The sequence below is a fragment of the Podarcis cretensis genome (genome assembly GCF_951804945.1).
Source record: "Podarcis cretensis genome assembly, chromosome: 9".
Taxonomy (NCBI): domain Eukaryota; kingdom Metazoa; phylum Chordata; class Lepidosauria; order Squamata; family Lacertidae; genus Podarcis; species Podarcis cretensis.
Genome location: NC_137178.1, coordinates 50,444,882 through 50,516,970, shown reverse-complemented (window position 1 = coordinate 50,516,970; position 72,089 = coordinate 50,444,882). Strand labels below are relative to the sequence as shown.

Here is a 72,089-nt window from a genome sequence, read left to right as displayed (position 1 = left end):
TTTGCTTTTATTATATACAGAGTATAGCACAGCTTTGTACAAGTTACTATATACACAGACTCAATTCAAACTCTACACACCAACCTCTGAACTCCAACACCAAACTACTGTGTCATGCTGCTTATAAGGGAAAACTTTTAGCCAATCACCACCTGTTGCTAGACTTTCCTATCTCCACACAGACTTTTTCGTGTACTCTTGCTTCACTTGGCTTCTTGCCAACTCACTAATTATCCACTTCAAAGCTGCAGTTTCTCACAAACCTCAACAACCACAGCCACAACTCTAGTTTGTGGAGCAGCACAGTCACTAGGCTGTTCTAAATTTGTATGCCTGGTCAACTTCCCCCAACTGCTAATGTAGCATTGAGTGTGGCTCAAATTCCTGAGAGCAGGACATTACACTGACTTGGGAGAGGGGAAAGATTCATGGTTTTCCTGATTATGAGGCCCTCACACAGAGTCAATGCACATCCTTAATAAATATTACATTCTTAAATTTATGGTGGTTTAAATAAACACTATTCTATTGAAAGGTAGCAAAGCATTGTGTTTGAGGTCCTGAGGGGTGATACACAAACTCTGTTTGTGGGGTTCAATCTGCAATTGCCCATTCACACATCCAATTAATCACTTGATGAATGAGCATATATGCACTCACCCTTTGAACGTTGCTTTAAGAGTTCCCTCAATGAGGTAGTTACATGCTTAAATTATGTCTTTCTACAAAACATCACTGTTACTTAAACTTTTTGTTTACTTGAGCTGTACTTCAGCTATAGACCTTGCACTCTAAATGAAGATTTATTACTCACTTTCTCTAAATTGTTGAACTGTAGTCATTTAAAAAAACAAAAAACCCCAACACAGAGTGGTTCCATTTGCTATTAATTATCCTCAGCATTTTCCCAAGACAATGTAACTTCCTGGAGTTCACCCCACAATAAAATCTAATGTAACAAAGTTGTTTCCGTCGGTTCTCAGGAGATGATTAAAAGAAACAAATAATTATAGCACCAGTGACAATAGGGTAATTACTAGACATCATGGCGATGCAGGACTGGGGAATTGACATTTGTCCTCTTTGGTCTCTAGAGCAAGTGGCTGGGAGGCTTGCAGTAAACAATTACCAGGTCTCTCATCACTTCAGTAGAAGTTTAAAACACATGCACATAATTTTCATCTCTTGTATTTGAGCTTTATGGACATCACAGAATGTGGAATTGAGTGGTGCCCTGGGGCACTTTTAATTTGATAAGTAGGCATGTTCCTCGCATTTGCTGAAGCAGTTATGTTCACAGTGCATTAAATGTGTCCAATTTAGTTAAAGTTAAACTTGGTACCTTCTAAGTGCCCTTTCTGGATTTCCCCAATTGTTTCTTAACACTGTGTTTACTTCCCTTGAGAAATATTACTATATAGCACACACACCAGTTGATAAAGGTTTTCTCTTGCAGAACAAAGCAGAGAGGAACACCAATTGATGAATACTTTAATTCTTTTCAGAAGTTCACATGTGTGTGAACCTCTTTGTTCCCTTTCCCCAGCATTCTCATTCTCCAGCTCCATAGGCTTCAAGACATTGTGGATTGAACTTCTGCAGCAAGGAGTCTTGTTTGCTCATGTAGGATCACCACATAATTAAGAACTCTGGAATTCCAAGTTTCTAAATTCCCTTGGGAGAGTGGCAGGCTCTCCCACTGAAGAAGTTATCATGCCAGTGCATGGAGGTTTATGGAACTGAGTAACAAGAATATTATAGACTGGGTGAAGCCAATGGACTGGTCCTTACTCTCCCCATCACAAAATCCTAACTGTGTGTATGGTGGCGGCTTTTGTTACAATGTGCAAACTTGAAGACTATACCAAAAGGAGAGGGGGCAGATTGAAGATGGGTTGGTGACAAGATCATGAGGACATAAGAAGAGCATGTTGCAACAGGCCCTTGGCCCATCAAGTCCAGCATCCTGTTCTCACAGTGGCCAAACTGATGCCTGTGGTCAACCCACAAGCATGATTTGAGCACAGCAGCACTTGCTCCTCCATTGTTTCTAGAAACTGGTATTCAGAAACATTGCTGCCTCCAGCTGTGGAGGCAGAGCAGAGCCATCATGGCTATCAGTGCTCAGTAGCACATTCCTCCATGAATTTGTCCATCCCTCATACAAACAGTACAAACCTAACTATATCTACTCAGAATTGAATTCAATGGGTTTACCCCCAAATAAGTGGGGTTAGGATTTCAGCATATAGAAGCAGTAGAGAAGCCAAGGATAATTTCTGAAAATAGGGTTGTGGATGCTTCATTGTTGACTAGGCAGTCAGATAGTCACAAAGGTCCTCAGGGCAATTAGTTAGAGACATGGTGTTATCTTGATTGCATCTGGATGTAGTGAAGACTGTCTTAGCACACCTGGGGGCACTGTTGTTCTGAGCATTCAGATGCCATGACCTGATTACCAATTGACTGAAGGTACCATTAAAGTAGAACCATGTTTTGTAGGGTATTTGTCATGATCTGCAAGGATACCCACCACTGGAAAGAAGTGATGGCCCAGGCAAGGTGAACTGAGTAAACCCTGGTTCCCCAGGCAAGATGATGAGGCAGAGCAAGGCAAGGCAAAATCAGCACCAAGTGTGGGTTCAAGGCAATGGCTAGTTCTCCTGAAGCTGAGCCCAAATGCCTGTTGCCTTAGTGAGGTTCTAGAACAACTGGCAGAATTCTATAGCAGGTTGCAGTAGTCACTACAGACCCCATTTTCAGTGCTGGCTTTTGGCCAGTTAGTTTATGGCTACTTTCTTCTGTACCTGTTGGATTCATCCACGTAATTGTATTTCTGGCTCTGGGGATATCTCCTCAGGATTCTCCAAGAGGTTTGTGGATTAGTCATCAGAGTCTGATGTTAGAGGTATCTGTCTCCTTAGGGTTCAGGGAATGGGAAGTGGGCTTCAGTACCCAGATACGTACAGAAACAGAAACAAGAATGGCTCCATCTCCTCCTCCTCAGGATTGTAGCAGCTGGAGAATTCTGACTCTGAGGAGTCCAGGCCCAGAGCCATGACTATATTATTTGTATGATGTTACAAAATGTCAGAATTTCTTCACAAAGGCATAGACATGAGCAATCTGTGGCTCTCTGCTTCTGAAAATATTTTAGATATTATTCAATAGTTTGTAAGGCTACTTGTATATACATTCCACCTGATCTCTCCCTTTTACATCAGTTTGAGACTGAAGCTGGGAGGACCAGAAGAGACAATTCTTCCAGCTTTGACGTTTCTGTCAATGATAGCTTATTCATATGATGTTTCTATAGTTGCAGTAGTGCAAAGAGCGATTCATACCATAGATACTAAAGCAAAATTTATTAGTTTTGACTACCCTAAAAGACAAGCACAATGCTGAGCCCATGTACTCACATGGAAGCCCTCAGAATCATTTACAAGGGGAAGCAGTTCCATAGACACCAGCTATGACTCAGCTTTCTCCAGCCACAAAGCTTATCCACCAGCTTCAATGAGATCTAAAGCTCAATGCATCTCTTTCTGCAGGTCTGTTGAAATGGATAAAGAAGACTATTTGTGCATGAGTTCTATGTGCCCACAAAATGTTTCAATAATGGCAATTTAAAAGACTTCATTGAGAAAACTCAAGGGCAAATCTTCTGTGGATAATGGCCAAGTAGTAATTTCCAAGTATTCAATGTAGAACTTGTGTTTTTATTAAAATAATTATTTCTATAGAAGCTTCATAAGCTGCTAAGTGCCTGCTACCTTCCTTCTCGACATCTAACATAAGTATAATGTGATAAACTAAATAAATGTGATAAATAAACTTCCATGAGTAATAAACTTCCATGAGAAATAATAAACAACAGTAACTCTACAAATCCTTCTTAAATGTGAAGAGAAAAAGCCTATTTCAAAGCTCCCACCTACTTAAACTTCATGAATTTTGAATTACAATAGAACATCTTCTGGAGTAATTATGACTACCAATTGATTTTATTATGATGAAGGCAATCAAAGTGCATGCCTAATTAATTTGTCTGACTATTTACAATAAATTGTTATCTATGTTGGCACACAGAGCAAAGGCAGGGATGCATGAGGAAAACATTTTTTAAGAGGACACCCACTGCTGGAACAAATTAATAACTATAATGGGTCTTTCTCCCTGTAACAATATGAACTGGAGGAGTGGTCTGAAAACATTATTACAGCTCTCCCTTCACAATAATCGGCTTCATTCAGCAGTCACTGTTCCACCTGAAGCACTGGGGCATATGCTCAAATGTTGATTAATGCCTGCATCATATTGATCTTGGATAGCTGGGCATAACAGGATCACATTGTACAGTAAACTTCAAATTGATTCTTAACAGAATCATTTCCAAAGTAATTCAGTGCTGATTTATTCATGAATCCACAGGAGCCATTTCCCCCCTTTTCTACTGTAGCTCTGGAATATAAGATATAATGCATTGTGGAATTAGTGTTTAGCCAGATGTGCATCTAGGCAGAAATTTATTTTAGCCCTTCATGTTGGGAATTAAGATTGTCTCCTGAGTGATGAATATTAACTAATAATTACATTGCTTTTGGCACACTCATAAAGTGAGGGAATGTGTCAGAAAAGAGGCATGTGGAATAGATTGTTCAAGTGGAAAAGAATGTATAGAAAGCTTTAACAGGCATATTCAAGCTTAGAACCCCAAGCTTTTATATAAAAACCCCCGGACAGCAGTACATAAATTACTGAAGGAAGTGTTTGATCCTACATTACTATAGGCCCCAAACTAATTGTTGATTTAACAAATATACAGAAGTAAGGCAGGGCAATTAAAACAGTTGTTTAAATGGGTTTCTGCAGACTGAGTGGCTGTTTTAATTGCTTCTGATCTGCCAGTCAGGGTCAGTCCACCCATGAGACAAGGTGAGGTGACTGTCTCAGTTGGCAGGATCCAGAGAGGCAACAGACCCCAATGCCAACCTTTCTTCCTCCCCTTGTTAATGATGTAGATCTTTCCTTACCCCTTCTTCCCTGGTGGGGAGGTGCGTGCCATTTTGGGGTCTGCCTAAGGTGCCAAAATGCCTTGGGCCAGCCCTGCTACCAGTCTACAAGCACAGTTGCTCAGGCAATAAGCTGGAAGATCCTCCTCTGGGAGTTAAAGGAGAGGGTGTCCCAGAAGGTTTTATGTTACTGTACTAGGCCATTATGTCATGTTGAACATTCCTTGTTGGGTCAGATGGTGCATCCTGCATGTTGTTAAGCCCACTCGGTGGAATTCAGTGCCACACTAATTTGATCATTCCATTTGCAGAAGCATTTCTGTTCTCCTCTCTCTGTATACCATTCCAGGGGTTTTCCCAACACTCCAGAGCAGATTTGGGGGAGATGCGGGCATCCTACCAACACTTAAGAATGAGCATATCAAAGTATGACCTCTTGCTCATTTAAACATGTTGCTGAAGAGAGGAAATAGAGCATATCAAAGTATGACCTCTTGCTCATTTAAACATGTTGCTGAAGAGAGGAAATAGAAGAGGTTTTAAAATATATTTGTTACAAAAATGACATATTAGGAAGGTAAATAATACCTTGTTTCAAATATTCCCTTTTTAGATATAAGACAATATTTGGAACACGATATTATTTATCTTCCTTTATTATAAGAGAGTTGCTCTGATGGATAAGGCTGAGTTCTTGGGGTTTTGCTGTAAAGAATACTAGTCAGCCTACATGAACAACATACCGTAATATAGATGTATGGGTAGATATATTTCCTGAAGGGATAATTATGCTAGTTGACAGGTTTTTTTTTTGTAATATACTGTGTTATTAGTAATATAGCATCTTGGAAGTTTTGTAAAGGACAATATAATAACATAGCATCAGATTTATCTAGCCATTTAAAACGCGCTTTCCAACTGCTGTGTCTTTTCAATGGCCATTCTGATGTATCTTCATTTCATTAGAATTTATCACTGTGTGTTTTGAGGCCATGAAACTGGAATGGTAAGTGAGCTTTGATCAGGAGAGCAGCTGTCACCCAAAATATATGGCTGTTAAGGCACAGCTGATTCTTGAGAGCGATATATTTCAGAGACTTTAAAAAGTGATGAGTTACTAGTAGGTACGTGATAATTAATGAATGACACTCCTTTACTAATAAATCAGTTGCTGTTAGCAGAACTGTTGCAACCGATTTCTGTTGGACTTACTTCTAAGTATATCTTCTAAGTAAGTATATCAGCCAGGCTCTCGTGTATGTACAGCGCTTTGAGAACCACCATGGTGGAGTGACCTGGTTGGGGTGAAGGGTGGGCATAGATTCACAAGCAGGTCTGAATTCCTCCCAAGTTTTCTGTGTTTGTTTATATATATATATATATATATATATATATATATATATAAACCACAGAACTATACGTGCAGCAGCAGAGAATTGGTGGTGGATTTGCTTTTCCCGTATTGAGTGTTGGAGGTGACACAGAACAAAGATTTACTGTCAGTAAGAAGCAAGATTCAATAGATAGATCCTGACCAGACTTCATTCTTTTTATTATCTTTTAGCCTAGAGAGCCTGCATATCTCCTTTAAAGTTCCAAGGCAGTGAAAGAAGATGCAGTGGCTATGCCTTCACCTAATCTTTCACTGACCCCTGTAACCACTCTTCTTTCTTATGTGATTTGGGTAGAAAACGGAACTTTTGCTCTCTCTGTCAGACAGGAATAGAAGGGGGTGAGGCAACTGCATCTTTTCTTAATATTTCAAACCGGTAAAGAGACAAACAGTATCTGCAGATGGATGGCTGCTGGCAATGCTGCTAAATCTAAATTATATGTTCTCTTGGCTAATTCGCACTACAGTGTTGGTAAGAGGATGCTGGATTTAGACTGAGATAGGCAAATCTGTCTAATTCTGGCTTGTGCTATTTTCACACGTTCTTATCCACAATTCCATTACCCTATTACAAAACGTTCTCTGAAAATACATATTTAAATGTATGCATTTAAAATGTGTAAATTTGTTCTGAATGTGCATTTAAATATACATATATTGATGCATTTAAACTGTGGACATCTGCTTTGCAACATTTGGAGAAGAGTAAAAGCTTATGAAGAGCTAAGTTCCAATCTGCACATTATTTAAAAATCAGATCTCTTCCCCCCCCCCCCCATGTCTTGCCTGAGGGCTTCCCATAGGCATCTTTTTGGCTTACTGATGAAAAGTCATTCAGGGATAGGACACAACACTAAGTTATTGAACAAAACCAAATACCAGAATTTGGCAACAAATGTGAAAACCCATAGCAGAAATTTACCATAAAAAGCAGTACAATGACAGGACATTTGCTCGGCTTTTCTCCCAATGTAAGCTGGTAACAAATAGCAAGTCTTAAGGAATGATTCTTAACTGCACTGACACCATCCCCAGGGGGCCCTGGGTGCCTGGGCACCCACAAAATTTGGGCCAGGGCCTCCACCTCCACTGTGGGGCCTTTGTTGGGACTTCCTGCAGTCGCAAACGTGCTTCCATGCTCTGCCGCCCCCATGGAAGCATGGAAGTGGTGCTGGAGAAAGGCAGCAGAACACACAATGTGATGTGATGTCATGATGTCATATCACACATGCGCACTGCTGAGCACCCACAGTTTGGGGCTGAAGTTGGCACTTCTGCTTAACTAGATGGATCCAATACCTTGATTATATCAATTCTGGAACATTTAAAAACAATCTCAAAAGGCATGTAAGGAAGTAACGACTGGTTTCTTCAATAAGTGACTGTGATGCAATGGAATAGAGATGGCAAATCTGTAGTCCTTTAGGTGATGTTGGACTACAACTTCCATCATCCTTGATCATTGTTCATGGTTATTGGGGCTGATAGGCATCTAATGGCATCTGTCAGTTCAGAAATCATTCATCCCTTCACCAGATGAATGTTCCCTATATTAACAATTTATTAGAACCCTTCTTATAGTTCAGTGAAGGATGTATAGTGCAAGTCTGTGTGCCACAGAACCTAATGCAAATATGTAAGTGCAAATATATAATTGTCCTTGCAACCCATCCCTTCATCTGGCATAGATATCATGATCTATTTTTACTTGCAGAGAGAAACTAGAAAAGGGAAAGATTATCCAGCAGCCAAAAGTGAAGTCATGGGCTCTGGTCATTCTTGTATTCTTTAGGCTGCCGGCCAGCAAATGAAGGGAAAAATGAGAACGGGAGTTATGCATACAAATTTCATTACTGATATTTGCTATTTATTAAGCAGTCTGTGGTCTTGCACTGCTTGCAACTCCCCTGCTTTCTAACTTCTGTGCTGAGATTTTTCAATAGCCTCCAAATAGAGGCAAAGTAGTCTATATGCTTAATTTCCAAGGTTTAATTTCCAACATTGCCAATTTTTTTGCCAGTGAAAAGAAAAATATATATTCCAGCTCCCTCACCACAAGCCCATGCTGGATCTCAGATGTGATCTGCAAGTAATTTCTGTTTATAATATTTTGCTGAAGGCTCTTAGAGGTGCAGCTGCCATGTGGCTGGCAGTGCCACCAGGAAGGCTCAGGTTGAGTAGCAGAAGCCCTAGCAATATAAACTGTAATATAAAACTTAAGTTGTCTAGGGAATCTCCAACAGTACTACACTGTTAGATTTAAATATTTAATATAATAAAATCATGAGCCCAGGGAAGTGGTTTGCATGATTGTTACTATGAGGAAATGACTCCATCGCTTATTGTGGATGGATGCAGAAACAAGGGTACTGTAAACCTTTTCTAGAATCCTAAAGTGAAACAAAAGGTCTAAATAAAGCTTTTGCCTTCCATTTTTATGTCAACCCAACCCCACTCCAGCATTGCTAGAAACCTCAATATAATCATTATCACTGGGCTATATTATCCCATGCATCGGATATACCACTCCATGATAGATGACCACTTGATTCAGCCAAGATCCCTGATTAGGTGTAAAGAGCCTACACACATCAGTTTGTACTTATGTAGGGGCTTTACTGACAAGGTCAATTGAACTCTATGTGGAATAACTTTTGAAAACCAACTGAAAAATTCAGTTTGTTGAAAGTGATGTGGTCAGGCTTTTGATTGGTTCTGGGTGTAAAGAGCATGTTCTATCATTGTTGAAGTAACTGCACCAGTTCCTTATTTATTTCTGGGACCAATTTAGGCATTGGTTATGACCTCTCAAGCATCATCTGGCTTGGAAGCAGAATAGCTCAAGGGCTACCTGGTCCAGTAGCAACCTGCCATATATAAAGATCCTCAGCATGATCATAACATGAATTTGTCTGTACTGGAACAAATGAGGGGGCCTTTTCTGTGCCCATACCTGTGGTTCTGGAACTCCCTACCCAGAGAAGCCTTCCTTGCCCCTTCCATTATTGCTATCCAGCATAGCATAAAGCTCGCCTTCTTCAGGAAACTTTTTGTTGTTTAGAGATTGGATTTAAATGCTTAGTTTGATTGTCTGACTCTCCAGAGTATGTTTTAGGAGGTTATATAATTTCCTTTATAGCTCTATATTTTTAAAAGAGCTGCTTGTTTTTAATGATTTCTGTCTGTTGGATTGTTATTCTGCTCCTTTTGCTTTGTTGCTTTCGGTCATTTGAATGCATATTTTCTGTAAGGTGACTTGGACTTTGTAAAGAAAATGCAGGAGCTAAATGGCTTAAATAATAAATTAATAAATCATATCGGTTCAGGCAGAGCTAGCAGGTACAATCCTGATGACCCAGCAAACTCGCCCTCCAACACTGGTGCTACATGCCATGTAATCAAATAAAAGGTATAGGTTAGGAGCACAACTTTTGTAGCAAAACATAACCTTCATAATCCAGAAGCAGGTAATAGTCAGTGCATTGCTGGAATTGCAAATAATACAAAAGAACATTATCTTGCGTTGTCTGAATCTTCTTTTCCAAAGCGAGGCTATGACTTCCCTTAAGTTGAATTGGGTGAGGAAGGTTTGTTATCAGGAATTATTGGCTTTCTGTATAACTGCTGTTCTCCTGCAAGTATGCTAGGTGATTATGATACCCAACAATCAATTACACTTTGATTCAGGACCTGTAATGGCTCTGCAAATCTGTCCTGTGATTACTTCGTAGGTGTCCATTGTCTGCATTAGCCCTAGTAAATAGCACCATTGCCACAAAATATTTTAGAGCAAGAAGGTGAGCAAGTTTCCTCACATTATCCACCCAGACTCATGATGGTAACCATAACAGTTAGCATCTGCCTAGTCCCAAAGCATCTGCCTACTACCAAACTACATATTTTTGCCCAAGACTGCTGCTTTCTTGTGAGTTGGGCTTTTGTCTCTGTGAGAGTTTGGTGCTTATGAATGAGCTTCCTGGGGCATTGATGCTGATCTCCTGGTAACAGGGCATAAGTCCTGCCCCTGACTTAATTTGCTGCCAAGTCACCAAGAGAAATTTCACAGTGTTTGTGCTTTGCTCACTAAATCTTTGGGGATATTTCTGGGGGCTTTATCTATGCCTCTCCCAGTGAGAATTGTTATCATTGCAATGTCAATTCAATTTTTCTTCAGATACTTCTATCAGGGCATGCTTCAACATACACTGTGCATGCCACAAAATAGTTCTTATCTGGAGAAGTTCTCATGCTTATTGTGTGAACTGAAGATTTATAAGTAATAATTTCCAAATAATTTTCAAAGGACAGACTATAAATACACTTATTTTATGGTATTCAGAACTCCTTAAACAACCATAATTTATTGGAACAAATAATGGCTAAAATCCATACATTATAACTACATCCCAAGCAAGGCAGAAATTGTGTTTATATGTTGATCTTTTACCTGAGCAATTTTATTAATTCAGAAATGTAAATGTACTATAAAATATTAATGGAGCACTACATTATGCCAACAATTAAAATGTCAAATTAAATATAGCTGATGTAGTTTCCATGAGTCTATTGATGATATATGATCCTTCTGTTAGGTTAAACAATTTTGCTTGCAATCAAATTTTAACACACAGTCTTAGCTTTGAAATACCATAAGTAGTAATCTTGTTTCTGTGTTATAAGGTAGATCACTCCACTGTTGCTTGTTCCCATTGCCTGCCTAAAATGTGAATAACCTTCAGATTTACCTAAAGGGGAGAAAAACAGCAACCATCATCTCCTATCTTTAACCTCAGAGGAAGCGCCTTTCTTTATGTTCTGTCAGAGGAAATGGTTTGGAAGGGTAATTAATAATAATTGAATTTAACATTCATTTGGAAGGAGGCAGGCTTTGGGTGTGTGTTGTGCATACAACTCTCTTGAGGTGAAAAGAATTATACTTGATTTGATTCATTTATGGCTTGGCCTGTACATGTAGGAGAATGAGATGTGGGAGTCCAGAGATGGGCAGAATAGATAGTGTCATTTCTGACTGTGGTTCAAAGGGAATGTTATCCATATAAAATAAAATGCTCTGAAATAAGAAAACTAGTAGAACAGAGACTGGGCTGGGCTGGAATGTTTCTTCTGATGTATCTTTTGTTACTTACAGGAAGTATGATTTATGAGCAGTTAAAAAAGAACAGTAAAAAATGGTACCTGCCTTTAGTGGTTGACTTTAGGAAGACTCTACTACCTCATTCTGCTGGCTGCATAGACCTGATCTCACATGAAGGTATAAACAGACAACAAAAAGTGGGCTAAGATTTGCAACCTGAGATACTAGCCATATACATTTTCATATTTGATGTCCCTGGAGTAAAAAATGTACAGGCTTTAAGTTTAAATATACTTCCTGAGTTTTAGACAGCATGAGACAGAGCAACTATGTACTCACGTGTACACTCAAAGTACACACTCCAGGCAACTGGAGATTGGATTGATCTTTATTACGGCCATTGGCCCGTCACACGACAGTTTCCCATACCAACATAATATACTTAAACCTCCAAATTTAAAACCGCCAAAACTTACAAAAGACAAACAGGAACCAAAGCAAAACAAAAACAAAGACCACCATCATACATTACAATAAATTTGTAACCTGAACATCGCCCTCTGCTCATAAATTAATCAAGGATATCAATGGTGATATCACCTAATTACATCCTAAAACATAGATCATGGTTTAAAGGGATTATCCGAGCCACACAGGAGTCCGTTTCTCTTCTTTAGGGATAGGACGCTGATCAAGAATCTGGCAACCATGAGTGATCTTAGGGGGGTCATCATCAATTAGTAGATATCTCAGTTTGGCTTCAATCGTATCATCGGCAATTCCCTTTAGATATTGAGCAAGAAACTTGCTCCTGGCCGGTAAGTGAAAAGCACAGTCAAGAATTATGTGATGCAACGATTCCGGTGCCCCGCAATTACAATCACATAAGAGCGATATCTGTCCATTGGAGAATCTATTTCTCAGCACGTTCGATGGGAAGGTGTTGAATCTTGCCTTTACAAAGGCATATCTATGAGCTGAAGAAGTTAAGGAATTCAAATAGTTTGGGAGCCTTAAGAGGGGTAATAAACCAAGATTTAGAGGTGAGCAGGTACCATTGCCCAAGACCATTTTCTGCTGCAAGTCCATCTCCTCTACAGATTACTGTTCTTTTAGCAGGGACTATGTCCTGCTCTAGTAATTTGGATGGGGAGATTCCCATTGCCGTAATTTTCAGCTGTAAATTTTTTATCCATGGGCTCTGGAAATCATCTCTCCACATACATTGTATCAAGTACAAGTTTGGGAGATTGTGCCATAGAGATAACCAGTGACAAAGTATGTGCTTCCACAGAGCATTTTCCAGGGATACAGTATTAAGTTCCATGCGTAGCGCTGTATTACTTACACAGTTGGGCAGTTTCAATATCCCTCTTAAAAACTGATTTTGAATAACCTCCAGGTGAGATAGGTTGATAAAAGTCCCCCAAATTGAGATGGCATAAGCAATTGTCGGGATCACCTTGGCCTTGAAGACTTTCAACGCCGATGGGATGTGAAGGGCCCCATCGGTGAAGAAGAATCGCAAGATCGCCAAGGAGATAGCTTTGGCTCTATTTGTAACATAGGCTACATGGGCCTTCCATCTAAGGTTATGTTGTAACCAAACTCCCAAATATTGGAATCTATAGACTTGTTCGATGACTCTCCCATCAATTCTCCAATTATGGAGTTTCCGGCTCTTTGAGAAAATCAGGATCAGGCAACTGGAGAGCTTCATTTAATTCTATGTGTATCTACCCATCTTTAAGTTTATCCATCCTTCAACTCTTAGAAAGCTGTGGTCACACTGGCAAGACTGATGGATGTTGGAGTCCAACAATATATGGAGGGCCACAGCTTTCCAAATGTTAAAGGATTGATAGACTTAAAGATACGTAGATACACACAGATTTCTTCCACAGGCAAGGGAGTTTTCTACTATTTTTTATGTGCTGTATTTCTCATTACAATTAAAGAGTATCATGCCATTACTCAGATGGAATGTGGACTGCATCTATTTTGTGAGGTTGCTGCCTACGAATATTTGCTAATAGTTGTAATTTTCAGTGGATAGTGATGAGCTGGCAATTTCTTTTTCCCATTGTCAGTGAATTCATGCTAGTGCACACTGTGCTTCAGACAAAGCTCCCCCCCCCCAAGTGTTTGGACACAGACCATCTGTCTTATACATGTTGGGTGGAGAATGAACTTCAATATTAATACTTTTGCATGGTGTCTTTTGATATGTGAGTAATGTGCTCTTGTGCAATATGAAGGCTTAAGGCAAAATGCCTTCATTTGTAAAGATGTTCTGGGTCTCCGTTGTGAGAGGTTAATTTGCAGCAGAAATTTGTGGGAAGAATGATAGAAGTGTACTAATTATTTTACTATTTTACACATTGCACTTGGGTTACAGATAAGTGCTAATTTGAATTATTACTTCAAATGAGGTGTGTGCATATTCAGTGGAAGTATTTAAATATACTAGTGTATATATAGGAAAGTAATATGAAAATATGAAACAGATGTTTTATCTAGTCAGAATTTCCACTCTTTCACTCCTCTCAGTTCATTATAGGGCTTCCCGATTCATCTTTCAATTAATTCTTTCAAGATAATTCTCACACTCATAATCACTATGCCTGAGTATAAACTATGTGCAGTGCTAGATGTGATGTTCACACCTGTGTCTTGCTGTGTCTGCATCTTTAAAATGAACAGATATGGTGATATGGAAAGGATCAGGTCACCACTAAGGTATATTTAAAGGGACCTCTACCCCCCCACACCCCAATACATCTTTGCATCATTCACATTATATATTGTGTACATGCATTTGGTACTCATATATGTATAAAGTAAACATAAAGTACCAGACTTGCCTATGCATGGCTGGAAGGCTGGCATTTTCATTGAGTGGAGTTACCGGAAGATTGTGTTAGGAGATAGAACAGCTTCCCCCCACCCCACCCCACCTTGACCCCATTAAAACATTTGTCTAAATGTCTTGAAACTGATACCATAAATAGTACTGGAGTTTTTAAAATGCCATAGGTGGTTTTTCTTCTTGGGCATGGAATTTCAGCATCTGAAAGAATGTCAGCATCTGATTGAACCATATTGTACAATGCTAAAAAGCAACTTTAGAGCTGGAGGTTTAGCTCGGTAAATTCAGGTGGAAGTTATCTCGCTGTGTTCAGCCACACAAAGGCAGGGAGCAGCTCACAAAAGGGCTGTGTTATGCCATTTCTTTGTTAGGTGCCTTCCAACGTCATCGTACGTGACATTCTGTCATTTAAGCTGAATTAAAAATAGAATGTGATAGAATGGTGCAAATAAAAAATAGCAGCCAGGAGAGCACAGAAATAAGACCATAGGCAAACAAACTAACTGGTTTGTCCCTCCTAGATACACTTTTAAAAACCTACTGTTTATTTATTTGCTGTCTTAGTTCAGAAAGGACAAATATGAAAGGGAGATCATGCAAAAGAAGAAAAATTCACATGAAGCTAAGCAGAAACCTGAATTATGGATTAATTGTGTGTGCAGAACAGCGGCAGAATAATCTGAAATATCATATTATCTGTACTTGTATCCAGAGTCTGAGTTAAAGTCTCATTGGGCTGGTTTAGTCATTTTTATTTATTTTATTTAGTAAATATTATATACTGCTTGAGTGTAAAAAAAAGAAACCCTGCTGAAAGTTTACAAAAAGGTAAAATCCAAGGACAATTTAAAACAATATGTACTTTAAAGCATACAAAAAATAAATAAATACTAAAACAGATTAAAAGTAACCTCAACTTTCTAAGCACCTTGATAGACTTATCTAAAAAAGAATGTTTTTAGCAGGCTCTGAAAAGAGTGCAGTGAAAGCTCCTGCTTGATATCAGTAGGCAGGGAGTTTGAAAGCATAGGTGCTGCCGTGTTAAAAGATACAAATTTATACAAATGTGGAACAGGTATGATGTGGCACCTGTAGTACTGCCAGCCTAATAAAACCATTGCCTATTAGACACAGAATGAGCCTTGCATCCACACACTTCTTCAGAGTTTTGTAAACAGAGATTAAACTATAGTTTAATAGGATGAAACAGGAAACTGTTAGTTGAATCAACCCTGGAAGTACTGAATTATGGCATGCAGGAGAAAGCAGAAAAGGAAGCCCACATACACAAGGTTTGTTCTCAGTTAATAAACCATTAGACTTATATTATGACAGGACCAGTCCATTAAATCTCTCAGGAACAAAAGTTGGCTCAGTAAAATTTACTGACTTTATGTTGCTTCTGCATTACTCTCTAAAAAGCTCTGCAAAAAATACCCTTTTAGGAAAGGACCTGTAACTGGGCTGTAAGGTAAAAAAGGATAAAGGACTCCTGGATGGCTAAGGCCAGTCAAAGGTGACTATGGGTGTGGCACTCATCTCGCTTTTCTGGCTGAGGGAGCCAGCGTTTGTTCACAGACAGCTTTCTCGGTCCTGTGGCCAGCATGACTAAACCACTTCTGGCGCAACAGGACACCGTGATGAGTGCCAGAGCACACAGAAACACTGTTTACCTTCCCACCACAGCAGTACCTATTTATCTACTCGTGCTTGTATGCTTTTGAACTGCTAGGTTGGCAGGAACTAGGACAGAGCAACGGGAGCTCACTCCGTCACAAGGATTTGAACTGCCAATCTTCCAGTCGGCAAACCCAAGAGTCTCAGTGGTTTAGACCACAGCGCCACCCCCATCCCTACAACCTGGGCTGTACACAATCAAGGCTAGCACTCTATTCAGTACATCACAGGCAGATATTGCAAACTAGTTCCATATATTTCACTTATATGTGCACAACTCTCTTAAATAGTTGACACAGGAGTCTACTGGGTTTGAAAACTTTTGGGATAGCTTTATAAGCAGATAGATGACAGTATGCAGAGAAAATAAATACTTGTTCTTTAAAATATCTGTGGTTGCTGCCCAAACTCACATAGCTAAGATTCTTAAAATAAAAGCCTCTTGTTGAAGTCAGCCACTTGTTTAATTTCACTCCTTAACCTCTATCTCATCTATCTATCTCTATCTATCTATCTATCTATCTATCTATCTATCTATCTATCTATCATCTATCTATCTCTCTATCCCTCTATCATATATCTATCTATGTCTGTGTTAAAATAAGCATATTATCTCCCTGTTTCTCTCCCAAATATTAGTAAAGTATTTTTACTATATCAGAAGTAAGATTCTAAGCTGGCAACCATGATCTATTACTACTAATTTTTATATGACTATAAAGTATGATCTAGCTTATAAGTCTAGACATTTCAATGAGGATTTAAATTTCCAATAATTCTTGAATGAGCAATGATCGATCTTAATCAAAGAGATTAATAAAGTATAATTGTAATGTTCAAATTTGTAAGTGATGAAACTTTTCTTAAAGTGGATCTAGGTTATGTAGAATATTTGACTCAACTGTACATTTATCAAGTGTCATTAAATATTTTAAAATGAGAATACACTGGAAAGAGAAAACTGAGACTGCTAATATAGACTCATGGCTTCATGGGAACAATATTTGGTTCATTTAGCACCTTTTCTTAATTCTAGTAAAAAATAAATAAATGGCATTAGTCAAATATTCAAAGAACAAGCAATAGTTCAGCCAGCAAGAACATGGGTTATTTTATGATAAATACTTTGCAATTGAATAATGACTATGATTCATTTTTAGCATGTTTGAAAATGTTTCTATATGCATTAGCATCAGGACAAAGAAAGCCGGCATTGTTTTACATCATGCCCTCTAGAAAGTCTGGATAGGAACCAATAATACACTGCAGTGCATGGCAAATGAGATTTATCACACAAGTGCATCTGTCTAGGTGTATCAATAACTTCAGACATTGTTGGGTTGTAAATTCCAACATTATGTGAGGAGAGAAAAGGTTTGTGACAATGTTAGTAACTGGGATCAATATAATCAGCTAATGCAGAATGTCCTGGAAAAGTCCTGTACAGATCTATTTCTAGCCTATTTTGTGCCCAGACTATGAAGAAATATATTTTCTGGATATTCTTCATCTTGCTGGATTGCAAGTTGTCCTTCTTCCTATGCTTCTTCCATACCTGCTTTGACCTTTTGAGCTCCTAAGGCCTCTACTTGTACAGACTTTCTTCTACCAATACACACACATACACACATGCATACAGAGAGAGAGAGCTTTTAGTCCCAGTCAACCCATAAATTATGTTTTTTGTGTAACAGGGTTAACAGGAAGAGCTTGGACCAATCATTGTTGCTTAGCCTAACCTACCTCAAAAAGTTGTTGAGAGGAAAGGAAAGCCCATGTATCCCACCTTGAGCACCTTGGAGGAAAGGTGGGATATGAACATAATAATAATGTAGCACATTTTCAAAGTTTATCACATTAGAATGCAACAACAACAAACAAGAGTTATACATATATGAATGAAAAGCCTCGTGCCATTATAACCAGAGATTTGGGGGGGGGGGGGGTTCCATCTGCGGCTGCCCTGAGCAGGGAAATGACCTTCAAGATCCCATCCAACTCATCAGCTAGCACAGATGGAGCCAGGAAAACGCATATGCTAAGAAGCAGGTTCTGATAAAATGAGAATGCAGATATTGCCTATGAAATATAATGCTTTTGCTGTGTGGATAAACTTTTTGCCTTTTCTACTTTTAAAAGAATCAAGAAATCATTTTTGGTTCAAGACCGGTGTTCGCCCTCCTCCTCCTTCTCTTTTCAACCTGGTAATATTATTAATGTACCAAGTAAGAGAAACTGATACCAGTTTAATGAACTACATGAATACTTATGCTAGTCAGATGCTATATACTACAACAGGCAAGAAATAGTGCTACCTTAAAAGCACTGACTTTAAGATAACCCCTACGTTTAAATAGTTGGAAAGGGTTGCTGTTACCAGTATTTCTTTTTTCATTTTTGACAGATTAAGTTCCTTTCGTCAATCTCGAAATAAATTTCCATGTTCCTATCATTCTTGTAAAAACCTATTTTTGTGAGTAATTTAGTTGAAATTATATTGCACTGCAATAGAAATTATTGACTTAATAAGAAATTAACTACAATTCTGAGATCTGGAGAGAAAGCTTAAACAACAGTGAAGGCTCTACCTATGTTTTTCTAAAACACCACAATATTCAGGCATATCAATATTACTGCTGAGCCCAAACCACATGCCTAAGAAGCTGTGACATTTTGAAATATGAATGTGCTAGTGTCCCAGACTTGTAGCTTCAAGTTTATTGTTTTATACCTCTCTTTACAAACTTCCTTAGTTGTGGGTGTAAATTGCTTGTGGTCAAGCCCATTAAATATCTTCGTGGCCCATGGCAGTAGAAATGAAAATTATGTATCTTTGCTAACCACACCAGAGATAAATGAAAAGCTAAAAAAAATGGGGTCAGTGCCACAGTTTGCTGAATATGAAATTGTGGAGGTAACGACCATTCGGAATGTTATTTTGGAATTGACTGACAGAACATGCCTGCATGAAGGGTCTCAAGAACAGTATGTGCTCTTACCCCTGTCACTTCAGGACAGCTCAAGTCAAAGTGTGAGGCCATCAGTGAGATGCATGCTGGTATGTGATTTTATTTTGGCACATAGATGTTTATGGGAAAATGGAAAAGTACATCTAGCTGTTGACTGTGAATGACACTGTCAATCAGTGAAGGAACAGCTTGGTGAGGTGGCTGTTATGAGGCCATGGGGACTAAGATGAGAAGCTATTTTTAATTATGTTGAATTAACAGGTAAGTTTCTGCTTTTTCTTTGCCCCCAAAATACATGGAGTATCTATTTTGCTAGAAGTGATTAGTGAATGGTCTTTGACCACTTAATGGTTGAGTAGTATAGAAGCAAAGGAGGCTCTACAGATCTGGTTATTGGTCTGTGTTAGCTGTTCTGCTCTTTTCTAATAAGAAATAGTGTTATGCATGTATGTAGATTTATTACAAACATAATTATTAAAAGTAATAGATTGTTTCCAAACTTCATCCTACTCAGACTAGATTCATTGGAACTTATGGACCTCAGTTACTTATATCCATTACTTTCAATGGGTCTAGAAGTAGCTTTGGATACAACCTAATGTATAGAATTATGTAGTTACACAAATAAACAGCTTCAGTCTATTCTTTAAATGGAATTTACCAAAAGCTACAAATCCATTCTAAGGAAGTGTTAAGGATCTGTGATGGCAACATCTCCATCAACAATAAAAAAGACAAATCTCTTTCTCCTTTAGTCAATGTGAAATGTCCTGGAAGGTTGATAATGCTTTTTACCCCAAAGTGTCTTTGATGACTTACAAAATGAGTGCAAGAGTCATTGAAAAGAAAGGAAGAGGACAGATGGCTGAAAAGTGTAGTCCAAATCTAGCATTCTCCATCACTGAAAATCCACAGAACTGGTAAAACTGCTGAGTAGTTTTATAATTCATAATTCTAATAGAGGAACCCAAGCACCTTCAGACACTACAGTGGTATATTGTGCAACTTGTGTTCCTCAAGTAAGATCTTTTTAAAGGCTTATATATATGACAGCAACAATGACAAATGAGAATACTAATGCACAAGGTCCAATTATTTCATACTTATTTCTTGATAGAAACAATCAAGAGCTTTGTGATGCCTTAAAGACCAACAGCTATGGCTGCAACCTTTCGCAGGGAAAAAGTCTACTTCACCAGGCGCATTACTGAGTAAAAATGTTCAGGATAAGAATATTAACCTGTTCAAGCCTTGCCCACCCTAACTAGGATAAAGCAGGCCTTTGCCTTGAAATTTTGTAGCTTTGGTTGTGGCTAGAAAGTAAATGTGTTATTTATGTATTAGCTATTATGCCTAGATATGACGAGTTCTGCAGCAGAGCTGATAACATGATGATGTGGTTTCTCTCCACTGCTGAAACACAATAACTTTTAGTGTACAAAAAAAGAGAGACCTTTTAAAGAAAATCTAAACTGAAAAAACTAAGCATTTCAAATGGAATGTACTTGGGCTAATAATATTTGGGTTGGGTTAATAATATATGGAGTATTGTTCTATCAGAATGCCTCACATACCATCGGCGACTAATCAAGGGCATCTCCAAAAAAGAGACCTTTGATACAATATGGTCTCCATTTCCCCTCTTTTATTGAAGAAGAACAGGATATTTTAATGTCATCATTATCATCATCATTATCATCATCATCACAGAGGTGTCTGTGAAGGAGATATATTCATTGAAAATGTTAGCTTTTCTTCCTTTTCTTTTCAAGAAAGGAAACTACCTGTTTGTTAAGTCTGGCACCGGAGGTCCTTCTCTAAATATTCCTGCTGCTTTGTAGGCTTTCTTAATAATAATTACTATTATTTATAAGCTGCCAAGTGACTGGGTTGCCCGGAGACCCAAATTTTAGACATTTTTTTAAAAAAAAGATTGCCCAGGATTTTAACTGCTTTTATATCAAATGCTTTTTGTATTTTTTACTGTTGATATGAGAATTGCTTTTGTTTGTGATGTTTCCAATCTGTTTTATATTTGTTTTATAGTTCTCTTTTGAAGGCTATCTTGAAAATCTAGATTAAGGGGGAATTTTTTTTTTAATGGAATGTACTCTGTGTGTGTGTTTCCTACTTCTTTTCAGGCCAGAATTTTTATCCTCGGAGTTCAGGATGGAAAAGTTTTGCTTTCCCCACAATGGATGGAGCGTCTCATTGCCTGTCAATACACATATTTATTGTTTTGCTAAGTTAGTTCAATTTGCTCCAGGAAGCCACTTTGCTCTTTTGATTTCAGGCCACGACTTGACAGCACCCATCAAGTAACCCAGCTAATTACCAAGTTAAAGCAAAGCCAGGAAATGTACTGCTCTTAATTATTGTTAAAATCCAAATAGTCCTCATGCTCAAAAAAGGATTTGGATTCAGCAGATGCCTCTGCTAACAGAAGGGGAGGGCAGGAGATTTGGGCCAATTTGCATTTCCCCCTGCAGCCCCTTCCATACCACCTTGTGTAGGGTGCTCCAAACTGTCTGGAGCCAGTTTTCAGGAACTCCTGGTAGTTGCAGGGAGAGTGAAATCAGCTAGAGGTGCTTCTCCTCATCTTCCATTAGCGGAGACACCTGCTGAGTCAAAAGGGCACCAGAGGTTTCTATTCACTTTATACAAAAGACACGGGGCAAAATCCTTGTTTCTTGGCCTCCCATTCATACAGTCAGCTGGAGGTGGTATTGAAATCTCTCTACTATGGAGCTAGCCCCCGTTATGATCTTTGTCATGTGCACTATTTCTTCCCCGAAGAAGAAAAAGCAGAGCAGGCTCTCGTCTACTCTTGCTCACACAGAGGTCTCTGTCCATACTGCGGGAATATCATTAAAAGATATAAAAACTGATAATTGTATATGACAAATGTAGAAAGGTATGGCTGTAGTGCCAAAGGCCGTAAAGTTAAAATGGACGTATGCAGGAAATGTGACAATAGACAGTTCAGTCCGATGGAATAAACTGTAATGTTAATATGGAGACTCTATAATATCAAAAGACCAAGGGGACCACCACCGGTTCTTGGTGGATGATCCAAAACTAATAGCAGGGCTTGTGTTGATACAAGAAGCAAACGAGAAAATTATGGAGAGAACATGAAGAGGTGCATATGGAAAGATGGATGTGAGAGAATCTCAGAATTTCGTTGCTGCTATTTCAGGAATATTTGTGATTGGTTGAAATAATCTCTTCACATGAGTCAGGAGCTATGTTTCAAATATGTAACCAAAGTTCACATATGTTAGACGTATTTGTTTCATGTACACACTGATTTCTTCATTTTACACAGTTTACATTTCCAATTGCCAGTTTTTAAATCCCTTCCATCCCTCTGCTGTTTTTTGGGTTGGACATGGGCTGAATGTAAGTGACCCTATATTTCATTTCAGTCAAGGATGTGATGATAAATAGCACACTTTGTGCTGCATAGGTGCATGTGATGAATCATACAGATATTGCTAAAAGCCTTCAGCACTCTCCCTGGTACCTTTCTTAGCATCTGTGCAGTGCCAGATATGTAGGAATGAATGGAACAACCTAATCATCTGAAATGCTTTTTGAAATGTGCTAGCAAGATGGATCTAGATGGATTTTACATCAGAGATCATATTTATCCATTCCTCTGCTACTTGGTGGTATTACCAGTGAGGTGATCTATTAATGTTACAAGGAGAAATTTTCGTGATGGGGGTCAGGTGGTTGAAAATGAATTTAGCTTATTTTTTCCCACTCCTCACTCTGTTCCAGCTAGTTGATTTTCTCGGCTCTCTGATTTCTTGCTGCACTGAGAAAAACCCTCTGAAAAGTGCAATTAAAGATTTTCTGAATCAGTGGCTGTTACTTACAAATACAAAAAATAATTTAAAAAGCCCCATACCGAAGTTTGATTTGAGACAATATTTCCCATCCCTTCTTATTTTCACAAAACTGCTTTAACCGTAGCTGTATTATAATAAGTCATCTCACTTATAGGCCAGATCATAAATTTGTTTCCAACATCTTTATGGCCTTCGAAAAAGCAGAGATGAATTGAGCACTGTGGGGCTGACTTAATTGGCTGAAACGCTTTTAAAATGTGATGTGGTGTGATTTAATCAGACTGTGGCACTAATGGAGTTAAGCACTCTGTCCACTAGGAAATGATATGATCTTTCAGAGTTCTAAGTGCCTGTTTATGGCTCTGTTGAAGGTGCTCTTTTGTAACTCCTGTATTCTAACCCATTGCCCGGGGTTAGAGGGTTTTTATTTTATTTTTAAAAAGCAGTTATGTACTACAAAATGTAGAGTGCCTAGGTTCTTAAGTTGGACTTCATGAAATGTATTCTTTAAAAAAAACAATCAATTATGCAATAAATAAATAAATCAGATGAACGTTCTAAAACATCTGATAGCAAATGGACAAATCTCCCCTTTCCTCAACAGCAGCACATCTGCACTCATGCCCACATTTCAGAACTATCTGTAAATAATCTCATTTTCTATTAAATCAGCATTAGCTTGACCAAATTACAGTGCTTGAACAGTACTAATGGAAAGCGCTTTAGGAATTCTCTGGCCTTATTTCACATTGAGAATATGAAAAAAGAACCCTGCATTGTCCTAAAATGGAAGTCCCTGTGGGTATCGTCCAGTGATGTCATATTGCACAACAGACTTCTGCTTGCACACACAGGATTTCCCCTTCCTCTTCTCCCCCTGTAGCCCTCTCCCATGCCCCCAAATCTTCTCCAGACAGTTGAGGTACCCTCTGCAGCAAATTGAGGGGTGCAGGAGTAAAGAAAAGTAGAAGGAGAAGTTTAATCTCCACCCCAGTTGCCATAACCCTAGCCTTCAAATGCATAAAACAATGAGTTTACCTCAATGGAAAACTCAAAACAAAATGGGAAACTTGCCACTGTATTTTACAATTAGACTGTCCTCAGTGATTGCTTGTTGCTTCAGTAAGTCAATCTAGTTGAACCTGGATATAAAAATCCCTGGTGTTGTAGTTGGTTTAAGAATCTCAGATTCCAAACCAAAGTCAATTATGTGTGTGTGTGTGTGTGTGTGTGTGTGCAAAAGAGAGAGAGAGAGAGAGAGATACTTAAGGCATTCTAAACACTGAAAAATTCTGAGGAATAAAATAAAAGGACAATGTGATAACTGAAAGATGTCTGCTTCTTTTTGGCTTCCTAGTATGGTCACCAAATTCTGTTCCATCACGGTGAGATTGATGCCTTCAGGCAAGAGGAAAGCTAAGGGCCAATGGTATCAAATCAACCAGACTGCAGAGTCTGCAATGTCAATGACAGTTAGAATAGCACCCTATTTCTTCAGCTATATTTCCAGTCTTCTGTTTTGCCAGGTACTGTATGTGCCTCATTTCCCAGATATGCTGTAGATTATGTGGAATCAACAATTTCGTATGATTGGTTAATCTTTAAAGCCTGATGCTAACATTAGAACTACTACATACAGAATAAGACTGTAGTGTGACATATGGATATAAATTAACAATAATAGGAATTCATATGTGTCAGGGGTTCAGGAGCAGAAGCACAGGGAAGAGGGGAGATGGAGAGCGAAGGGGAAGAATCTGAGGGCAGCGTAGGAGAAGATGACAGTGGCCCGAGAGATTTCATGAGCCTCTCCAGCGAATCGGAAGATTCACAGAAGGGGGCGCCGGTGGCCAGGGCAAGGGGGGTCCCAAGGGGGACACCCCAGAAGCAAGGGGCCAGCGGGGACTCCCAGAGCAGCAGTTGGAAATCAGGACCAGCTTCCCCACCAGAGAATAGTGGGGGGGAAGAGTCACAGGTATCGGGAGTAGCGTCTCCCCCAGCAGGGAGAGGAGAGGAGTCAGGGCTGACCACGCCTCCATCGGAGAGTCAGACAACGGAGAGGAGGTCAGATCCGGCCAGTATCCCGGAAGAGGGAAGCAGTGACAGAAGTAGTGTAACGGTCAGGAGGAAGGTCACTGGGTTGGCGCGAGAGGCAAGTTCAAATGTACAGGAGCGTGGGACAGCAGAGAATGAGGATTGGGAACCGGGTCCTAAAGCCCGCCGGAGGCAGGGGGAGGAGCTAAGCGACTCAGCGTCAGAGGAGTCCAGAAAGGGGAATGCCCCAGCGGGCAGGAGGACCCAGAGGAGAAGAGAGCAGTGGAAAAGGTGGAGCAGGGCTAGGATCTTAAACTGGTGTCAGAGGGGAGGAGATTCAGACGGGACTTCGCCGGTCTAGGGTTTAAGACGTAGAGCTACGCGCTGCGGCTTTGAAATGGAAACTGAACCTCAACAAAGACTTTTGTACATAACGACAGCCTGGCGTTGGTCCTCTGTGAGCTGGGACCTAGGGGCAGCTCTGACAATATGATATACAAATATTGTAGTCGAGGAGCTCCTTATATGAGAAAATAGTATATACATGGCTTCATTTCATTTTCTTACTTTGACGACAAAAGCAAATTTAAGTCTTCATATATTGCAAATTGAAACGAACAGCTGCTCAGTTTCTTCATAAACTTTAATATGCTTGCTATAAAACCTAATTGTGATGTTTAATAAGTACCTTTACTGATAAATTCTAATTAATCTGAGATAGAGGGAGGAACTCCCCTTCATGGATCACTGCCTTGCCGTGGCGAAGGGGCTTGAAGAACTCAGAGAAGCTATGAACTATGCCGAGCAGGGCACCCAAGATGAACAGGTCATAGTGGAGAGTTTTGACCAAATGTGATCCACCTGGAGGAGGAACCGGCAAGCCACTCCAGTAACCCTGGCAAGAAAACTCCATGGACAAAGACAACAGGCATATAAAAGTTATGATGCTGGAAGATGAGCCCCTCAGGTCGGAAGGCGTCCAACATGCTACTGGGGAAGAGCGGAGGGCAAGTACAAGTAGATCCAGAGCTGATGAAGCGGCTGGGCCAAAGCCGAAAGGACGCTCAGTTGCGGATATGCCTGGAAGCGAAAGGAAAGTCCAATGCTGTAAAGAAAAATATTGCATAGGAACCTGGAATGTAAGAACCATGAACATGGGTAAGTTGGAGGTGGTCAAAAATGAGATGGCAAGAATAAATATTGACATCCTGGGCATCAGTGAACTAAAATGGACGGGAATGGGTGAATTCAGTTCGGATGACCATCATATCTACTACTGTGGGCAAGAAACCCGTAAAAGAAATGGAGTGGCCCTCATAGTCAACAAAAGAGTGGCAAAAGCTGTACTGGGATGCAATCTCAAAAATGATAGAATGATCTCGATTAACATCACAGTAATCCAAGTTTATGCACCAACTACTGGTGCTGAAGAAACTGAAATTGACCAATTCTATGAAGACTTACAACACCTTATAGAAGTGACACCAAAGAAGGATGTTCTTCTCATTATAGGGGATTGGAATGCTAAAGTAGGGAGTCAAGAGATAAAAGGAACAACTGGCAAGTTTGGCCTTGGAGATCAAAACGAAGCAGGGCAAAGGCTAATAGAGTTCTGTCAAGAGAACAAGCTGGTCATCACAAACACGCTTTTCCAACAACACAAGAGACGACTCTACACGTGGACATCACCAGATGGGCAGCATCGAAATCAGATTGATTATATTCTCTGCAGCCAAAGATGGAGAAGCTCTATACAGTCAGCAAAAACAAGACCTGGAGCTGACTGTGGCTCAGATCATCAGCTTCTTATAGCAAAATTCAAGCTTAAACTGAAGAAAGTAGGAAAAACCACTGGGTCGGTAAGATACAATCTAAGTCAAATCCCTTATGAATACACAGTGGAAGTGAGGAACAGGTTTAAGGATTTAGATTTGGTGGACAGAGTGCCTGAAGAACTATGGATGGAGGCTCGTAACATTATACAGGAGGCAGCAACGAAAACCATCCCAATGAAAAGGAAATGCAAGAAAGCAAAGTGGCTGTCCAATGAGGCCTTACAAATAGCGGGGGAGAGAAGGCAGGCAAAATGCAAGGGAGATCGTGAAACATACAGGAAATTGAATGCAGATTTCCAAAGAATAGCAAGGAGAGACAAGAAGACCTTCTTAAACAAGCAATGCAAAGAAATAGAGGAAAGCAATAGAATGGGAAGAACCAGAGATCTGTTCAAGAAAATTGGAGATATGAAAGGAACATTTCGTACAAAGATTTCCATAATAATGGACAAAAGTGGAAAGGACCTAACAGAAGCAGAAGACATCAAGAAGAGGTGGCAAGAATACACAGAGGAATTATACCAGAAAGAAACAGATGTCTCATATACCCCAGGTAGTGTGGTTGCTGACCTTGAGCCAGACATCCTGGAGAGTGAAGTCAAATGGGCCTTAGAAAGCACTGCAAATAACAAGGCCAGTGGAAGTGATGGTATTCCAGCTGAACTATTTAAAATTTTAAAAGATGATGCTGTTAAGGTGCTACACTCAATATGCCAGCAAGTTTGGAAAACTCAGCAGTGGCCAGAAGATTGGAGAAGATCAGTCTACATCCCAATCCCAAAGAAGGGCAGTGCCAAAGAATGCTCCAACTATCGCACAATTGCACTAATTTCTCACGCTAGCAAGGTTATGCTTAAAATTCTACAAGGAAGGCTCAAGCAGTATGTGGACCGAGAACTCCCAGAAGTGCAAGCTGGATTTAGAAGAGGCAGAGGAACCAGAGACCAAATTGCAAACATGCGCTGGATTATGGAGAAAGCTAGAGAGTTCCAGAAAGACATTTACTTCTGCTTCATTGACTATGCAAAAGCCTTTGACTGTGTCGACCATGGCAAACTATGGCAAGTTCTTAAAGAAATGGGAGTGCCTGATCACCTCATCTGTCTCCTGAGAAATCTCTATGTGGGACAAGAAGCTACAGTTAGAACTGGATATGGAACAACTGACTGGTTCAAAATTGGGAAAGGAGTACGACAAGGCTGCATTTTGTCTCCCTGCTTATTTAACTTATATGCAGAATTCATCATGCGAAAGGCTGGGCTGGATGAATCCCTAGCCGGAATTAAGATTGCGGGAAGAAATATCAACAACCTCAGATATGCAGATGACACAACCTTGATGGCAGAAAGTGAGGAGGAATTAAAGAACCTTTTATTGAGGGTGAAAGAGGAGAGTGCAAAATATGGTCTGAAGCTCAACATCAAGAAAACGAAGATCATGGCTACTGGTCCCATCACCTCCTGGCAAATAGAAGGGGAAGAAATGGAGGCAGTGAGAGATTTTACTTTCTTGGGCTCCATGATCACTGCAGATGGTGACAGCAGCCACGAAATTAAAAGACGCCTGCTTCTTGGGAGAAGGGCAATGACAGGCCTAGACAGCATCTTGAGAAGTAGAGACATCACCTTGCCAACAAAGGTCCGTATAGTTAAAGCTATGGTTTTCCCAGTAGTGATGTATGGAAGTGAGAGCTGGACCATAAAGAAGGCTGATCGCCGAAGAATTGATGCTTTTGAATTATGGTGCTGGAGGAGACTCTTGAGAGTCCCATGGACTGCAAGAAGATCAAACCTCTCCATTCTGAAGGAAATCAGCCCTGAGTGCTCACTGGAAGGACAGATTGTGAAGCTGAGGCTCCAGTACTTTGGCCACCTCATGAGAAGAGAAGACTCCCTGGAGAAGACCCTGATGTTGGGAAAGATGGAGGGCACAAGGAGAAGGGGGCGACAGAGGACGAGATGGTTGGATAGTGTTTTCGAGGTTACCAGCATGAGTCTGACCAAGCTGTGGGGGGCAGTGGAGGACAGGAGTGCCTGGCGTTCTCTGGTCCATGGGGTCACAAAGAGTCGGACACGACTAAACGACTAAACAACAACAACAAAGAGGGAGGAACTAGAAGTCATTTTTTAAAAAACGGACTTCCTTTCCTATCCACTTTTAATCTGAATATAACCTAATGAGGCAAATTTAGTTCGATATTTAGCCTAGCCATTCTTCTCTTGCGGCTAAAGAAACAACCGTTTTTGTTTTTTTACAGCCATTATACATGTAGTATAGCATTGCTAAGGCTATTGATTTGGTCAATAACCATTTATTCACATCTAAACTAAGCATAATTGGATGGGCACAAGATAAACTGTAACACAGTAGTTACCTAGTTAGGCACAGGAAAATCTGAGAATGCGAACTGAAGCCGGTCCTTTTCTGGCATAAATGTATTGTATCATGTACCATGTACTTCCACTAAAATGTTTCCAAGGATTTCAGTGAACCACGTAGTAGTAGTAGTAGCAATAGTTTAACAAATCAAAGCTCATGTTTTAACAGTGTTTATTTTCTTCATCTCTGGCATCATCATCAAAATCAGCATTGTATTATAAAATCATAGGTCCTAAGACAGAACATAAGTACATTTTTAAGGGAAATATGACTACAGTGAACTAGCAGTTTATTATAAAATCATGGGTCCCAGCTCCAAGTCTTGTTGGCTAGTTTGATAACCCAGTTCTGGTCAAAACTGGGCCAACCACGAGAGTCAGAAAGCAAACTAATCAAATGCAGAAACAAATACAAATATTCTTGACTTTTTTTCAACCTTTCCATGGCCCACTTGAAGGGAGCTCATGAACCACAATTTGAGCATCTGGCTGAGTCCATAGAAAGAGAGAGCTAATTAGTACATCCAAGTAGATTTATTATTATTATTCTTTTCTCAGCCAAAACACACATACAGAAGATTCATTGCTGGGCCTACCATTAGGCAGTGTGAAGCAGCCACACCAGGCAGAAAATGCTAGGAGACAGGGAGCTAGCAGGGTTGGAAGAGGCTATTTTGGCACCCAGGACCAACAACATGAAATGCATCCCATAGTCAACCATGTATGTAGTGACATAAAAAATTAACAACAGTTGTAATAACATGATAAAAAACCCAAACATATTTATTTAAATTACATTACATTATTATGTGCAATAGTACGTAAAGGAGAAACATTTAAAAAATCATAATTATTCTATCAGTAATTTTACACATATTTTTTCATGCAGTCCCTTATCAATAGTGTCACCTAATACATTATTAGAATAAATACATTTTATTTTTGTAAATAATATATATAGGTCTATTACAGTATGCAAACATTTAACATTAATCATGATTTGACACCCCCTTGAATCAGGTGGCCTGGGCACGGGACACCACCCTAGTTGCATCCCTTGGGAGTGGCAGGGAAGTGTTGGAGTTGTATGTTCCATGTGACCTGCCCTACACCCCACAAAGCTAGTTAGTGCCCTCAGTTACATGGGTCCTGGCTTCCATCTCAGAAGCAATGTCAGAGGCTCCTATGTGTGTGTAAAAAAGAAAGCTTTAATCAATGCTTCCAGTGATTTTGGTCAGACTAAGAGCACAGATAGCAAATGGTGCAACTAAGAGTTGAAGAATGATATCAGTGGGTCCCAGAAGAGACTAAAGTTGTGAAGTTGCCTTAGCAACTGGTCATGTCCCTCCCATCAGCTTCGGACGGAAGACGTGGTACACTCAAAATAGCTCTCTCTTTCCCAATGAGATTGGTGTGTTTGGAGGTGTGCACTAGCTGTCCAGCCTCCTCCAGCTGTCCAGTCTCCCCTCCTGGCTGGTCGACATCTTCCCCTGTTGCTAGGGAATCTTCTGCTCTGTGTAAGCAGCTTGACGGAGCCACTCATGCTTCCTCCCTTCCCTGGCTTCTAAATGCAACAGAGTAGGGGTAACATCCTCCCTCTCAGCCCACCCCCTGCCAGTGGAGTGCTCTGTGCTCTCCTCTGACTCATCTGACAGTAACAGTCCCTTCCAGCCCTAAACCAGTCGCAGTTGAGGGACTCACAGCACTGTCCAGTCCCCAGTGTTGAAGTAAGGTTCAATTACCAGTCTGAGCAGCTCCCGTATGTAGAACTGAGTGAGTAAAGGGAGGTTGGATGAGCACTTGTATCTGGTCCTTTGCCTCAAGCAATGAAATATATTGGGCTGGCTCCAGCAGACTCCTCTATGTAAGAGGACTGGATCACATCAGTCTGCTGGCAAGGATGCATGTTGCCCTGGCTCTTTCTAGATGAAGGACTCAAATCTTGTTTTCTGCTACTAGCTTTAATCAGATCAGTATGGTGCATAAACTAGGCAAGGGTCACTGCTATAGCAGGCACATAGAATGTCTAACCAAGCTGAGATGTGGATCCAACCTGGACTCTTGTTATAAAGGAGTGGAGTGGGGATGGCTTCATTGCAGATCTTCCCACCTCTCACCTTCATCTGACCAGTCCTTCCAGGATGATTCCTCAGGACTCATGACACATATGTTTCGAGTGCATCCCCAAACCCTTCCAACATACAGGGATGGATTCAATTAACTTGTCCTGCTAGCAGAAGTGAGGGCAAGGATAGTCACCTGCTCTATGGGGCTATTCCCTTCCTCTCTTCCCCCTGATCTCCTTAGTACTACATTGAATTCCACCAATAGAAAATTAGAACACCAGGGAAAATCTAGCCTAGACTGCTTCCCTGACAATGCTAGTTTTAAATGTGCAGGGACAGTGTGCGTGTGCATGTGCATGCTGGGAATTCATTCAGAGAAACAGCTCCTCGTCTGCAGTTTAAATGCTGTGGTAGGAACTACACAATGAGAATCTGCTGATTGTAAATAGAATATCATGCTCTTCTAAATGGATGGCAGGTCTATGTGGATATTTAAGAGAGGCATTATTTATATCTGACCTTGCATGCTTATCAATTAATGTCTTATTGATACTACAGCCAAAATTGATCCCTGCCTCCAGTTGCGGATTCTCTTGATGAAAGGAGAAAGAAAAACAAGCAGGTTTCAGTGTGTTGCTCTGCCCTCAGGAATGGTTTTCTTGAAATATCTGGCATGAAATACATTACTCTTAAACCCAGTAAAGATTTTGCTGTGATCTTTGTGAACTCAGAAAAGACCTTTCACTCTGCAAGGGATATTGGCTTGGAATATATTGGGTATGCAGAGCACTTTGCCAAAAATAGACTTACTTGTGCATCAAATTTTTACTTCTATGAAGTTTGGTAGTGGAATCAGGCTTTCTGCTGGATGAGGCAAAGGTCTCAGTTGCACTCAGTTGGTGCAGGAGAATCAGAGTTGCTGGAGGGAAAGAGGCAGTCAGGCCTAGAGTAAGAAGGCAAATTGAGCAGCAGCAACCCTGAGTCATTATTGAGAGTTACAAGAACAGAGCTGGCCTGTTGCCCAGGCAAGAGTTAAAAGGTCACATTTGCAGGTAGTTCAGAAGCAGCAGTAATCATTGAATGTATAAGGGGCTTCCCTTATACAACAACATTTTAGGTTTTTTAAAAAAACAAAACATAAACAAATACTTGTTTAAATGTACATAGTAATCATAGGGAAAAATTGCAACTTTTAAAGATCTGAAAAGGAACTGATTTTTAATGCTCAAAAATGGGTGCACAGATTTTTGCCCTCTAGGGTTATATGTAGTGGTGGGTGTATGGTTGAAGACCCTCCAGGTGTCCCTATATTTGCCAGGGACGGTTCTGGATTTACAGAAGCCAGTTTCTGATTTGCTCCCAGAATGTTCTGCTTCTCCTTAGGATGGACCTATGGAGAAATGTTGAAGGGTATGGAGTTATGTGAGCTCTGAGTCAAGGAGATAAGTAACTATACAACCTTTAGACATCTATATAAGGAAGTTTTTTAAAAAAATGTTTAATGTTTTATTATGTTTTTATATGTGTTGGAATTCACCCAGAGTGGTTGGGACAACCCGGTCAGATGGGTGGGTTATTATTATCATTATTTTCATTGGAGAAATGTTGGAGGGTATGTGGTTGAGGACTACATGTCAGTGGTTGTGGTCAGTGATGGTCAAGGCCATGAACACGCACATATTCAGCAAACACACATGCATTTCACTGGGATTACTGGTCTGCACAACCTTGTAATCATGATACTTGACAAATCACTGTCCGCACGCTACTAATAGCAATCTTATCTAAAGTAGGATTGATGAGGCATAGAAGTTCTAACTTTTCCCATGGCTGTGACCCAGTAAAGAACACTGGCCCTGCTCAGTTAACAGCTGGGCAGCAGGAAAAGGAGTAGCTCTGTGGGGCTAGATGAGCTGCACAAAGATTGGCCAAGAGTGGCTAAAATATCCCTTTGCCTAATTATTATTATTTATAAAATTTATCTACCACACCTCATCCGCGGATCACGGAGTGGTTTACAATATAAAGACACAAAAATACACAGTAACCAACAAAAACAATTATGTCCCGAAGACCACGAATGATGTTCGGATGAGTTAGTGTTCCCTGGTGCTCTTTGGCCCCATGTTCAAGTCAAATAGTCATGCTGCTGACTGCAGGTATCACCTGACAGCTTGGTCTTTGTAAGCTTTTATTCAATGGCACCTTACCTCTTTGTTTCCAAACAATAATTCTTCATTTTCTTTCCAAGGGGAAAAAACACTTGCATGAAATGTGAGATTGTCATTGTATGAGTGAGTAGTAAGACTGGCCCAATTTATCATTTTTCCCTGTACGCATTAATGTCAACTTTTCCATACCATATTTGCATGGCAAGATATGAGAATGAAAAAGAACACTGTAAGTTACCATAGCATATGAAAACATTTTAAAAAACCAAATATTCATTCTGTTATTAGTTCTGCCACCATGAGGCACGTTCACTAAAAGTACTAATTAAGGAAGCAGGGGTGATTGAAGCATGAATGCCACTGTATTCTTCTAGGTTCAATATTCAACATGGATCTTTTTCCACTGGTACAATTGCTACAAGCTTTTCACATGTCTGATTCTGTCCAGGTCACTAAGCATCAGGGGGTATAAATAATCAGTACCTGTTGTACAAGTTAGGTAGAAAAATAGTAGCTTAGATGCTCATCCAAGTGTAGATTTATGCCAGGATTTCGTTCCTCTTGATGGATGCATGTTTTGATAGGCATTCTGATGTGAATTAAAACACACATTCTCTGACATAGCAAGCACAACTAGTCATGCATAACTCCATATACCTGTTGCACATGCATGGACAAAGCCTGATGGAAAGAAGCAAAACAGTTTTTTAAATTATAGTCGGCATTTTCCAGAGTGTTCTATGCAATGTATTTCCCTCATCCAGTTTTCCATGTGCTCAGTTATCACAGAAAAGCAGGACATTGGATTGAAAATTTTAGATAGCAATCAGCAGTTTTACACATACATACCAAAAGTTAACTACTATAGTTCAGAACCCCTCCCTCCTGCAGCAGAAAACATTTGTTTGAGGATCTTTTTGGCTGGTGAGGTAGAGGGAAAGGATATCCAACATATCAGGTTTTCAATGAATATTTGGCATAATTATTCTGTCTGAGACTTTAGCACTGAATGAGGGAGTAGATGTCTTTCTTTCTTTCTCATATCTTGCCTTCCAAGGTGTGATATTTATAGGTACCATGCAGGTTGAACAACCTCAATGATTTTTTTGATGACACAGTCAACCTAGAATCATTTCAATATGAGCTTTGAATGTTAGCATGGTGATGTGAATAACACAGACAGAGTCTACAGAGAAAAGAAACTGACAATGCTTTACTGAGGGAAACTGAACAAGACAGTATAAAATATTAGCAGAAATAAACACTGGGGAGTTTGTCTTTCTTATAGGACCTGTTGAAAGCATGGAGTCAACAACATAGCCCATGAGAGTTCAAGTTACCTCAGCAAGGTTCATGTCACGCTGGCTGGTTGCTAGGCAACATCTTCATCTCCCTCTTCATTAGCTGACTGTCAATAGAATTAACCCTTAGATTATTAACAGAATGATCCCTGCTTTTGCTCTTGCAACACTGACTTAGGCAGTGTTAATGGCCCAGATTATAAATGTTTCCATAGATGTGAAACATCTCTGTGTTTATTCTGTTACGTCCTTCAGCAGCTTTTAGATATTGTCCATTCCATTCTGCTTGGGTTGCCCCAAGTGATAGTGACCCATTGATTTAAATATGGTTTTATCTGCCCATGTTCAGAATGAAGTCATTGAGTTATATGAAGTCATATTCATCAATAGCTAGGAGCAATAATTCTACTACTACAACTTCCCTAAGAAGGTCAAATGACTAACTCTGCCCTTGTGGCATTCCAGAAAGGCTCCAATATCTTCCTATTTTGGAGGACTTCCAGGGCTGACTTGATGTGTGCGTGTATGGGCATCTCTGAATCACTAGTTTTGCTGCTGAAAGGATTCTGGTTTTGATTGTTCATTGTCTATCTTAACTACATTGTTTTATTGCATTTTATGTAAGTTACCTTTAATAACCAATAGTGAGCAGTTGCTGTTGTTTTTGTGATATGTATAATGCAATAAAACATTGCAGTTTTACCACAACATTTTTGTGCTTCTATGCTTCTCTTGGCAGACATGAGGTGCTCATCTAGCTTTTAACTGCTCCTGCCTTTCACAGCCTTGCTTTTCTAACTGCAGACTGAGACAATATAGTTATGGCAACGATGTGGAACTCTTGGACACATAAGAACTACCCTCATACACAAGCTTTCTGTTGCCAAGCAACTCTACACAAGCCTTGACATTTATCTCTTGTTGAACAGAGCAACTTGGTTTTTTTTGCTTAAACCTCAGCTAATTGCATTATCAGAATCTGAATAAAATTTATTGAAGGAGTATTGATGAGCCTTAGATCCATGACAACACGTAGATGGTGGAAAAACCCAGCAATGTGTGCTGGCACTACATGCCAATGAAAAGTTACTACGTTAGCCAGATTCTTAAATACATTGGAAATACTGGTCAAAAGGTTAATTTAAATTATGCTTCTGCATAGTTCTGAACAAATCCCACCAGAAAATCCCACGTGCCTTCACCAGGTTTCTTTTACCAGGGTGGCATTGGCCAGTGATCAAGAGCTGAGCCATGAAAGTGAGAGGTGAAAATGAGTTTATTTTATTTATTTATTAAATTTTATATGTTGCCCTTCCTCCCAAAGAATTCCATCACCCCATGAGTCCCTACAGCTCTGCCTTGGTCTCCAGAGCTGTTGGAGGCTGGTTCTGGCTCATCCATTTTGCCTATTGTGCCACTAACTCTACCTCCAGAGTAACAGAAACCACGTGCAGTTCCACTTCTTCAGTTGTGGGGTTGTTACCCTGTCTGTCCCGCCCACCTCTGAGGAGGCAGCTCAAGGAGACACCAGCACAGAGATGGGACTGGTGAACCCATCTGGGAGAAGTGCTAAGTTGCTTGCCCAGTATAAGAACTGGAACCACCCGCTGTGATAAGTTGTGCACATCCCTTTCCCTTATAACAGGGTTGAAGGGTTTCAGTATACCTAAAGGAGCATGTCCACCCCCATCGTTCAGCCCGGCCACTGAGGTCCTGCACTGAGGGCCTTCTGGCAGTTCCCTTCCTGCGAGAAGCGAGGTTATAGGGAACCAGGCAAAGAGCCTTCTCGGTAGTGGTATCTGCCCTGTGGAACACCCTCCCATCAGATGTCAAGGAAATAAACAACTATCTGACATTTAGAAGACATCTGAAGGCAGCCCTGTTTAGGGAAGCTTTTAATGTTTGATGTTTTATTGTGTTTTTAATATTCTGTTGGAAGCTGCCCAGAGTGTCTGGGGAGGCCCGGCCTGATGGGAGAGGTATTATTATTATTATTATTATTATTATTATTAATTTCAACATATTTGCTTGCATAGACATACATAGCACCTGCTGTGCCTTTGAACTATGTTTTGCCTACATATTGCTCTGATCCGAGCATTTAAAGATTTTGGCAGAAACTGCAACCTGAATTTGAGTTCTCCATTGAGTTACAGCCCAGAGACACAGAGCATCTCTTCACACAGTGAAATTGCAGGCTCAGGGCTGCATGGGTATAAGAAATTCAGGCTAAAATGATTTTCTGCAACAACCTCCCCCTCTCTCCCTAACTACCTTAAACTACTGTTTGTGGTACCCTGAAAAGTGGGAAATATTTTCCTTTCTTAACATTCTTCTAACTGAATAATAAATACCCATATTGCACCTCACTGAATCTAGAAAGAACTGTACAAAGGCAGCCTTTAGTGGGTAAAATGAAAGAAAAACTGAAAACTCCACCTTTCATAATTATATTTATGTAGCACTAAGGAGCTTCCATGGTACTTCTGCACTTATAAAAATAGGACTGTGGCACTGCATTCACATTGATTTTCCTCAACAGCAACAAAAAGATAAATAATGTTTTAATGTTCAACGGTAACTCAAAATGATAAGCAACTCCGTTGTCTGTGAGAGTCACAGCATAAAACATTGCATGTATTCAGTTTATAGATTCCTTGAGGAAATGGTGTCTGCAAATAGATCACAGTGAAGTAGAATGGAAGGTTTTCAAATATACGCTTAAAAACACAATTTACTCCCCTGGGTGCCAAAACATAATTAACTAACAGTCCAATCCTACAGAAAGTTGACTGGAAAGGAAGGGGGGGGGGTTCATCCCTAACAAGTGTGGTTATGGTTGCAGCCTTCAGTGCATAAATGTCCCATTGCATCACAATCCTTGTTATAAGAGAAAACACCTCTCCTGTAAGGAGCGCCACCCTACAATTTAGACCTTCTGGGAAAACCCTGCTCAGAGTCTCCATCATACAAAACGTAAGATCTGTATGTGATATATATGTAGGTAGGTGTTAAATAATGTGTGTATTATATAATCTTTTTGCTAGGTGACCATGGACATGGTCATATCTGAATGTAATCAGGAATTTCCTGTTGGTTTCTGGTTCTTATTAAAGATAGACAGCTAAAGTTCTTCTCTAGCTTCCTTCAGTGACAGTGTGTTAGGAGAGAGGTTTTCAGCCTTTTTGAGTCTACAGCTCCCTTGACCAACTACATTATTTCTGTGTTTCTCTAGTGTGGAAACAAACTCTGAGTCTCAGGAGCTCAGTTATGTCACCCCTTGCCTGCCAAACCATCAGTCCCTCACCTTTTTGGACACCCTCGCTTGTGGAGGGTTCCTTCAGCATCCTCTTCCCTCTCCTCTCCTTGGGAGTCATCACCCACTTGCTTGCTTACTCCAAGGTGACCCCAGCTCCTGGAAACCAGCATTCCCTGGCTAGCCCAGAGGTACCAGTCACCTGGAGAGCTTGTAACTCGGGCCACTGCAACAAACAGCTGCAAAGCCTCTAGAGGCAGAGACACAAGAGGGAGGAAAGGATGGAGGCTGGTTTCACTTGCAACACCCCTGACACCATTCAAGTCATCCTAGGGTGCCATGGCGCACTGGTTGAAAACCACTGTGTTAGGGGATGGAGGAAGGCCTTTTTTGGTTGTAACTCTCATAATTATGAGGGTCTTTGCTGAAGACTTTCCATGCAAGCCAAATATGTTAGATATTTTGTGTTTCGTCTTTCTTCTTTGTTGTGAATGAGGAGACAGAACTAAAGGCTCACAACAGTTCAATAAGTATTCAGGAAAGTAATGTGTTTGTACTGAATGTAAGTGGAGCTTGTAGAAGAATCTAGGGAGAAAAATATATAGCAGAGTTTTGGCAGAGATGCTAAAGAAAATTAGTGCTAACACTATTAGCTGAAGGAGTAAATGCTGACTGCCCTGTGTTGTAAAGGTTACACTTTTGTATACTCTGGCGGTTAGGCATTGGAATATGGTTGTGTGTTGGAGGGCAGGGTGTGGCCATCACCTACCCCTCCATTTTATGGGTATTCTGGTAAAGGAATCCGGTGGCCGTGGATCCTGTCTGACACCCTTGCTGGTGGCTAGGGCCATGGCACGACCCCCGGTGACATCAGGGGGATCTTTCAGTTGTATTTGCATCAACAGGCTCCTTCCACTGGTGGTTAACACTTGATAGACTCACCCCTCCCTGAGGGGCTGGAGTCATGCTCTGTTGTTTTATCCAATGCCTAAGCCAATACCCCTCACATGCTGTAATCAATAAAGTTGTGGGCTTTTTTAGCCCATTAACGTAATATACTGTGTCCATGTGTCTTTCTTATCCTCAAGCGGGTGGCGGGTCCTTGAATCACAAAGAAAATTAGTGCTAACACTATTTGCTGAAGGAGTAAAAGCTGATTGCCCTGTGTTGTAAAGGTTACACTTTTGTATATTCCAGGGGTGGGAGACTTGCACCCCAGTACAGACCTTGTCTTAATTTCATGAGGGTGAAAAGGAGGTGAAAAATAGCTAGAGGATAGCAGAAAAACAGGGGAAAGGGTGGCACAGAGCAAAAACTAATGGGTCGGCAGGAGAGGTGGGTGGAATGGTTTCAGTCCCACTGTCAGCATGCAGTTGTTAAGAGAATAAAGGTTAATCACCCTAAGCTATATACCTGGGAGTAAGTCTCCATCAAACTCAATAGGGCTTAATAATGAGAGTATACTGTATATATAGGATTCCACTTTAAGTCACCTATTTGTTTGACTTAATTTAAGAAAATGTATCTATATTTTTAATCTGGTCCACATGTATGATTTGCCCATTTTAACCTACTTTTCTACATTGGGCAAAAAAAAGCTATCTAAATCTCATTAATATATCAGCATATGCATTCAGTTCTAGCTGAGTAGGTTAATCTTGTAATAGATAATGCTTATACAGCAGCTGTAGTGATTGCAGAAAAGCTATAACAAATTACATTAAAGGTGTTGGAGAAATAAAGTAGGGACTTTTTATTATATGTACAAGAAGAAAGTGTCATATAATATCTCATTTTGACTAGTGGCCTGGCCTTTAGCAGAATATACATATTATTGATATTGATGTTGCACTATGAATCACCTCTCGTTGCACTGGCTCCAGCAGTAGAACCTTTACTGTACATAGAAGGAAAAAACCCAACCATTATTTATTACTAAAAGCTAAATCTTTGATAAATTCTTAACAGGAATATGAGCTCACATTTCAGTTTCTTATCCTCTCACAAGATCATACACCTTCCCACCTTCAAGGCTAATACCATTAAAATAATAATAATCTTACTGCACCATTCAGACACCAGTTCTTATTTTCATCTACACTCCTATCATGGTAACATCTGAAGCAGGTTGCTTCACTGTTGCATAGCAGGGCCACTCCTAGTTTCATAATCACAAGCGCAATTCAGGAGAGCTGCTTCTGTCTCTTTCATTTATTGTATTTTCTTTTAAATGAGCAAAATAAGCAGCACAAGGAGCAATGCCATTCGTGTAACAACTGATAGCTGAAATATCATCTGCATCACTGCAAACATGCATAGCTGGTGTGGTCATTTCATTATAAACTTTTGGTATATTATTTGAAATAGCACAAAGCGTAATAGGACAGACATTCCTTACTTACCTCATGCAGCATGCTGTTGTAATAATGCTAACTCATGCAATCCTACATCCCAGCAGCTTTGCATAGCTTTAGGATTGTGATGTCCAAATATATATCAATTTTAAAGTTTCTTTACAGTACTCCATTTGTGGAAGTTCAAGTTATTAACCTTGCCCTTCAGTATTGTTCTGCTTTGTGCATCCCTGTATACCTTGGAAATGCAGCTTTGTGCTCAATATGCATATCCAAATAGTAGCTGATTTTGCAAAGCATTTGATGATGATGCCTGCTATATAGATGATCTCTGAGCTGTGTTTTTTTCTAAGGGGTTTCTCCTTTTTTTTTGTCTTGGTAAGCAAAATGATTCTGCAATGGTGAAAACAACCGAGGAGGTGTGTGTTCATGAGCTAGTGGAACATTTGGTGTGTTCCATGCAGAAGGAAAAAAGACAGCCTCAGTCTACAATCAGTAAAAAGCCACTTCTTCAGACCAGTCACTGTGACATCCCATTTAACAATATGTGACTACTGAAGAAGTATTTGAGAGCAAGCAGTTTATGGATTGCAGTCTAAGTACAATAGATACTGAGGAATAAGGAGGAGAAAGATTGTGAAAGAGAAATCAACAATTTAATGGGAGTAGGTGAAAGGGCCAAATAGTTAATAATGCTGTTGAAGGCAGACTATTTCCTTGTGAGACAGTGCTATTGCTGGTGCTGGATGAAATCTGGGAAGACCCTTCCCATTTTCATTTGTTCCAAATGGTATAGTAGTACACCATTTCATCTTTACCAATGCCCACTGAGCTATATTTATTAAATGTCCCTAATACTGCTCACAGAATGACACCACTATATTCATACATTTATGTGATTAACATGGAAATATTTTATTATAATTATCTGAGCCACCTAAAGCCTAATGGAGCCCTCACAGTCTTAGGCAGGTTAGTGTGAAATTTAATTTGCACTAATCTGCTAGGCTGATGGGTGTATTATAAATCAATGTGCAATGAAGGAAGGTAATGCAGCTTAAACAAAAAAGGCTAGAAGTAAACAGACCTTGAATAGTATTTTCATAAAGGGATGACTAAAAGGGTGACTTCTAATTACGCATAGAGCAGTGAGTGACCTAATTTTTCCATGCAACCAGGTGAGGTGAGAAGTCTGCTACATGTTTAATATGTTTCAAAATGAGGGAAAACATTCATTGGAATAAGGAGCCAAGTGATATGCTTTCAACTTGCCAAGCACATCCTATTCAATTTAGGACAAAACACCTACATGCATGTCTACCCAGAAGTAAGACCCACTGAATTCAATAGGACTTATTCCCAGATAAGAGTGTAAAGGATTGTAATATTAGGCTGCCTGTAGTCACCTAGAATTAATCCTCATTAAAGTCCCAGAAGTGGGACTTACTTCTGAGTAGACATGGATAGAGCTGTGCTGTTAATCACTTAATCATTGTGGGTTTCCATTCCTCAATTGGTAGATACCTGCTTCAATGCAAATTTGGTTTTATAAATACAGAACTTTATTTTAAATATTTAGACCCATTTCCAGTGTCTAATGATAAAATAAAAACATCAGTTTAACAACAAATAATCAACAACAATAAAAAAATGAAAGCTGCAGATTAAAACTGGAACAAAAATGTGTAACACAGAAATGGTACACTTGAGAACAGAAAAATTTTGGTGCATTAGCACAGAATCGGTTGAAATCCCGAATGAATAAAATTGTTTTTGTGAGCCCAGGCTGCTGGGAAGGGGGTACAGAAAACAATACAAACAACATGACAATATATTATGATCAAAATGACCACAACTTTATTGAATACAGATGTCAATATGTTTTGCCGTAGGCCTTGGGTATACATATTGAATCAGCTGATTGCTGACTGCTCACTTCATCAGGGTCTATCCTGGATTAAGGATCCTCATATGATGCACATCATATACAGGTAATCCGTCTGGGATGCCATTTTGGGCGTTCTATGGCCCATTGGCTCCTTTTTGGGCACACAAACAGAATGCAGTCCTCTGAATCCCTTTACATTTTCTCAGGCATTCCCCACCTCTCCTCTGACTATGAGAACACTAGAGTAGGAAATCAGTTCTTAGGAAGGTTCATATGGCAGAAGGTAGTACGTCAAGAACCTCATTCCAAAGCTATCTTGGTATTTAAGGGTTAAAAGTTAAAATGATCACTTTGAGTGTGGTATCCCAGAACTCAACCTAGACAGGATGCCCAAATTGATGGTACCAGAAATGATTATATTGTCAATTGCTGAGATGTATAGAAGTATAATAGACTGTGCTCCTTGCACAGGGCATCCAGCTGGGTGACCAGGATGGTTTCAATTTCAAACGCAGGTCGGAAGTTTGATTGAAATGAATCTAGATTAGAGAAGGAAAACCTATAGCTTTCTAGATGTTGTTGGACTACAACCTGTGCCATCTCTCACCACTTGTGAATTGGAGATGATGGGAATTTAAGTCCAATAACATCCAAAGGGCCACAGGTCCCCTCCCCATGTGATCTAGATAATCCATGTCATTGAGGAGCCAGTACACATCTCAAAACCTTGCCCTCACAAGGCAGGCTTGCAACTGGATGCACAACTGCCTCCGTCAAGGGAGCTTCAAAAGCTCCACCTAAAGAAGTCTTCGCTATCTGCTGGATCTATCTTGGCGGATAATATATGGCAAGGGAAGTTTGACTGAAGTCAATAAAGGGGTCTGGGTCTACTTTAGGCCTCAAATAAGCTCACTTGTGGTACCCAACCTACCAGGGTGGGTAGCTCTTTTGTACGCATTTATTAGGCTTCCATAAGGTACTAAGCTTCCATGATGCAGGAGCACTGGGGAGAGATTTACAGAGGGCTAGAATGAGATTTAAAGAAACCAGACGTGGCCTGTAGGGCATATACTGCCTGCCTCTGCTTTAAGCATTTTATTTATACTTTCTCTCCCCACCCCATTACCTGGGGTGTGCTGTGTGTGTGCCATATTTACAATGCCTAATAAAAGGCTGCTGCAGCAGGTAGCCTGGTCTTCAAGGTGCTCCAGTGGTGTAAGACTCATGATTGAAAGGCACTTTACAAGCCACAGATGAAAGGAACAATAGAACAGCCAAGTGCACTTATTAATAATTTATTTAAAAATCATACCTTTGATGGACAAGGCATTGTATGTGGGTTGTGCACAACTGACAGTATTGACATTATTGTAATTTTCAATTGGTTTTAAAAGACCAGGGGGCGGGGTGATGGTGTGGGAAACGTAATAGTCCAAGGGAGAAAATACATTGGGATAATTGTTAATAGAACTTGATTTATAGCTGTACTTCACTGTGTAGGTTCTTAAGACTCGCTGCAACTTCCCTTTTGTTTGGACTGATGAATAATTAATACCCAAAGCTTCTTATATTTCTTTACGGCTAACCTTTTGACCAGTGTGTTAGCTAAGCATTATGTTAGATTACTGATAGAGCTTGGAGGAATAATGATAGCAATCATGATTGCAGCTATTGTTCGTATCATAGGGGTGGGTGGGTTATGAGGTTAGAAGCACTGAACTGGCTTTTTTAAAGGAATACCTTTGTAGGAAAAGAAATCAAGATAAATGTCTCGGGTTTTTTTTTAAAAAAGTTGCCTAGCCTCCTTTCTTCCTTTCCAAAAAAACAGAACCGGTCATTTTTCAGGGGTGGGGTGTGGATGATTTGGAGTGGACTTTGAAGAAGACAGACACCATGACCCTGGGGTTCAGCAATAGCTAGCACACCAAGTTATAGACTGTGGTTCCTGGCTTTAAGCCTGATTCTAGTGCTCACTGAACCACATACCATAAGACCAGGCCTCATCAAACTGGATCCAGGGCTGTCACACACACCTTCCCCTAGATCCGAGGACCCCACATTATGAAAGGCAGAAAGCCATGAAACACAGAAGTGCCAGTCTCTACTTTTCCACAAGGGAGTGGAGTCTAGGAGATAATGGCATTGAGGTAGATGGAGCCTGTGTACACGCCATACATTAAAAGTGAAGTGGGTTATATGATTTAAATGTATGCAGTCAAGGGCTCAAAAGTTCATTTCCAGTCCTTGTCGAAAAAAGTTAGGGTACTCTCTAGGAGCTCTCTGTGGTGCTGATTAGCAACCAGTCCATCTTGCAGCAGCCTTGTCTTGTGGGCTACTCTGGGTGTGTGTATATTCCAGAACAAGAAAAATCCCATCACTACTTATCACCTGTAAGAAATGGTACCAGGATTTAGTTGCATACAGACAATGTGGAGGGGCACCTAGTAACTAGCCCCTCCACATTGTCTGAAAAGTTAATGTAGTAGGCAGTTTTGCTGGCTCATTCTGGCCCATTTTGCCGAAGCATACAGCCTTCCACTATGCCCATTCATCCAGTTTGGGGAGATGCTTTTGCAGCTGCTCATAATCCCCTTTTGTTTTTAGAACCCTGAACAATTTGATGTTCTCAGCAAACTGGCTTCACTCCTGGATAATTTACAAACAAATTAAAAAGCACCAATCCGAGCACACAGACGTGGGGTACGTCCATGTCTGCTTTCTCCCTTAGGTGTTATGGCTCACAGAATTTTGATTTATGAGCATATTATTACTACTTTGTGGGCCTTAATACAGATGTTCTCTCCCCCTGACATTTGTTCATGCACTTGGGAGTTGTTTTAAAGTGAAGGTGTCTGATCCTATTATAGTTGGTCAATCTCTCTCATAACATTTTCCTTACTGTCTGTTTATTTTTTATATTCTCATAAAGCAATGGCCCTTGTTTCCCTCAGTGGTTTCTGCTCAACTGCAGAGATATATTTAGAATTTACACTTTTCTATCATGCCAGATAAGATCAATGACCCATTACCCAGCAAAGATGAGATGAAGCAACTGGATCAAACTGAAGACTGAACTTTCCAAAAGAGACCCAATCCATCTTATTTCTGCTTTATGGATACTACTGAAAACAAAACAGTCCCATCCAGAGATGGTTGCATGCAGAAAGGTCTGGTTATGAGACAAGGCATGGGTTCTGTCTAATCAGTGCTGTGCAAATGGAGATTGTGTTGGCATTTGATTGAAACACATGTTATAAAAACAGCAGGGGAATCTGCTTGTGGAAGCAGCTTCTATATGCAGATTTTCCTTGCTGGGCTGTGGCTCATCCTTTTAATCCTGCAGGCCAAAATTCTATATTCCAAGAAGCTCCCCCAAACCTCTCACCCTTGGGAGGTGAGACTTGTGTCAACTAGGGCTAGGTTCTTTTCTGTTGTGGCACCTACCCTATGGAATGCCTTGTCGAGTAAGGGCCATCAGACCTCGTCACTATGCTGCTTCAGGTACCTATTGGCAATTATTTTTTAGTTTTTTTAAAAGAGCTATGATTAATTGTACGGTGTATGGGGTGTTAGGGGAGGGACCTAGTGGGGGACATGTCATGCTCCTTCTGGGGTAGTTTGCTCACCTTTGGACCCCACCCTGCTCTCAGCTCTCACCTGTGGCTCCTAGAAGCTGTCAACATGCGACAGCAGCCACACCCCGGGAATTGGCTTCAACTGGTTGGCTAAACCAGGTGAGGGTAGTGGATGGGTCTGAAACCCATGGTGAGTTAGGGACTTCCCCTGCTACAGAAGACAGGCTCTGGTGGATTGAGCAAATGAGACCAATAGTGGTCAAGAAGGTGGCTACTGTACATGCTGTAGAGGGAAGTGTGGGGCAGATGGTGTCTGGGGAGGGAGCCCATCTAGGAGAAGGAAAACTCTGATCCTAAACCTCTGCTGCCTTTCAGGATATCTCTGGGAGAAGAAAGGGCTAAGGAGTAAATCCTACACAAACCTGGAGTGGAGTCTCTAAGATGATTGGATGGCATCTTGTACACCTCCTTCCGGCAACTCCTGCAGCCAAGCTGGTGCCAAATGTATTGCTCTGCTTTCCTTTGGGGTCTTGTCAAGTGGGCAGCCCTGGACCTCCATACTACACTGGAAGTTTGAAAATTTAGTTTGAAAATTATGACAAAATATTGGAGTGGATCTGGCACCAAACTACAGTGGTGCCCCGCAAGACGAATGCCTCGCAAGACGAAAAACCCGCTAGACGAAAGGGTTTTACGTTTTTCGAGGCGCTTCGCAAGACGAATTTCTCTATGGGCTTGCTTCGCAAGACGAAAACGTCTTGTGAGTCTTGTGATTTTTTTCGCTTCCCCCCCTTTTTCTAAACTGCTAAGCCGCTAATAGCCGCTTTGCCGCTTTGCCGCTAATAGCCGCTTTGCCGCCAAGCCGCTAATAGCGCTAATCCGCTAATCTGCTAATAGGGTTGCTTCGCAAGACGAAAAAACCGCAAGATGAAGAGACTCACGGAACGGATTCTTTTCGTCTTGCGAGGCACCACTGTAGTGCCAAATGTATTGCTTTCCTTTGGACCACATCAGTGAGGCCGAGAGGTGGCTTGCCTTGTTGTCTGGGCAGCCCAGGACCTTCATAAACACTGCCCAGATTTGCACAGCGGTTTGACTTCACCTCTGGAGGTGCACTCCATTGTCTCTCGAGACAGACAGGTGCCAACAATAATGTTAATTGCCTAATTTTGCAGGCTCAGTTCTCTTATTTGTCTGTCGCTGGAATTTATTAAACAGGTTGGGTATTGTTAATTCATTCAATTAAGTGCATACTTTCTTTTTCCAGACATCACTTGTTTTATTCTATCTTTATTATTTGTTCATTAGCCACCTTTAGTCCTTTTGAAGAAATAGGTACATCAAAACATTACAAAACATTAAAGTAAGAAATGAAATGTTACATGCCTTTTTTTTGGGGGGGGGTAGGGGGCACCACAGCTCAATGGTAGAGCACATGCTTTGAATGCAGACTCCCTGGCATCTTCAGTTAAAAGGGTTCAATAGCAGGTGATATGCTGCACTGCCTGGAGAACTGCAGTCCAGCACAGTAGACAATGCCAGTCCAGATGAACAAATGGTTTAGCATGGCATAAGTCTGTTTCCTATGTTCTTTTTCGGGGTTTTTTGTTTGCTCTGGTCAAAATGGATGTAAAGCAACCTGCACTGTTGGAATATACCCAGAAATATGGCAGGAATCCAAATCTACTCTGAATGGAAGAATTGTTGTTGTTTGAGGACACAGGGATGATTCTCTGATTCTAATTACATCTACCACTGCCCATACACATGCTTCTTTATCTTTACTTCTTTTAAAATTGTGAATGCTGGACTTAGATGACGGCTTTCTCCATCACAAAATACAGAACTCGTTTTTTAAAGCTTAACTTTCTTGAGCGATTACACAATTTCAGTAGTTGAACCTTGAAGAAGCAAAGTGAGACTGTCAATATAATTTTTATGGTTGCAAGAGGGCACTTTTCCTGCCTCTTTGGATCTCTTGCAAGGACTTCTTCCTAGCAGGGAGCTAACTGGTTCAGTGGTAATAATGTATCTCAGAGGCTTGTATAATACTTTTCCCCATGGTGAGCTGATTGCAGAGTTCCAAGATTTCTATTTCCTCTGATATGTTTGAAAGACACTTTACATCCCATTGTTTCTTGCATGAGATAGATAAAGCGTAATGCCTTCTGCTTTCACTGAAGCTATTCAGCACTGACAACTTTGAGCTATTGTTTCTGTACTTACGCCATATAAAGCATTTGAAGCCTTCACACCAGCATTTTGTATTACTCACAGCGATTCATTTGAAATGCAAGGTCTGTTTGTCCTTGTTGATGTGAATGGGTAATTAAAGTCAATTAAATAGAAGCCATGCAAAATAATGGGCTTGATTCCTAAATTTTGGGAAATGGATCCCTTTTTAAAATAGTCAATTGAACAACCTTACTTTAAATTCTGCAGTAATCTTTTATCTCATCATGTTTCTAAAGAGAGCAGCTTCTGTATTCTTTCTGTGCCTTCTTATATTTAGTATAAATGATGGTATAGGCAAGGAAAAAATAAGACCCTGAAATGGTTGCAAACCAAAGAGAATGTGACTAATTCTATGCATCCATCTGCCCTTTTATCTTTCTTCCCCCAGCTATACAACATTACAGTATGTTTTAAACCAACGGAGCTTCCAAAGAAATGTTGAAAGATGTGTGTAAACCCTTTGGCACACCTAAAGAACTTTCCTGGATAGCAGCCATTGCTTTAAGAATCAATATTTAAAGAGGAATTTGTGTATGTGGTTTTCATAAAAAGAAAGGATATGCCGTGATTGCATATAGGCTGAGGAAATGCCCGTGAAGTCTGGTAGGGGAAGTGGGAGAGAGAGAAAGAAAGAGAAATCATGGCTATGAATGAATGAATAAATGCCACAAGCATAGCTGGGCCTTGCTATGGTCAACTTGCCATTGCAATTCTTGGCTTTCCTGTGGGACCCCACTGTGTGTATCACCCTCTGGATGAGAGCCATGGGTTTCAGCCTTACATTTCCACTGTTTTTCTATAAACCTCATTATGTTTGTTTTTATCAAATAAAGAAATGAAAACAGATTTGAAATTATACAGCTATTTATAGAATGACACATTCTGGCTACTCTCTCTGTGTGAGAGAGGGATTGAGTGCTGAAATAAATGATCAGGAGAATCACATGTGTGGGATATGGATTAAGACATAATTGTGATAGAGGGCCTTGTGTTTATTTTCTCTTCTTTCTCTCTTCTTCTTCTTTATTTTCTTCCTTTGCTTATTGTTGCTTCTTTCCTATTTATATTAATTAGATTGGTTTGCTTTTTATTGTATTATATGTTGAAAACTCTTAATAAAAGATGATTTTTTAAAAAGAAAATCGTAGGATGAGGTTTTGCTTGGGTTCATCTTCAAATGTGAGAACTTTGAATGTTCCCATAATAAAATATCACTGTATACAGAAAACTAACAGGTTAAGTGGAAAAAAAGATGCATCATGTGATTCTCTGGAGAATGTGTTTTATCTAACAGGTGTGCACTTGCACACACATTTGGACAATGTGTTTGGTATTAATTGGTTGCATAGTTTTTGAATTCATTGTTGGCTGGAAGTCAGTGTTGTGCTATGATGATCACTTCAGCAGCATAAGCATTTATGTTGACAGAAGGAATGATCTCCCTTCTTCCCCTGCATGCTTATCTTAACCCTCCAGAGTGGATTTGGGGGAGGTGTAAGAGAGCTCAAGGGGAGGAGAGGGAAAAGCCCTGTTGCACCAGTAGTAGTCCTCACACTGGCTTCCACAAGTGCACCAGGTTAGTTGAATCCACCCCAGAACCTCTAATAATAGTTACTTACTTTAGAAGTAGAAGGAAGACAGAACCTCTGGCATTGTTGCCTGATGAACAATCATTTTATCTCATTGTAGTCATGATCATGTATGGTCCATTGAGAGAAATGATGGATCAGCAAGAAGTCAGGGCTCATGGACTTATAACTCCCTTTTCAAAGTTCTGTTTGCCACCTCAAGGAATGCATATCCTAGTACAGTTCCTTCTGCTGGAATTGCAAAGGGAAGAATGTGCATCAAGAAATGACCCTTATATGGCAGGCTCATTGGAAGAAAAGAGGAATAGAGTCCTCTATCCTTTCCCTGCTAAGCTCTCACAGGCAGAGTCTGTCCTTTGTTATAACAGAAAAGTACAATATATCTATATATTCCTGTTGCTATTACTAGCCTCATTTACATTTATGAGTTAACACTGCAAAACAATTGCATGTGAAGATTAACCTTTTTGTTTAAAATAAAACATTAGGTTCAGGGGCACCACTGATTTAAATCATGCAGGTCGGATACAGCCTGCTGGCTTCTCTTTGTTGGCCTTTCACAGCCTCACATTCCTCCTGTTCCTCAACAGTTTCTGCCAATCAGCTAAGGAGAGGGGAGGCTGAATCTGTGACATGCACTGTGGAAGGGAAGCCTACCAAGGAAGCACAATCCTGGCAAATTTGAGGGTGGAGAATATGGATGTATTCTTGTGTCCGTGGATGGATGTGTGTGAATGGCACATGCATGTGACTTTGACCCTGCTCATAGCTGGCATGTGGTTATCCACAAGATAATGCAGGCCTCATGAAGAAAAAGATCACTGACCTCTGACTCGGGGGCGGAACAAGGTGGGGGCGGACTGCCCTGGGTGTCATCTCTGGGGGGGTGTGGACATTTGGCACGCCACCTGCCCATGACTTCAGCCTACCACAATCCATCTGGGGAAGGGGTGGAGCTGTGCAGTCCCACGCTCCTGGGCTGCTGGAGGAGACATGCAGGCACGCACGCAGGGAGAGGACGTAAAGGAGAAAGGCAAGCAAAGAAACAGAGGGTGGAGGGACCCAAACCCTGGAATCCCAAAAGAAGCTCAACAACTCCTGGCAATGACAATGGGTAGATCATAGGCAGTCTTTTTATACTGTGAGTAGATCGCAGTTTCTTGGGAGTCCAACTAGATTTCAATGTGGTGGGAGGTTGACAAGAAATTTTCCTCACTGGGTACCACCTGACCTTGCTACGCCACTGCCCTGACTTAAATTAAAGGTGTGTGTGCTGTGAGTTTCCAGTTATTCCTGGAAAGTTTTGATTTCCCTCCTGCCCTGATGTACACCATCTATGCCACAACATCCCTGGATGATTATGATGATGATGAAGAAGATTTAATAGCTTTGCTAAAAGACCAATGGAAACAGACCCTCAGATATATATATATATATATATATATATATATATATATATATGAAACCCTGGATCCATGCAGTTGTTTCCTTTAATGGATCCTTGAAAAGCAGCTAGGCAGAGGAGAGTGTTGACTTTTATCAATGGACCAAAGTGAGCTGCTTATGTGAAGGATGACCTAGAATTCATATTGACTGCTAGAGTAATATAAAACTGAGGAGTAAACCTCCTTCCAGAAAGGTTTTCTTTCCTTTTATGACTAGAGGTGTAGAAATAGTGCTATTTAAAGTGGATGAGTACAGCCATTGTCTGAAAAACATAAAATAATTTATACTTTTACAGGTAGCGGTGCAGCAAGATGAAAGGCCTCCTTTTAGATCTAATTGAACTTGAATGACTGCCAATTAAGTTAAGAGCGGCAACCACAGTGTGCTTATTGCACATTTCAGTGTCTAGTAAAAACCAACCATAGGGAAGGGTGAGAGTGTAATTCTTTGAGACAGTGACCCATGGAAAGGAAATTGCAAAGGCCACAAATTCAAATAAGCCTGCTGTTCCAATGCATTCTTCTAAATCATTTTGCAAGTTTATATGGGTGAAGTCAGGTGTGTACACAGCCAGTTGTTTGCCTTGTTTCACTTTAGAGAATAATAGCTGTGCATCTGAGAAAGCCAGCTGGATTTTCTTTGGGATGTAAGTATCAGTATTGGTAAACAGTCTCAGCACTTTTATTTCCTGTTATTTTATACCCAATTACCAAATTTTAAAGCTACAGAGTATCACACACTGCCTCTAAAGAGTGGAATATCAGACAGTAAGCAATACAGTGAAGGCAGGATTCAGAAGTGCAGTTGAACAAACCTCTGAAATGAGGACGTGTGTCCTAAAATTATTACAGAACATTATATGCTGGTTTGAGGTTGAATTTTATAGATGGAAGTGTCAAAACGTTCTTGTACATCAGGGTTGGTTAGCCTTTTTGATGTTCCTTAGCGTAACTTGGTCAGAAACTAGAATGGGTTTCCATCATGAAGACCTCAAATATATATCATCTTATTCACTGCTTTATGTATATTTGCAGAAATAGAGCAAAACATTACAGCTTCAGGTAAGCTTCTACTTCCAGCGGGTAGACATTATGCCCAAAGTGAATTAAACATGGAGGAAGTCGTATTTCTCAAGCTGAATTTTTGAAGTAGGTTGTTCCAGTTCGGTAGTAATTTGAGCTTAACCTGCATTTACTACAGAGTTTAAATTCATGTTTTAAAAAAAAAAAAAATTATGTCGGCATCTGCAGCATTACATATGAATAATACTGTCTCTCTGCTCAACCTGGTGGAATCAAGTGGATATTTTTCTTCTTTAAGAAAAATCAGATCATAAGAGTAGAGAATTTCAAGATTGCCTGTCTCTCACATGTAATTATCTGGAATAGAAGGAACTACACCACAGTACTTTTGAAAGAGTACCTCCTTGGTTAATGTCCAAATCTATTTTATTTGCTCGGGGCAATGCTTTAATAATACAAGGAGACTAGTGTAGGCTTATGCCTTATTTTCCTGTATTTCTAGCTATATATTACCACCAATTATATTTTTTGGGGTATGGACAGACCTTGGTATCTGTCTTCTTCCTCCATGTGTACATGAATCCCAAAGGTAGGCAATAGCCATCACCTTATACTGTATCTATTTTTATGTTTAAGATTAATAATAAAAAGGCTTATTGGCCTTGATACAGAGATATTATTTGCATGCATGGGCATACCAGCAGAATTGTTTCATTTCCTAGCTGTGGCTTCTTGACAACAGTGTGTGAGTTTGTGTGTGTGTGTGTAACCCCCTACTTAAGAACAACCTACATACAAGCTAAGAAAGCAATTCTTATTTTAACCTCCTTCCTTATACACCCTTGCCCTCTGAAGCTCTGGCCCTTTCCCCAGTCGCTTTAGTTTTTCTCTCTCTTGGAAAAAACTGGCTGAAACTCTCTGATCAGTCTTATCAAGCCTTGTTAATGGCATGATCCAACCTGGGAGCATGAGAGACCAACCCCAATCACCTCAGTTCACCTCATTATATGCGGTACACACAAAGGCAATGCACCCCACTAGTATATAGTGAACATTGTGTATACAGTCAAACCTTGGTTGTTGAACGTAATCTGTTCTGGAAGCCTGTTTGGCTTCTGAAATGTCTGAGAACCGAGGTGCGGCTTCTGATTGGCTGCAGGAGCTTCCTGCCCTCAAGCGGAAGCCACATCGATTGTTCGGCTTCTGAAAAATGTTTGAAAACCAGAAAATTTATTTTTCGGTTTTCGGCGTTCAGGAGCCAGAAAGTTCCAAAACAGAGGTGTTCAGGAGACAAGGTGTGACTGTATGTGAATTTGTTGGAAGGGGCAGACTCCCCATAATCCTAAATTTAGTAAAGGAGTAGAATTTAGCTGATTTCTGAAGTTTAAAGGGAAGGTGCCAAGCCAATGAAAAATAGGAGCTGAACCAGTTCTCCAGTTCCAGAGATCACTGATAGCAATGCCATTAAGAACAGAAGGAGAACTAGGTACTGGGCCATTCAGAACAATTGACCATGCAGGCATTGTGCTTGCCGCAATCAGTCTGTTAGTTAGCAGAAGACAATAGAAAAGTTCAGAGGAAGAGGTAGCCCGGGTAACAGGAGAGGCATGATGTCACAGCAGGAAGAGATATCATTTTACAACAGAGGTTTGGGGAGCAGGGGATTCTGGGAAGAAGGAGCAGGAAGTGGGCAGAACTCCATGTGAGCAGCAGATATGCTAGCTGGATCAGGCCGTTACAGAGCACAGGCACCATCTATGCAGGGCTGTGGGTGCTGAGGCAACCACAACATTTTCACTGTGGTGGCCTGGTTGGCTGAGCCAACGCATCACGTGTGTGACGTCATGGTGTGTCAAGGCCCAGCAGGACTTATTGCAGTTGTGGGCAGCAGTTGTGGGAAGGCCCAATGGGCCTTTCAGAGTGCATGATGGGCCCCATCAGGCCTCAATGCGCTGTGTGACATGACCCGTGTGACGCATTGGGCCTTGTTGCAATGCACGTGACATCACATGCGCGTGACTGGCACCCCCAATGTGGGGCAGCAACTGAATGCGCCTTTTACAGAGAGACATGGGGATGGCACTTAGGATGCCTTTGAATCCATTGCTGCACTGCTGGGAAGGACAAGCCCCTCTTGGGATGTAGAGGCTGTGAACGCTCTCTCCATAAAACTCAGGTGTAAATATGTGTGAATAAACCATATTTCTAAGACACTGCAGACTCCACTGTGCCTCATTGCAGACAAACCTGAATTGCCATTAGCTCTGACTGAGCAATAAAGAGTGGGTTTTCTCAGGGGAAAGCAGTGGGACAAGAGAAAATGTTGCTACTTGACAGCTTGGGGTTTTCCATTGTCACTTAATTTAGAACACCATGTGATTCTCTAACTTGTTTTTCTATTTTGTCTGAAGCTTTGTTCAGTAGCAGCATGCCTGTTCTTTTAAAATAACAGCTATGGTGCAGTTATTTGGTGGCTGCAGGGTAGGGTGTGTGTGTGTGTGTGTTGTGTGGAGTTTCAGAGCCCCAGTCCTGTGCCACACAGCCCAGCGCTAATGATGCCACTAAATACAGAGGATACCCTGGAGTCTTGTTTTACAATTGCTTGCCCTGATAAACATTGCACACAAGAAACAAACTTGATCTGATTGTACATACAACTGTCTAAAGATTAATTCAGTCTAGCATTTTACAATCAGACATACAGTCACATCAAGCTTGCTTTTTGTTTGTGATGTTTTATCAGTGCATACAAGTGCAGGGGCAATAAGGATGAAAATGAATTGAAGAAACTGAAAGCTGCAGCAAGATGCAAATCTTCCAATTACAGAAATAATTTTACAATTCTTTTAATTAAATCAGAAGTCAGAAGTGGAACTCTGGGGCAGAGTGAACCAGAGAAAGTACAAAAGAATAGAATACTGTAATGGAAATCCTGTCATCCCTACATCATGCGCTGAGAAATACATTCTTAGAATGATGTTTACTTATATAATTAATGTTTGCTGCAAAGGATTTTAAAAGATTTTAAGATTGGCTGTATCATACCCTATGTTTATTTATTTTTAATCACTGGGGCTATTATTCTCTCATAAATCAAGAATCCTACTCTATTGAACATAACAAACCTAGTAACTTTATTAATTTACATATCTACTAGTTCTTTTTAAAACAGAACACTTAAAAAACCGAGGCTGCAATCCTGTACACACTTACCAAAGAGTAAGTTCCACTAAAGTCTTTGAGGCTTGCTTCTGAGTAGGCACACACAGGATTCTGCTGTGAATTGTTATTTCCTTTTTTAACATGCATATGAAAATGATTTACATTATTCTTAAAAACCTCTCCATCACACCTCCTGTTCTATTGAGTAGTAAATGTCATGTTTTAACCCAGTGAGAATTATAATTACTTCTTGAGAACTGGTGGTTTGAAATGAAAGACACAGAGAGACAGCTAACTGTTGAGTTGTCAATGTGAAAATATAATTCAATATAATAACATATCTGATTATGAACACCAGCACTACCCCCAGAGGGAAGTCTGTGTTTATATGCTCTAGTGTAATCAAGATAAAATTATTATGTGTACAAGTGACAGGTAATCCTATTTCTTTTAAAGTAATAATGCCTTGATTTTAATAACCTATTGTGTGCTTTATAACAGAGACCAAGGGTTCTTCAATAGCATTAGGCATGTGGTAGCTATAATAAGTGACTGACATTTGTAAGCCTGTAAGGGGTGGAGGAAAGCATATCATATTTGTAAGGCATATGATCAGGATGTAGAAGCTAAATATACTTAAGTCTCTATGACTGCCTTTGAAGCAGGTGGATTTGTCTAAGGCTTCAAAATTCATTATGGACTTGCCAGGCAGAAATTCAACTTAAGTCTAAAGCCTTGTTCACATAAACAACAGGTGAGGTTGTTGATAAAGTTGCTCTGATTCTACTTCAGATTGCATGTAGAATATTGAATCATTGATTGCCCATCTTTATTAAAATGAAACAGCAGCCATCAACTCACCACTCCTGAAAGCTACAGGGCAAGAAGAATTCTAGCCTTGACAATGGGCATTCTTAAGAAATTAATAATAATAATAATAATAATAATAATAATAATAATAATAATAATAATTTTTATTTATACCCTGCCCATCTGGCTGGGTTTCCCTAGCTGCTCTGGGCGGCTTCCAACAAAAGATTAAAAATACATTAAAACATCAAACATTAAAAACTTCCCTGAACAGGGCTGCCTTCAGATGTCTTCTAAAAGTCAGATAGTTGTTTATTTCCTTGACATCTGATGGAAGGGTGTTCCACAGAGTGGGTACCACTACCGAGAAGGCCCTCTGCCTAGTTCCTAACTTCACATCGCAGGGAGGGAACTGCCAGAAGGCCCTTGACACTGGACCTCAGTGTCCGGGCTGAACGATGGGGGTGGAAACGCTCCTTCAGGTACAGTAGAACCTCTACTTATGACCACCTCTACTTGGGCCCAATCCAAGTCGCGACTGCAGCAAACCCGGAAGTAAATACCGGGTTTGCTGCAATTTGCGCACGTGCGGTAAAGGCTGCCGCCGTCTGCACATGCACACAACAGCGCGTCTACCAGCAAGCTGTTTTGCCTAAAGGACAGGGCGCCGAAATGGATAATGGTGGTAAGCAGAGGTTCCACTGTATACTGGGCCAAGGCTGTTTAGGGCTTTAAAGGTCAGCGCCAACACTTTGAATTGTGCCTGGAAATGTACTGGGAGCCAATGTAGGTCTTTCAGGACCAAGTGTTATGTGGTCTTGGTGGCCACTCCCAGTCACCAGTCTAGCTGCTACATTCTGGATTAGTTGTAGTTTCTGGGACACCTTCAAAAATAGCCCCAGGTAGAGCGCATTGCAGTAGTCCAAGAGGGAAATAACTAGAGCATGCACCACTCTGGTGAGACAGTCCGCAGGCAGGTAGGGTCTCAGCATGCGTACCAGATGCGTACTCAGATGGTAGACAGCTGATCTGGACACAGAATTGACCTGCGTCTCTCCATGGACAGCTGTGAGTCCAAAATTACTTTAGGAGCACAGCTACCCCATTCAGGACCAGGGAGTCCTCCACCCCCACCCACCCCTGTCCCCCCAAAACAGTATTTCTGTCTTGTCAGGATTCAACCTCAATCTGTTAGCTGCCATCAATTCTCCAACTGCCTCCAGACACTCACACAGGACCACCGCCTTCACTGGTTCTGATTTAAAAGAGAGGTAGAGCTGAGTATCATTCGCATACTGATGAACACCCAGTCCAACCCCCCCAATCATCTCTCCCAGTGGCTTCATATAGATGTTAAAAGTCCTGTTCAGGTATTTGAATGAAAAGGAGAGTGGGGGCATGCATAAAAGCTGTATCCCCAGTGTCCCTACACTGGATCTATACCAAACCTTCACATTCAGCATGACTGCTAAAGAGGACTTCTATGTGCATTCAGCTTCTAAGTGCATATTTGGGGTTGTTTGTTACAGATTACTTACAGATTAATTTGTAAAAGGGACGGAACAGATTTAAGGAAGAACACATACAAAATGTTGTAGACTGGAAATGGACAGATGTGCCCATATTAATAGAATTTATGCTATTATTAGTATTGTGAACCACCCTGGGATGCATTTTACAATGACAGGTGGTATGTAACTCGTTACTACTTCTAGAAAGTAGCACTTGAAGACATTTGCTCCACTGATTTGTGATCCTGCTTTCCATTATGTCCTCTGTGCTTGGCACTATCTATATAGTGCCACTGGGATAGGTCACTTAGGTATCTGGAATGAGATGAGCCCCAGCTCTATCTCTCCATCCCACCTGAATCAGGTAAGGCAGTAACGAATTGGATGAGGACCAATAAAATGACTAGATGGAGGTTCTGTGGAGGAGTGGTTCCTGTGTTTGGGGAGTGAGGAAGTGGCCTGTTCTGGACACAATTACAATCTCTAGGAAGCAACAGGTGCACAATTTGGAGGTCCTCTTGGATACAGTTTAGGTCATTGGAGGTTCCAGTGACTGTTGGACTGCTGAAATTTCCTTCTTTGGCCGTTTTGCCAGCTATGGCCATTCTTGCTACAGTGATTATCTCTTGTCTAGATAATCTGGATGATCTCACATCTAGGTTACTGCAAGGCTCTATATAGGGCTGCCCTTGATGGTTTGCAAGTTCCAACTGGTGCAGAATGCTACTGCTCACCTACTTACACATATTTCTTGTGATCTGCACAGACTGCTTATCTGTGGAACTGCTTATCTCTGGAGGTGGGTCAGGCATCTTCAGTTCTGCAGGTTCACTGCTACGTAATATGCACCACCCGGCGCTCTACGTCCTGCTGATCTTGTTTTAAGCCCCCCTCCCCTCATCTGATATTTTGAACAGTTTACTAGTATATATTATCATGTTGGTGTTTACATCTGATGAGTTGTTTAGTGATTTTAATAACTTTGCTTTTTACTGGTTGTGACTACGCATTTTATATCATAACTTGTTAATTACTTTGTGATTTTTATGAATTGTTGTATATAAAATATAAAATAAATGAGCATGCTCTTTATCTGAAAACCTGTAACCAGTCTGAGAAGAAAGAGATGCAGATAGGAAGCAGACTGTTTCTAGGCAGTATTTGCTCCCTCAGCTCTGCCTTTCTATGCTATTACTTCCTCACCAATCTGTGGTTGACCTTGTGCTTTTCCTTTTCTTCTCCTTCACCACAGATGTAGGCTTTCCCCTGCCTGTAATATATTTTAAAAGTCATTCTTGATATCGAATGGTGTCGAATCCAGTTTGGATTAAATCAAAAGGAAAGGACAGGGAAATACCTGCCTAACTAATGTGTTTCCTTCCCAAGCCATTCTTAAATTTTGAGCTTCTACCTTGGAGATAGACTGTCAGTTTTCAAACCCTATGGATTAAACAAAAAATGCAAGTGACAACACAAAATGGAATTATCATCAACTTTTTACTTTTGGTAATATTTTGATTTTAAAAAACAAAACCCATAATTATTATGATTTTTCTTAACATTATCTTAAGTAGTGTCTGATCCATTTTCTGTGCTGCTATATTTTTAATACATTGAAATGCTGTCTTAGATGAAAAGAAAATGCAATATTCAAAACTATATGGCACAATAACCATCCACCCCACATGTATAGTTGCAGCCCAGCTAGTATTTCAGGACATGCTAAAAGTGAAAGGAAAATACTCAGCAACGGGAGGGCTATGTGCAAGTCCCAAATGCACATCATACTGTGCTCATCTTCCTAAACCCATAGGGCTCAGACCTACAAGTAACTTCAGCCTAGGGAAGAACAAATCCAGAGAATGTAGCTACTTTTTATTAAGTTGTCAGTCGTTGTTGTCTACTTACACATCTAGAGAAAGAATAATTCTAAAGCAGTCCAGTAAGCTCTTAAACTGAGATTTTTTCAAAGGGAAAATGGGATGCTTTCTAGTAATGAATCACAGTGCAGAAGAACATTTCTTTACATGGAGTTAAATATGCACTGGATGCAGATGCAAGAACTGCAACAAACATGCAAAAAGGATTGCAGCTATAACCCGACCTCCACTCTTCTACAACAGACAGAAGCAATTGTGAAATCAGCCGTTGCTCATAGACCCATAGTCTATAGAAATAACTTCATGTAGTCACCATGCAAAATTTCTGCTTTATCAAAGGAACCTTCTCACACTTTATATCAAAGTACCTAGTGCAGCCTTAAGAACATTTGGTACCTGAAGTGGAAAATCAAAAGTAAGTACATCCATACAGGTATGTGCACATGTACTCACGTAAAAATGACTACAACTTCATACTGGATCTCTTTGCTGTTATATTAAGTTGGAGGAGCTTAAAAATTGAGTTCTATATCACAGAAGCCTATGCATGAAGAGGCAGCTCTTTTTGACAGATGTGCCCTATCAACGCATGGATTGGTGGGTGGGGGGGGGGGCTGGTAAGACTGCAATGCAGGATTGAGATCAGCATGCACAACTTTGCTGTCACATTCAAACAATTGTTAAAATGCATGGGAATGCTTAGATAGGACTTTTGTGCATCTCACATTGCTCTGTAAATTGGCTGACCTCCCGGACACCATTTTATTTTGGGGGGTAATGGCTGTGGTATTGCTCACATAACTGAAAGCAGAGCCCTAGTTTTCTGATGAAAAGGATAGATAATGAAATACAGCATATTGTGTATAAGTGATAATGGAATAACGTTAGTGGCATTTAAAGAAGCTTTGCAATAACATAAGAAATATTGTAAAAAGGGAAAATAGAAGTGGGGGGGTAGACATAAAGGCAATAGCAAAAATTGGAAATGTGTAATTAAAGAAGATCTAATTCGGATGACTGGCAAAGAGGCTGAAGGAAGTCAAAAATGGAAAAATTTATAGAAGTTGTAATGTGGTGTGATTTGTATTTTCTTTTGATGGAAAATTAATAAAATATAATTATAAAAAAGATAATGAAATATAGCAAGTGTTTACAAAAGCAAATGCACATTATTCAATTAGAAGCATGCCATGAGTGCTTGTGAATCAATAATTATTTATAATTTCCTAGCAACAGCTTTGCATTTACATAGAAAAACACTGGGAGCTGCTCACTGTGTTCCTCACAGTAATTTTGTCTAAGGTGCCATTGAAATTGCCTGTTTCATAGAGTTAAATTATGCTTGCAGAGATGCAATAGCGGAGGTACGTGATCAAAAAGCCATGTGTACTGAGAATAAGCAGAGTTATTTTATTTTTTATTACACTCTCCAAAAACTGTACTACATTCACTATATTGTCCCAAAATGGAAGATTAACCAAGTTTGCCCTTCAACCTTTTGAGTGTTGGGAGTTGTGGTTCGAGGACCTGATCCCCGTGTAGTGGAATGAAAACACAAGGACACGTGATATAAGGTTAATGGGCAAGAAAAGGCCACAACTTTATTGATTACAGCAAGTGAAAAGGTATTGGCTTAGGCATTGGATTACGTCAGCTGACTCCACCCCCTCAGAGAGGGGTGAGTCTAAAACAGGGGGGTTTATTCACCAGTAGGTGGAGCCTGTTGATGCTAATCCAACTATAAGCTCTCCCCTGATGTCACCGAGAGTCGTGCCATGGCCTCCTGTCACGCAGGCATCGGACAGAATACACGACCGCCGGATTCCTTTAACGGAATACCCAAAATTGAAGGCGCAGGCGATGGCCACACCTAGCCCTTCGACACACCACAACACATTATTCCAATGCCTAACCCAGCAATGCAGAAATATTCAGCTGTCCCATACAGGGATCGAACTTGCAACCTTGGCATTACAGCACCATCCTCTAACCAACTGAGCTATCCAGGCTCTCAAGGACAGTGGAGGGGGGGAAACGCACAAGCACCCTGGCCAGCAAATTAAAATGTAAGGCAAACCCACTCAGTCACCCAGACCAGCCATGCAATCGGACAGGCAAGGGCAATAGAGGGGAAAACGTACAAGCACCCTGGCCAAAAATTAAAATAAAACGCACAGCCACCAAGGCAGAGGCAGGGGAAGGAAAGTGAGGAGACGAGGGAGAAAGAAAGACGGAGCCACACTCACACTCAGACCTCGCTGGGGGCATGTGCTGGGCAAGGCAACAAGCTGCAGCTTAAGAAAGGTAATTCGCACTTAGACCGCACAAACAAATCAAGCACCAGGAGTGGGGGGAAATAGAAGGTTAAATGTAGGTTTTTTACACGGAAAAGAGGACACAGCAAGGCAAACCTGGATGCCTGGGTTTTTAAAAGCAGTAAAGCAATGAGCGCATGCAAGCCTCCTAAAGTTAAAAGGCAAGCCAGGAACCAGGCAGCCTCCACACACACAGACCCCCCCCCCCGACTCCAAACCTCGTGGCTCTGTGATGACTGTGATGACTCCTAGCTGATGACTCGCGACGGGACGACGAAAAGTGAGGCCAGAAGGCTGGTGCTGCAGCAATTTAGGCCGCTAAACACGCCCCCTTGCAGGCACCTGGTTGGGTGCCTGCCCGTGGGCGTGGGCGCCAGCCAGGTGAGTGGTAGGCAGGGTGCTAACGCCCCCTGCTTGAGGCGGAGTCTGGCTCCCGACCACAACCACTCCGCTCTCTTGCAGGAGGAGAGTCTTTGTAGCGACAGATATATTTCTCAGCATGTTCTCGTGGAAGCTTCAATGAAAAAGTTGTTTCCTACAATCCTCTTCTTAAAACATGCTCTGAACTTTCTATGATAAGAGTTTAACTTCACTTTGAGGGACCTGGTTTTATCATTTTTATTTATTTGAAGGAAAGATTTCTCATTGTGCTGAGATGTGTGACAATCTGCAGATCCTTCTTGCAGTGAACTGAAGATATTTACCAAGTACAAAACTCTTCAGACTTGAGATGGCTGAATCAGACCAAGCTGTAGCAGCGAAAAGAACAGGTACATTCCCAGTAATTTTCCCTGGATTCAAATTTTTGGAAATTGGATTTAAGATTAAAAAATCTGTTTTGCTGAAATGTGTTTTAATATCTATGACTGTTGGCTAAAACTCTTAATTTTTAAGTTTAAATTTGAAATTTGGCACTTGGGATTACCATATTATTCGCTCTATAGGATGCACTTTTCCCCCTCCAAAAATTAAGGGGAAATTTGTGGGTGTCCTATGGAACGAATGCAGGCTCCTTGGCTTCAGCGATAGCAACGTGAAGCCTCTGAAGCGCAGAGGGAGAGCTCCCCCCACGCTCTGGAGGCTTCGCGTTGCTTTCGCTGAAGCCGCCTGAAGCCCCCGGAGTTCCCGCTGCGCTCCCAAGGCTTGCGGATAGCCGCCTGAAGCCCGAAGCCCCTGGAGCGCAGTGCGAACTCCTGCTGCACTCTGGGGGCTTCGGGCAGCTATCCGCAAGTCTTCGGAGCGCAACAGGAGTTCTCGCTGTGCTCTGAAGGCTTGCGGATAGCCGCCTGAAGCCTGGAGAGTGAGAGGGGTCGGTGCACACCGATTCCTCTTGCTCTCCAGGCTTTGCTTCGCTGGAGAGGTGCTGCACAGTTTTCCCTCTCTGCGCAGCGCCCCTTCAGCGAAGTGGGAGGAGAAATGGAAGGGGCTCCGTTTCTCCTGCCGCTTTGCTGAAGGGGCGCTGAGCAGAGAGGAGGAGAATTTATTTTCCTGTTCTCACCCTCCTATGGTCCAGTGCGTCCTATGGTCCAGTGCGTCCTATAGAGCGAAAAATATAGTACTTTTCTCAATCTGGCAGAATCAATGATTTATACAGATGTCAGATATAGATTGTCATCAATGTACCTTCCCATGCAAATTTTCTGGATTATGTGAAAATTATTTGGGCCACTGCCACACATTCCTTGTAGCAGATAATGTCATAATAATGGAGATTCCCTGGGAAATGCAGAGTATCTAGAAAGGAAGCTGTGTTGCATATTAGGAGGAGGATGGGAATTACATGTTAGGACTGCCACATAGAGCTGTTGGCTGCCATGCTACAGCTTTTTTTGGTAGCCTCCACACAGGGGTCCACCTAATAAGAAAAGCAGCTGTAAGAATTTCTAAATTTCACTTGTGGGGGTAAAAAAAAATGTATTAAGCTATATTGCAGCAGAAAAGTCTGTAGAGGAAATGAGGTCACTGTATCCTCTTCTATCAAGTACAACCTCAAAGTGATTAAGTTAAAGCAGGTGAACAGTAGTTTGGAGTAACAGCTGATGTGTCAAGACATAAAGCAGAGACATAAATTGGTTACTGCTGCTACATGGTTCTAAGTCAAATTCATCCATTTTGTTGCAGGCCTATCTACCATTGTAGTGCCTTTGCCTGCCGTTCTTTCCTCCTTTTGCCTGAGTTCATAAAATTGGCTTGGTATTCTGTCTCTTAATGGCCTCCTAATCCTTTGCAATAGCAACTCCATCACAACAAATGAGACAGATAAATTTCAAGTTCTTTTCTATGAACAAGTAATTACCAGTTCATTCCCTATTGAATTCCTTCTGTTCCCTTTCTGTTTTCCTTTTCTTTAGCTTTCTGTCCTTGTCCACGTAGAATACGCTGACAAAACTAAATGTAAGAGCCACATAATCACCAGATTGCAGGAGGTACAGAAAAGAATAAGAAAGAACTCACTACTAGATAATTATGCATTGACTCTCGTCTACCTTTTTTTGTAAAACTAAGAAAATATCTGGGGGGAACAGGAACAGTGTATCAGCGGAGGAAAATGTTATTTCTGCTAATGTGCTATGGGTGAGAAACATTTTTTTCTCTCTACTTAAAACAATGCACTGATATTTTGCAACTCAGAACAACTCTATTGGTTTCAGTGGCTTGACATAGCAATAGGTGGTTGTTTCTTAAATTGAAGTTTGTACAAATGAGGATTTACATGATTCTACACAAGGAATGTAAAGTAAGTTCAGATAATTAGGAGATTTGGATAATGACAGAATGGTGATGTTCTCCTGAACCTGGCATACCACTGAATGATTTCACAGAAGCAGAATTTTTTTTAAAAAAGATCCAATTAATGTTATATTATCATTTTCCTTTCATGATATCCCCTGGGGGAAATGCCATTGCAAATTGTCTCTATTTAGCAAGCACATGGAAATGAGATCCAATCAGGTTTGAAAATACACAAAGTAAATTACATTTTAAACCAACATCTAGAAGTTTTAAACCAAGGTTTGTTAGCAGAGAGTCACATGCTGTCAAGTGCCCAGTTTTTTTAATCAAGCAGAAATAAAAGCCTCACTGGTCAATTACAAGCAATGAGTTTCCTTGTTTAAGAACAACACAGTCCTTAAGCATAAATCAATACATTACAAGTTGCAAAGGAGAAAAATCTGAAAATAAGCCCTCACATATTTGTTACATAGTAAAGGACGTCCAGGACTGAGGCAAAATAGTGGAATGGATGTGGAGGTTTCGATGAGGCAGTACCAGTGGGGTTCAGGGTTTTGTCTAATGCTAAATTTAGATAGGTGTCAAATCAACAATATAAGCTGAGCTTAAGTGATGGACCAGGCCTACCTTCTGATATCACAGTACCACTTCTAACACCGCTAAGCTAAAATTCATCTTTGCACATCAGGTGCTTTATTTATTATAAACTACACAGTTGATTTGAATTCATGTGAAAATGTTCCAGAGATCGTGTCCTCCCTAAAAGAGGGCACGTGTTGTGGTGAGACCTGGAGACTGACCTCCTGGTTGTGGGTGGGTCTATTGGACAGCCACAACACCCAATTGGTAGGTCCCTCATTGCTGGGTTTAATCTGGCCAATGGGGTGCAGTCTAAACAGATCGAGGGACTTATATGCACATGACCCAGAGCTTCCTCTTTTGGCTCATGCATCGGAACACCTGCCCACTTCTCCCTACTTTTAGGGCATTTTGCAACTGACCTTGCTATGCCATCGTGTGTCGTCTGTCATTGGGACAGGGGCATAGCTGGAATTTTCCCCACTTGGCTGACTGGCTGTTGCCATTTGGGTTTCGCCTGCTGCGTAGCAAATCATCACAACTTGTAAGGTTGCAGATAAGCACTGGTTCAGGTAAGCACTGGTTCAGGTGATAGGGATGGGAGAATGGTCTCACCATCCCTATGTGAAGGGTATTCCATTAAAGGAATCCAGGGACTCAACTTGGTTTGGTCAACCCCCAAGAGAGGGTTCTGCCCATGCCTGAGTCCAGGGGAGCATCTGGGTGGTGAACAGAATATGTTTCCGGGCTTTTCACCTACCTCTGGTGTTCACACTTGGCTGACCTATGCTGGAGCCCTGGGTCAGTGCTACCTGCCAGGGTGCAGGGAGCTAGTTGAAACAGAGCCTATGCAACCACTCACTTTTCTGTAATCAATAAAGTTGTGGCCTAAATTCTGCCAAAACTAAAATTTGAGTCAAATGTGTGTTTATTTAGGGGGGAAGTCTCTGGATCTAAACACGCAAACATATGTTTTCTGCTTATTAACAGACTAAAGATATAAGCCACATTTGAGCTTGAGTTTTAATCCTGGTTGTGTGAAGAAGTACATCCTCCCAGTATTCAGTGTCATCCATCTATTTAGTATGAAGTTGAAAAGTGTCCCCGGATTCATTGAAAAAAATCTGGTAACCTTACTTAAACAGCTCTGGACTGCAATACCTCAAGGACCTCAAGGACCACCTCTCCCTATATGAACCGATCCAGGCACTGCAATCATCATCTGAGGTCATTCTTTAGGTGCCTCCTCTGTGAGAGGTCCAGAGGATGGCCACACAAGATTGGGCCTTTTCTGTGGTGGCTCCCCGCTTGTGGAATGCTCTCCCCAGGGAGGCTTATCTGGCACCTTCATTACGTATCTTTAGACTCTAGGCAAAAACATTCCTTTTCACCCATGTCTTTGGCTAAGTAAACAATCTATGGCCTTTTAAACTGTGGAGGTGGGTGGGGGTTATTATTTTTGTTTGTTACCATGGTATGTATTTTTGTGTTTTTATATTGTAAACTGCCCTGTGTTCCTAGGATGAAGGGTAGCTTAGAAATTTAAAATAATAGTACGGGGGGGGGGGAGAATCCTAAATATGTATGTCAACAATGTGGAATCCTATCTACATTTACTTAAGAGTAAGCTCCACTGAAATCAATAGGACTTATTTGTCAGTACGCATGCATGGAATTGCGCTGTTAGGCAAACATCATGTTGAGGAGGGTTATACCGGCATACCCTCCAACATTTCTCCAATGAAAATAGGGATGTCCCATTCCACAATGATAATGTTAATATTAATATTTATACCCCACACATCTTACTGTGTTGCCCCAGCTACTCTGGGCGGCTTCCAACATATATAAAAACATAATAAAACATTTAACATTAAAAAACTTCCCTATAAAGGATTGCCTCCAGATGGCTGGTGGGTCGGATAACTCCATCCACTCCAACATTTCTCCAGTGAAAATAAGGACATCCTTTGGAAAAGTGGGACATTCTGGGATCAAATCAGAAACCAGGACAGTTTCTCTAAATCAGGGACATCCCTGGAAAATAAAGACACTTGGAGGGTCTGTACTGGGCCATCCTGGCCTGCTGACTTCTTCATTCCATGGCCACAGCAACAAGTCAGTCAGCTGCTCTTTCTCAAACTTGTCTCTGGGTTAATACTATAATTCAACCTTAGGTCATCATAATCTCTACCTGGCCTGAAGACCATTAATATAAATGTCTATCTCTAGCAACTCACATTGTTATCAGTTAAATTGTTTGGCCAACACAGCCAAAAATGCTATATGACAACACTGATGGTAGCAATAGCTATTACTAGTGTTCAGGTTGTCAGTCCTGCTCACATGCAGATTGACCATGAATTGAACATTGAATCCACCTTCGTTCCTTACATTTATATAGTTTTCCTCCTTCCTGCACCATTATGCATTGCTTGTATTTCCTGATAAAGTTGTATGTGGGGCACCAGGGTAGTTACAAATTCTGCTTTCCAGAAAAAAATAAATGAAAAGTGTAGAGAGAGCAACTTCTTATGGGTACATCATATGTCTCAGAGGATGCTGGCCTGGTAGGTATGGACCTGGGTGAAGATGGTAGGCAGATTTGTGAAGAGAAAGGCCACTCCTGTCCCACTTTGATTTGGTGAATGTTACTGATGATACATTTAGAAGCCGTAGTTCTCACAACTCTTGATACAGGCCTGATAATTGTAGTTTGGCTGCTTTGGAGACTTACAGCTGCTGTGCCACTTTGCAATGATTTAGCTAAGGTAGTAAAAGGCCTATATATAACAGCTGCAAATCAATCAGAGGCAGGGAAACTAAAAATACATCCCAGCAAGGTCTCAAAAACAGCAGACATTAATTTTATTGCACATTATTTGGTGTGTGTAAATAAAAGCTCAATGATAAGCAGTGCCATCTTTTAATTAATTTCAGGCTGACAAAATGAACTAGAAAAACAACAATTAGTATGCAAGAGTATTTAGGTATAAGGTTAACTGTGGGAATGAGCTGACTTATGCGGTATTTCTAATAGAAGCTTCAGCTTGTCTAAAATTAATTGTATTAGTTCATAATAATAATAATTGAAAATAGTTCTGTTTTCTATTTGCATGCCAGCAGATGCCAGGAGTAGAAGCCATGCAATCTATGTACCATCATGAAAAGCTGGTATTGATGCTGGATGCTTATGAAATGGCCATTTGCCATGAATGTTGAGATTCCTGTATTGGGGGGTGGGGGACGGGTTGGACTAGAAGAGCCTTGGGTCCCTTCTAACTTTACAATTCTATGATTCTATGAAGTGGGTAGGCTGGGGCACCCCTGTGTTTGATTATGGCAAGTGGCTGTGGGTTCATATCCCCATCCACTGGGTGACTGGTGCAGTAGCCGTCTCCCAGCCCTGCGTATCTTAACAGGGTTGTTGTGAGGCTACCATAGTGGCAAAATGGCATATACACCACACTAATACCTACATTGGCTCCCAGTACATTTCCAAGCACAATTCAAAGTGTTGGTGCTGACCTCTAAATTCACTCATACAAGGCAAAAACTTATAGTCTTCAGATTGCCTCTGTAAAACTGGGGCTCTCCCCCTCTCCACTTGTATTACTTTAGGTTCAACAACGACAACTTTCTCCCTCACGTTCTCCACAGTTTGCCATATCAAAATAGATTCCTGTGTCGATTCCTGAATAGTTTCTGTATAGATATTCACTTTTTGTCCAAAATTAGTCACTTTTTGACCCAAATTATCAATTTTAATAGTCATCATGTCCATCTTCTTGTGGAGCTGTTCCAATGAATCACTTATCTTACAAAATGCAGTCACTAAGGCTTCTTCTGTCAACATTCTTAACCAATCCAAGGTCAATCCCTGGTTTTCACGATTTTGATCTCGCAGCTGGAAATCCCCCCAGCTCAACTCCTGTAATAGCTTCAAAGGCTCCCTCTAGAGGGAAACAATTTCTATTTGTATCAATCCTTTTAAGTACAGTTCAAGCAATAAAATTAGTTTCAATTTTCAGTTACTTTTACTCCTTTTTAAACGCAGAAGAAGACAATAGAAACAATGTATTTCTCTTATTTAACTAGCTGTCAACAACAATGGACTTTCCCAAAACATCGGTCTTGCTAGCAGCCCGTTTCCAGGTTCAGAGCGGTGGTAATTTAGCTTTCTTCCCTCTCTCCTGCAGGCTTACGCGATCCAAATTTCCCCCCCCCTCTTCTCCTGCTTCCAAGGGGGGTTTAATGATTATAGCTGATGGAAGTTTAATCCTTTACAGAGGACTTTCCAAGACTTTAGCTTACAAGCCCTTTGCTTCAATCTATTTACAAAAGGGGAAGGCGGAATTCCTGTTTAGAGCCTCCCCGTTTTGGTGCCAAATTAAGATGTTTAAGAATCCAATTTTCCGTTCTACTCACGGGTAGTTGTTTAGAATCAAAGTGTCCACAGGAAAAAGTCAGCGCTCTCGGGCAACAGCAATGCGGCTTCACTCCGTGAAAAAAGCAATCAATTCGAAGCACCACGCCACTCACCCCACGTCGCTCCAGATCCCCGAAACTGGGTCTCCCCGCAAGTAGGGGAGGCGCAAAAGGTGCCAGCCGAATCCCACGTTCACAGGCTTCACCCGCCTGTGATTTTTAGTGGGTCTCCACCTTCGCCGTGGCGGCCAGACCCAGATTTCCATGATGCAAATTCCTCCCGATCAGAGGAGTTCATTGCCGGAGGCGCCAACCCGGAAGCACTGACCTCTAAAGCCCTAAACGGCCTAAACGGCCTCGGCCCAGTATACCTGATGGAGCGTCTCCACCCCCATCGTTCTGCCCAGACGCTGAGGTCTAGTTCCCTCCCTGCGAGAAGTGAAGTTACAGGGAACCAGGCAGAGGGCCTTCTCAGTAGTGGTGCCTACCCTGTGGAACGCCCTCCCATCAGATGTCAAAGAGATAAACAACTACCTGACATTTAGAAGACATCTGAAGGCAGCCCTGTTCAGGGAAGTTTTTCGTATGTGACATTTTGATGTATTTTTAATCTTTGTTGGAAGCCGCTCAGAGTGGCTGGGGAAACCTAGCCAGATGGGCGGGGTACAAATAATAAATTATATTATTATTATTATTATTATTATTATTATTAAGGTCCTTGGAAGAAAGGTGAGATAAACCCACAAGAGGTAAGAAGAATGAAAAGACTAGTGTGTTGACTGTGGAGGTATGTGATGACAGTCCACTAATAAGCAGACAGACTGCACCAATTACATCTTGGGAGAGGAGAGCCTGCTTCTGTGACTGTGTATATCACAAAAGTATAGCAGTGCATTACAGCAGGAATGTAGATGCTCAGGTCTGGGGGAAACCAATCCATCCTTCCAGGCCTCTCTATCTGTCCCTCTGGACTCTCCCCAAGCCACGCCCCCTGTCCAGCCATACCAATCACTGGCCTTGCTTTGCATCCTTCTTCAGTGTGATCAGAATGTGTCCCTGAACTCTGATGATGCTTCTTGTGGATGATTGTGTATGTAGATAGAAGCCTACTCTACAAAGATAAAATTCACATTCGTTGCTTCATTCACCAAATGACATCTGGCCCCCAGAAGCTAGCCCTTCGGCTGAAGAAGGTTTCTCACTCTTGCATTAAGGTGGCAGGGTGCTGATTACACCCGATAAATATTTGCACACACTTCTAGGACTAGGGGATTAAGAGCACAGCCTGCAGGAGTAAGTAACATGAGTACCTAGGATGGGGGGGGGGTTGTTCTGTATACAGTTGCACCTCGGCTCCCGAATGCCTTGGGAATCGAACGTTTCGGCTCCCGGACGATCAAAAACTGGAAGTGAGTGTTCCACTTTTTGAACGTTCTTTTGGAAGCCGAATGTCCGATGGGGCTTCCACGGCTTCTGTTGGCTGCTGTAGACTTCCGGAAGGGGTTCTGTTTGACTTCCGAGGTACGACTGTGGTTTTACTACTTCCTATAGATGCAGATGTGGGACTAAGAAGTAGTTTTCCCTGGAACAGCCTCTCTGTGAATTGCCCCAGCTAAGCTTGTTTTCCGAGAGGCGGTGGGGAGAGTATGATGGTACTAATTTCTTCTCACTTTTATTTTCTTCATAAAAATAAATAAAGATAGTGAAATTGTAATATATATCAATCTATATTGCTATTTAAAGAGATAACACCAGTCCCCACCCCAGGGAAAGAAAGTGATATGGAGCAATTCACAGATAAACTTTTCAGAGGGAAATTAGTCACTGATCCCCTGGAAGGGATCAATAGGAAACAATAAAACTGCTGGAATATGCAAGCAATAAACCTTTATTTGAAGTTGCCAGGAACATTTGCAGATGTTCCTTACCTGTGAGTAGGCAGCACTGAAGGCTTTTGGCCACGGGGAAGGACATTGGTAGCTAAACGTAGCATCATATTCAATGCATTACAGAAGCTTCATTTTTATTCCGATTCCAGTAGAAGAGCAGTGACTCCCAGAACGGATTGGATTTACTGTAGAAGCAGCTCCAAAACTGGTTACCCCAAATTCCATTCATAGCCACGCTACAATTTGTGAGCTGTTTCAATACAGCACATGTCAGCAGGGATATCAAAGGTGTCCAAAAGGAAGCCTGCTTACCATATCAAATTTGCATGAATATGTAATCCATGAACAAACCAAGTGTAAAAACTTGTGGTGAAAGCAGTATGTTTTGGCAATGATTCAGAGGGTAAAGATTAAAGATCTTGTATAACGGATGTCTGAGACACTTACTTTACTGGGAAAGTAATGAATAATAGAAGGGCTGATCCATAATTCATTTGCAAATAGACTTTGTGTGCTGTTTCCTTTCACTTACCTAGTGTAAATGGGAGGCGTTGTAATGGTAGGCTGGTATGAGAGCAGTGTAAAAAATAGCCCTTTTTATTGTTTTAGAAAATAAGTTCAAATATTTGTGTCACCCCCCCCCCGCCTGTTAGTTGTAATTATATCTTTTAATTCTTGGTAGTAATCACAGAATTTGCTGGTGCTGAATTTCAGTTCTCTATCTAAATTGCAGCATCTCTTTATTTTTTTTCTTTTTACC

At 40.9% G+C, this 72,089-nt stretch overlaps 1 long non-coding RNA gene across 1 annotated transcript; it reads left to right on the top strand.

Annotated features, from left to right (window-relative positions):
* Positions 1 to 19,199: 19,199 nt before the first annotated feature.
* LOC307224574 lies at positions 19,200 to 64,125 on the top strand. Its single transcript, XR_013842677.1, has 3 exons — positions 19,200 to 19,276; positions 62,333 to 62,470; positions 64,052 to 64,125. It is a non-coding gene; the product is annotated as an uncharacterized lncRNA (long non-coding RNA).
* Positions 64,126 to 72,089: the final 7,964 nt, after the last annotated feature.